General features: G+C 35.9%; 3 protein-coding genes across 3 annotated transcripts; all 3 read left to right on the top strand.

The window, feature by feature from the left end:
* The first annotated feature begins 19,322 nt into the window (after positions 1–19,322).
* On the top strand, positions 19,323–62,617 carry LOC141397458 (uncharacterized). Its single transcript, XM_073973701.1, has 7 exons — positions 19,323–19,640; positions 21,639–22,496; positions 39,780–39,965; positions 46,443–46,578; positions 51,167–51,396; positions 61,270–61,760; positions 61,968–62,617. The coding sequence occupies exons 1-7, from the start codon at positions 19,418–19,420 to the stop codon at positions 62,529–62,531; spliced, it is 2,688 nt and encodes an 895-aa protein (XP_073829802.1). The 5' UTR covers positions 19,323–19,417; the 3' UTR covers positions 62,532–62,617.
* On the top strand, positions 24,227–27,590 carry LOC141403729 (uncharacterized). The gene has a single exon (XM_073986596.1). It carries the CDS (start codon positions 25,572–25,574, stop codon positions 27,456–27,458), a length of 1,887 nt encoding a protein of 628 aa, XP_073842697.1. The 5' UTR covers positions 24,227–25,571; the 3' UTR covers positions 27,459–27,590.
* On the top strand, positions 27,567–32,732 carry LOC141403734 (uncharacterized). Its single transcript, XM_073986610.1, has 2 exons — positions 27,567–28,960; positions 29,022–32,732. The coding sequence occupies exons 1-2, from the start codon at positions 27,681–27,683 to the stop codon at positions 29,308–29,310; spliced, it is 1,569 nt and encodes a 522-aa protein (XP_073842711.1). The 5' UTR covers positions 27,567–27,680; the 3' UTR covers positions 29,311–32,732.
* Positions 62,618–62,881: the final 264 nt, after the last annotated feature.

Raw genomic sequence — 62,881 nt, 5'->3', positions numbered from 1 at the left:
ACAAAAATGATATAAACACTAGCTTCAACAAGTGGGATAGCGCGGTCGTGAGCTATTTTAATACGGCTAAGTGTAGTGACCGGAGGTTCTCCTTCATAATTTTTTTTTTAATCTGAAGTCCATGATATTTTTGAACGTATTGTTTACAGATTGTTTGCAATACTACTGTAATTACTGTCTTGACCCTGAATGGTCTTCGCGGAAGTGAAATATCGCGGTCATCACAAAATTTGCAAACGTTTATTATTTCAGATAATATACATAATTTTGTAAGCGTGCCTAAAAAACGCTAAAAACGCTGAACACTAAACAATAAGTGGGATTGCGCGATCAACTCCACATTTTGAAATACAGTAAAATCCGGATAACTTGAGATGTCACAAGATCGAAATTCCAGAAAGATCCATTGGAAATCAAACAAAAAAAAAAAATCTCAAAATGTGGGAAGTGAAACTTCATGAGCATTGATTTCAGTCCTTGGAATAGCTAGATAAAGATACATTTTTTAAATACAGCAAAATCTCGATAATAACAACTACAATTTATAGAAGTAATTTTTTTATGAATTATATAAATGTTGCCATACATATCCCGAAGGAACATACATTTCGCTGAGGGGTATTTTACCACTATTGCATATAGAGCGCGAAGAAAAAAAGCGTTACGTTCGATCGGCCTGAATGAGGTTAAATCCACCAAAAATAGCGAAAATCAGGCGCCACCGTTCTATGGGAGCTATATCAAAACGAGGACGTATACTGAACAGTGGCTATATCTCTGAACTATCGAAAATCGGGAGGTACTGTTTTATGGGAGCTATATCAAAACGTGAACCTATTACTGTTACATACCGAGCGCAAATAAAAAGGCGTGTCTTTCGGTCGATACGAATATTTATGCTCTCCTCTTTAAAATATATTAAAACCAGATTTCAGCCATTTCGGTGTGATAATGATGTTAAATCCTCAAAAATAGCGAAAATCAGCCGGTACCGTTCTATGGGAGCTATATCAAAACGCGGACCTATACCAACAATTCTTTGCAGTAATAATTACGACCCCAACCGAGACCAACAATCCCATATATAGCAATGTTAATTGACGTGCGCCGACCATTATATGTGGGTCACAAAGTGCTTTAAACTGTCGATTTATGGTGAAGGGTATAATAAAAGAGATTTTATATCTTAAATTTGGGGGATACCATTATATGGAATTTATGCCAAAACATTGATTTATATTATGAAGTTTCTAGAGGGATGCCTAATTATGGGTGTATCAATACTGGATAGATAACTAAAGTTTACACGGAGAACCCAAACAACGGGCCAGCAACGCGGACCGGGTCAGCTAGTCTAATATAAAATGTGATCGTATCAGATCAAAATATTCTAGAAATTTGTTCGCCATTAAATTTTACTATAGGTCTTAGAATACATCAAAGCTCTAAATTATGCCCAAACGCCAGGAAGTGACCCTATAATATATACCGACAATCTGAATTAAATAAAATCTGTACATATCTGCAAGACAAAATATCACACAAAAACGAAAAGTGCAAATACATATGTGCAGGATGTTTCAATGGAAATTGGTAAAAAAAATCGTTCCTTTTTATGAAATGATAATGTACACAGCCCAACTCGATCTTACTCACAACTATTTTCATCATTTATTGTGAAAATTGACCTTGAAAAGAATCAACAAGAACGGACATCGTTTATTAAAAAACGCGCACTTCCATGGCGACACTGTACATTTTAAATTCGTTCCACTTGCCCTTCATTACAATTACAAAAAATACATACATATATTAAACAAACCGTTGTTTATTTCGGATATTATACTATTTTAATAAACAACTTAAATATTGAGAATTTTTTTTCTGACCAGCTTTTATACCCACTTACTAAACATGAAACGTACGTATATATTTTGCATAACTACACGCAGTGGGATCCTATAAATAATATTTGACACTATTTAGTGTAAATTGAAATAATTTTGTTCGAATTTTGGCCAGGTTTTTCGAAAATTTGGTCCCTGGGCGGTGGCAAAATACCCTTCATTAATGTTGGCGACATTTCCTGAGTATTTCAGACATGTAAAACTTCTCTACAAGTGGTGTCGTCAGACACACCGTTCTGACTCGGCGATAAAAAGTAGGTCCCATATCATTCAGCTACTGTGAATCGGCGTACACTCATTGATATGAGAAGTCTCCCTTATCCCCTATGGGATGTTTGTGGAACAATTATATAATCCCATAAAATTCCAAGAAGGTCTATATCGGACAACATCTACGGATACCTCCTTCAAAATTTTCGCTAAAAATCAGTTTATGGCCGGCCTATTCGAGGATGATATGAACTTTTTAACAAAGATACTCCCTATGGTTCTCTTTGTAGCGATAAAATGTGTTTCGAGGGAAAACCGAAAATCGGGAAGAACTGTTCTATGAGGGCTATATGAAGGAGTGAAATTACCCACAAATTTCAAGTGGAACGTTTTATACCCCTAAAGAAGACTAAATACCATATTTCAGGTATTTCGGTGGGATATTAAAGCCAAAACCTTAAATATACGGAAAATCGGGAGGTATTTATCTATGGGGGCTATATGAAGACGTTGAACAATACCGACAAATTTTAGGTGGAAAGTCTTACATGTGGAAAGTTTTATACCCTCAACGAAGACTAAAACCGAAATTTCAGTCATTTCGGTGGAATATGGAGGTACCGTTCTATGGGGGCTATATGAAAACGTGAACCTACACCGACAGATTTCAGGTGGAAAGTTTTGTACTAAATACCAAATTTCGAGCATTTCGAAACTCGGGAGGTACCCTTCTATGTAGGCTATATAAATACCTGGACCGATATAGCCCATTTAGAGTTTGGGAATTCCCGACTTTTTTTCGTTCCCGGGAAATCGGGAATACAAATTTCTCATTCCCGGAAACCCGGGAATTCCCGGGACTATAATTTGCGGAGATTATATAAATTGCTGCTTCCCACGACCATCCTCGCAAAGGCTTCCTTCATATCAAATATTGCTGCGCGACTCTCCGGAATTCCCGGGAGTATAATTTGCGGAGATTATATAAATTGCTGCTTCTCACGACCATCCTCGCAAAGGCTTCCTTCATATCAAATATTGCTGTGCGACTCTATTTTTTAGGTCAATGATATCGGGAGTTCTTTTTATGGTTCGAAGGGCGTGTCGATCATAGAATAAATCTGTTGATAAAGGATTTTTACAAGGTTGAGCTTTTGTGTACAAAGCTTCACAATTGCACCACGTTGGCACCAAAGATATAAAGGCGTACTTATATGAACACACATACTATAGTTATTACTAGACATCGGATTTTTGCATGTTTTTTATTTCTCATCCGATTGGACTCAAATTTTGGATCTAGGCGTTTTGAGGGTCAATTTTTCGATATTTGGGGTCATATCAAAAATATGCAAAATATATGCAAAAAATATGCCAAAAAATATGCAAAATATGCAAAAAATATGCAAAATATGCAAAAAATATGCAAAATATGCAAAAAAAAAATATGCAAAATATGCAAAAAAAATATGCAGAATATGCAAAAAATATGCAAACAGTTTTTGGTCGAAAATGGTCAAAAAAGTCGTAAAATTTACGATTAAAGTTGGAAAAAATCATAAAAAAAAACTTTAAAGTGTCCTAATCGATGTCGAATTTTTTTAGGCGGGGGTGCCGCCTAAACTGTTTACTTACATTAGATTTTAGATAGATTTAAGAATAAGATTGCCAATTGAGCACCATTGCAATAAGTTAACACGTGCTACTGGAGCCTCGAAGTTATGAAAATCTCGTCTCTCTCTCGGCGACCCATATCTGTGGAACGGTTAAAGCTATTTGCCCGTATTATGCATTAAATTAAAGGCCATTCTGTTTATTTTATATTCAAAAACAAAATGCGTAAGTATTACTGAATTCGATATAGAAAGCCAGTGTCCCGATTAACGTGACTACGTACGCCTTAGGGCGAAAATGGAGCCTATCTGGGTATAGCCGACTACTTGGAGAACGCATTGTTTTAGTTGTTCGTCCTTTGTAATTAATTGGTTGTAATCTGTGGTAGCTCGACTCGGAGTTAATGTGACTTTTTTTATGAATTTCGAACAGTTGTTCTTTTGTAAGTTTGGGTCGAATATTTCCGTAGAAGTTTCCATCTTCGCTTTGTTAAGATTTTTGTCGCCATTTGACTCTTTACGGTGTTTTGCACTGTCGGATCAAACAATGCCAAGCCAACAAGTTCAGGACTAAGATACCACAAGTGATTTATCATTTTTTATTTCCTTTTTCTGTCTATGTTTTCCTATTTCAATAGATTTTCAATGAGGTATAGGTCTTCTTTTGATGCTAAACGCTTCGTAGAATCTGAAGAACCATCTGTCCCAAAACCATGAAATTGTCATTGCTGCTGGGTACCTGTAAAGTGTCCTATAGGAACGTTAGTCGTATCATTTTTTCTACAGTAGAAGCTCTCGGAGAGGACCCCAACAAATATATGATCTTTAGAGACTTTAGCGGTTTATTCCGGAGAATAAACAGCGAAAAATACCAGCAACAACTTCAAGGAAGATATCCCAAAACAAGGCCATTTGCGTGCACTGGCATGGAAAACTATTACCAGGTATTCCCAGAACAGTGCAGAAAGAACGGGTTGCTGTTCTGGTATCATCTGGTATGGGGGTAAAGAACAACTCCTGGGCGTTCCTGAAACTGACAGTAGCTCAGGGGAGAAACTAGACTTAGCAGTGTACGAATGCCTAGAATAATGGCGTCTTACCAGCTTGAGCAAATGTTAAGTCGAGAGCTTCTGTACCTGCGTACAGATTTATAAGAAGTATTGTTGAGAGGGATATTTTGACTGCAAGTTTGGAAGCACATCCGGACATCAAACAAACATATTCACGCGATTTCTATAAGAAAAGTCTGCGATTGACAAATCCAAGTTCGATGTAGGCGAAAATGTTTTAAAACTACTTCCCAGCTGACTTCCCAAGAACAAGAGGTCGTAGAAGCACTTTGTATTTTCATCTTTCGAGTCCGGTTTAACGCGCCCAGAACGTTTCTTATTTTGTTTATTTATTTTGTATCAAAGGACAAGAACTGAGTGTTATAAATGAGAGTGTGGGTTATTGATTTTACAAAACCTATAATGAACAAGATAATGGTTATGTAGATATAATATTGAATGGATTGGGTAAACATAATCAATAGGTTGAAAAGGATTAGAGACAATAGATTGAGTTTAATACAACAAATAGTGAAAGCGAAATTCAGAAATATTTTTTAGGTCCAAAAAAAGACCTAAACCGCATTGAAGATTTATTGAAATACGAAACAAATAAAGGAAATAACAAAATGATATATCATCTGTGGTATCTTAGTCCTGAACTTGTTGGCCTGATCTGATAGTTCAAACCACCGTAAAGAGCCAAATGTGACAAACATCTTAACAAAGCAAGCAGAAGAAGATGGAAAAAACCAAACTAATAGTACGGTTACACTAGAGTTTTTTGCCGGGTTAACCCACTTCGAGAGGATTTATTTGACGTTTGCGCTATGGAATTGACATTTGAAATCCAAACCCACTGGGTTAATGCGGCTAAGTGTAACCGGGTTATAACAAAAGAACAACTGCCGAAATTTCCAGAAAAAGTCTACCAGGCGTAATTACAGGGTATACTTACTTGTTGTTCAAGAGATTAAGCATTAACTCAGAATTTCTTGCAAAAGATCCTGTAACTTGACCGCAGAACATCAATTACCAGGAAGGGTAAATGATGTTAAACAACTTGAGAGTTGTGAACGACATAGCAGAGCAAGGAGTCGAGTTCATCACCAAGTAGTCATCTTTACCCAGATGTCTCCAAAATCACATTATGTCAGCCCCTTAAATAAATTTAAATATGAACAAAATGTAAAAGACATTTGTTTTCATTCCCAAAAATTGATAATAAATAAACATCGGTAAAAAAAACTTTTTAAGTTAAACGGTTTTATGTTAAACATACATTGCAATGTTTAAGATAAATGTACTAAAAACCAAAAAATAATAAAATAGATACAGTCGTGGGAATTATAAACATATGCATAGACTAGACTAAAATAAAACCGTGGGGCACGTCAATTGTCTACAATCGTTGATTAAAATGTTTGGTTTGTAATGTTACACTATAATTAGGCAGTTGTTCAACCGACAACGATGGACGTGTGATAAGTAGGGCTAGAATGTGGAAACAAGCTAGCAAGCTAGATTATAAGCGAGTTTTAGGGTTTCATAGTGGTGAGCGAGTAGTACTTTGTCTATTAAAGACAAACTACGAGCAGTGAAACGCTTCCTCGCCAGGCAGCAGCAGCAGTGTGAAGGTCTGGACAAAGGTATAAAGGAAAAATTGAATTGACAAATTTTAAAAAATTCAGAAAAAATAGTAATCGTCCGAATCCCATTACCACATAGGACTTAAAATTGTTGTAATTGAACGTAGTTTAATACAAAAAAATTTAAAGAAAATCGAAGGGGTCGAACATCTTTAAAAATTGATTTTAAATATTAAATCGCGAAAATAGTATCCAAGCCCACTGTGCAATTTTTTTCGCTATTTTTTTTAATAGCTGATAAAACAACAAAACATACAAAAAAAGATTTTTTTCAATTTGGACCAATATTAAAGAAGTTATGAGTATTACATTGCATGTAGTTTTTACATAATTTGACTTTTTCAAGGCGCGATATCTCTGGAAGCGTTAGTCAAAAAAAATCTGAAAATATACTAAAATGTTTTGTTAATCAACAGCATCACCACAGCAAAAAATAAAGGAAATCAAAAACCTCATCTTGAAAAAGTGTCCGATTTCACTCAGAAATCCCCACATATAATCATATTTTTATATCCACACTGTGGTAAGGGGTCTCAATAGCATAATAATCTGCTAAAAAAGCGGCGTTAAACGGCCAACAATTTTCATTTAGGACACTTTGATGATTTTTCCCAACTTTATTTGTCAATTTTACGACTTTTATGTCGATTTTCGGCCAAAAACTGTTTGCATATTCTGCATATTTTTTGCATATTTTTTGAATATTTTGCATATTTTTTGCATATTTTGCATATTTTTTGCATATTTTGCATATTTTTTGCATATTTTGTGCATATGCAAAATATGCAAATATGCAAAATAAATACAAAATATGACCCTGCCATTGAATTTAGATTTCTTTGAAACGAATTTTGGTCCAATCAAAATCTTCGTATCTCTAATATTAAAAAATATGCAAATATGCAAAATCCGATGTCTATTATTACTGACTTCCATTCCTAATATACACGATTTGTCCCTTACACATTATACAGTTTTTAATATTATATACAATAATTTTGGAGAAAACAACAATTCGAATCGATCACAGAGTTTATATCTTAGCAAATTAATGCACTTCAAGAATGCCTTTAATACAAATATGAACTAGAACAACAATGGCTCGAAAAAGTTCAGAATTATGTGAGGTTATACAGACTTCGAATTTCAAAAAAAAAAAAACAAAAATTATTGAGAGGACCAAAATGTATGTACTTTACACGAATTATCGCGATTTTTACTATGGACCCTAAATTTGGTACAAATGATCGGGAATTACGAATTATCGGGACATGAATAATCGCTATACCACTATATTTTCAACATTAAATAACTATAAGACAAATAATATAAGACTTATATATGAAAAATACAAATACCCGTATTCCCGGGAATTTCAAAAAAATTTCCCGGGAAATCCCGCCCGAAAAAAATCGAGAATTCCCGGGAAATCTCGGGTCGGGAATTCCCGACCAGAAACTCTAAGCCCATTTTCAATAACAACCATCCAAGGAGTAACAGAAACTTCTATACTAAATTACAAAGATATCTTAAAAATTGCGAGCTGCATCTTGATATCAACAGACGGACGGACATGGCTATTTCGACTAAGAATTTTATACTGATCAAGAATATATCGACGCCTCCAAACAATAGTATGCTAAGTCGACTTAGTATGTTTTCAAGTTCTTTACATTTTTATATTTAACGTCCTTTAACTTAAATTCTGTCAAATTTTGGTAATGATCGGACAATTCGAACAGAAGTTATAAACAAATATTTACTTAGCGTAGTACTGAAGGTCAAAGAAATTTCCAAACTTTTAGAGCTTGTCCTGCAAAACTCGCTTTTCAGAATTGGCAAACTATTATTTGGAGGTGTCGAACGTCCTTTAACTTAAATTCTGTCTAATTTTGGTAATGATCGGTCAATCCGAACAGAAGTTATAAACAAATATTGACTTAGCATAGTACTGAAGTTCAAAAAAATTTCCAAACTTTGAGAGCTTCTCCTGCAAAACTCACTTTTTAGACTTAGCATACTATTATTTGGAGGTGTCGATATATGCTCGACTGGTTTTAACTCAAAGGGAAAAAATCGATGTTGGCTTTTTATGCGGCACACCCCTAAAATGTTCAGTTTCGTTAGATTTTAAGATTGCCAAAGTTTGAGCATAATTGGAATATGGGCTTCAAAGTTTCCATAGTAATTTTTATGGGGCCGAAGGTGAATTTTCACGAAATTGCTCTAATACATGTGGCCTGTACTGTCCAATCGATGATAATTTTTTACCAGTTCCTTGATAAGACCAGAGAACGAATCCTACAAAAACTTATGAAAATCGGGTAAGATTTTGATATTGCTCAAATAGTATATTTGGCCAATTTTAGGTAGTTTGGGCCCTATAATAAAGCATTATATTAAAATCCAACCTATTTTCAAAATTTTGTGTAGGGTAATTTTTTTTAGCCACACAAATGATCTGATAAATTCTTCTCGTCGATTGGACAATAATTGTGGCCTGTAGAGCGATTTTCTGAAAATTCGCCTTTGGTTCCATACAAAAGAACTATGGAAATAAAACTCGGTCAGGGGCACGGGTTATCGTTAATCGATCGTCATAAATTTTTGTAGAAATCGTTTTTTACCCACAACAATGAACTGGTAAAGTGTTTTCATCGATGGGATCATAAATACTGCGTTTAGAGAATTTTCGTGAAAACGCACCTTTGGACCCATACAAATTACTATGGAAACTTAGAGAGAAGTGTAACGTGTTAACATATTGTTCTAACTTTGGCAATCTTAAAATGTAAAAAAACTGAACATTTTAGGGAAGTGCCTCCTAAATAAAAAACAGACACAGATTTTTTCCTTTATGTTAAAACTAGGGTTTCGGAGTCTACGAGTCGGAGTCGAACAATTTTGCTGGAGTCGTAGTCGGAGTCTGAGTCGAAAAAAATAACTCGACTCCGACTTCGGCCATTTTTTCTACATTATAGAAATCTAACAATAAATTCGGGACACCAAATTTTTTTCAAAAAATCATAAATTAATTAAAAAAAATATAAGAATACAATTAAGCAAACGGTATCAGGGTGCTCTTGAATCAAATTTAAATGGAAGGAGCTTACACCTGGGAAGTTTTTGCGTATTCTGAAAGTACAATGTTCAAAGATGAGAAAAATCAAAAAACTAAACAAGTAAGAAAGTATCAGTCAGCTGAGCCGACAGGGATATACCCTCAGCCACGTACCCGAAGAAAAAAAGTTAACACAATACTTCTGTAGGGTTTTTAGCTGTTGGGAAAATTTTCCAGGATGGAAAGGGCCGCAAAAAACTACACGTTGCAACAAAATTCAGAATGATCCAAGACGAGTGCATTTTTTCCAAACTTTGGGTAGGGTGTACCCATAGGAGTGATCCGATGTAGTCCATATTCGGACCTAATACAAATCTGTAGGAAATAATTTTTTTTCTTTATTAGTCTATAGATATTTTCCTTACAGACAATATAATTAAAAATGTTGTACTTAATTTTCTGAATTTAAATATATTGCAATTTTACTTTTCAATTTACAAAGTTTGAGCTAAATCGAGTTCTCTCTTAAAGGTTTATTTTACACATTAGCCAGTTTAGGTGGTGCCGGTAGGATTTTCTGGACCTTTTTGGGTCATTATCTCAGGAAGTATGGACTTTCCCACGAAAAAAATTACAACGTCGTAACCGAGGCCGCAAGTACAACCTGCTGCGTCACAAATTAATAAGATCAGAGAGGAGTTGTTAAACAATACTTTTTCCAAATTTTGTGTGGGAGGTACTCAAATGAGTGGACCGATATAGTCCATATTAGAACTCGATCTATGCCTGAAAGTAATATTACCAATAGCAAAGTTTGGCTCAATTCGGTTATTCCCTCCTAGAGTTATCATGCCCACAATCTTGGCGAAAAATTTTGAACCTTTGTGGGGGAGGTACCGGAAGGAGTGGACCGATATGGTCTATCTTCGAATTTAAACTAAGTTTGGACAAAATATTGAAAGACCCAAAATGTTAACCAAATATGTTGATCCGTTCGAGAGTTATCGTGCGCTCCAACTACGACACATGGTATTATATGGGTTGTTTGCAGTTTTCGTGCTGATTTCTGAGGATATATGGACTTGCTTCTGAAAAAAACAAGTAAGAAAGTATCAGTCAGCTGAGCTGACAGAGATATACCCTCAGCCACGTACCCGAAGAAAAAAAGTTAACACAATACTTTTGTAGGTTTTTCAGCTGTTGGGAAAATTTTCAGGATGAAAAGGGCCGCAAAAAACTACATGTTGCAACAAAATTCAGAACGATCCACGACGAGTGCATTTTTTCCAAACTTTGGGTAGGGTGTACCCATAGGAGTGATCCGATGTAGTACATATTCGGACCTAATACAAATCTGTAGGAAATATTTTTTTCTTTATTAGTCTATGGATATTTTTCTTACAGATTATATAATTAAATATGTTGTACTTAATTTTCTGAATTTAAATATATTACAATTTTACTTTTCAATTTACAAAGTTTGAGCTAAATCGATTTCTCTCTTAAAGGGTTATTTTACACATTAGCCAGTTTAGGTGGTTCCGGTAGGATTTTCTGGATCTTTTTGGTCATTATCTCAGAAGTATGGACTTGCCCACGAAAAAAAATTACATCGTCGTAATAGGGGCCGCAAGTGCAACCTGCTGCATCACAAATTATTAAGATCAGAGAGGAGTTGTTAAACTATACTTTTTCAAATTTTGTGTGGGAGGTACTCAAATGAGTGGACCGATATAGTCCATATTAGAACTCGATCTATGCCTGAAAGTAATATTACCAATAGCAAAGTTTGGCTCAATTCGGTTATTCCCTCTTAGAGTTATCATGCCCACAATCTTGGCGAAAAATTTTGAACCTTTGTAGGGGAGGTACCGGAAGGAGTGGACCGATATGGTCTATCTTCGAACTTAAACTAAGTTTGGACAAAATATTGAAAGACCCAAGATTTTAACCAAATATGTTGATCCGTTCGAGAGTTATCGTGCGCTCCAACTACGACACATGGTATTATATGGGTTGTTTGCAGTTTTCGTGCTGATTTCTGAGGATATATGGACTTGCTCTTGAAAAAAATTATATCGTCGTAATAAGGGCAGTGAATACAAGTGGCTGCAACAAAAATCAAAGCGATTCGAGAGCAGGCCTTAAACTGCACTTAAGCAAAATTTTGTGTGGGAGGTACCCGAAAGAGTGAACGAATAGGGTCCATATTGGAACCTCATCTATGTCTGGTAGAAATGTCACGATGTGCAAAGTATGGACTAATTCGGTTACTCCCTTCAAGAGTTATCGTGCGGCCATTTTTTCTGAACATTTTTGAACTTTTGTGGGGGAGGTACCTGAAGGAGTGGACCGATATGGCCCATCTTCGAACTTAAATCAAATCTGGACAAAATATTTCGACACCCAAAATTTGAATCGAATCGATTGATCCCTTCGAGAGTTATCGTGCGCACCAGCCAGCCAGACAGACAGACAGACAGACAGACGGACGGACATTGCTAAATCGACTCAAAATTGTCTGAAACGGATATCGTACAAACATACTTGGGGTCTAAAACCATTATTTCGATGAGGCACATTTTTGGCCGTATCAAAGTGTAAATACCCTCTTTAGCCTAAAGGCTGAGGGTATAATTATATCGTCGTAATGGGGGTAGTGAATACAAGTGGCTGCAACAAAAATCAAAGCGATTCGAGAGCAGGCCTTAAACTGCACTTAAGCAAAATGTTGTGTGGGAGGTACCCGAAAGAGTGAACCAATAGGGTCCATATTGGAACCTCATCTATGTCTGGTAGAAATGTCACAATGTGCAAAGTATGGACTAATTCGGTTACTCCCTTCAAGAGTTATCGTGCGGACAATTTTTCCGAACATTTTTGAACTTTTGTGGGAGAGGTACCTGAAGGAGTGGACCGATATGGCCCATCTTCGAACTTAAATCAAATCTGGACAAAATATTTCGATACCCAAAATTTGAACCGAATCGATTGATCCGTTCGAGAGTTATCGTGCGCACCAGCCAGCCAGACGGACAGACAGACAGGCGGACGGACGGACATTGCTAGATCGACTCAAAATTGTCTGAAACGGATATCGTACAAACATACTTGGGGTCTAAAACCATTATTTCGATGAGGCACATTTTTGGCCGTATCAAAGTGTAAATACCCTCTTTAGCCTAAAGGCTGAGGGTATAAAAAAATCGCCGGAGAGCTTTTTAAATAAGTCGCGGTAAAATTTCACATTATTGGGGTTTTCAAGGTTTTCACGATTTTGCTTACAAATTGCAAGTCCTATCGGAGTAGGCTTAGAGGAAATGTTGTAGCTGTGAAAATTCTCTATAATAGTGACCCTTATGATATTTTCGTACGTTTTACCATTTTTGAGATATTGTAGTTCACATTGGGACAATGCACTGACTGTATCGCCCTTATAAAACAATGTCATGAAGGGTGCGTCTTAACTAATTTTTAAAGAAAACCGCTTACACAGGGGAAGTTTTTGTGAATTCTGAAACAGCAATGTTCATAGATGAGAAAAATCCAAAAACAAGAAAAAATCGGTGTAGGGATTTTTAAATAAATCGCGATCAAAATTCACATTTTTAGGTGTTTTTTAGGTTTTCACGATTTTGCTTGGAAACCGCCAGTCCAATCGAAATGGAGCTAAAGAAAAAGCTGTGAAAATTCTCTACAGGATTGGCGTTTATGATTTGTTCTCAGGCTGCACTATTTTTGAGGTAAAGAAGCTCAGTTTACATTTTAAGGTTTTTTGTTAGGGTTTCGCGATTTTGCTTGAATACGGCAAGTCTTATCGGCATGGGACCTGAGAAAATCTTATAGCTGCGAAAATTCTCTACAAAACTGGCTTATGTAAGTTTTCCTAGGTTGTACCATTTTGTTTTCAATTTCAACATCTATATCTCAAAAGTTGTAAAACCTACGAAAATATCATTAAGGTAAATCTTATAGAGAATTTTAATAGCTACAACATTTTTCTTATTCCCGTTTCGATAGGACTTGCGGTTTCCAAGCAAAATCGCAAAAACCTAAACCAGAAAAAAATTCATGAAAAATTGCTTTTTAAGGCTCTCGAAGCATTCTAAAATGTTGGCTTACATCCATTTTAAAACCTTTTCATGAATTGCTTATAATTTTTACCGCATGCCGTTTTTATACCCTCCACCATATGGAGGGTATAAATTAATTTGTCATTCCGTTTGTAACACATCGAAATATTCGTCGGAAACCCTATAAAGTATATATATTATTGATCAGCATAAAATTCTATGTCGATTTAACCGTGTCCGTCTGTCCGTCCGTCTGTCTGTCTGTTGAAATCAAGATACAGCTCGCAATTTTTAAGATAGAGAGTCAATATTTGGTACAGAAGTTTTTATTACTTGCAGGATGGTTGGTATTGAAAATGGGATATATCGGTCCTCGTTTTGATAAAGCCCCCATAGAACGGTACCTCCCGATTTTCGGTATTTTTAAAGTTTTAGCTTCATTATCATACTAAAATGGCTGAAATTTGGTATTTAGTTATCGTTGGGTGTATAAACCTTTCCACCTGAAATTTGTTGGTATAGGTTCACGCCTTCATATAGCCCCCATAGAACGGTACATCCCGATATTCGGTATTTTGAAGGTTTTAGCTTCATTCATTCGTGGGGCGTATATAATTTTCTCCCAGAATTTTGTCGGTATCGGTCCACGCCTACACGCAGCCCCCATAGAACGGTACCTCTTGATTTTCGGTATTTTGAAGGTTGTGGCCTCAATATTCCACCGAAATGGCTGACATTTGGTATTGAAACTTCGTTGGGGGTACTCAATCTTCCCCTTTCCATTTGTCGGTATAGGCCACGCCTTCATATAGTCCCATAGAACGGTACCTCCCGATTTTCGGTATTTTGAACGTTGTGGCCTCAATATTCCACCGAAATGGTGATATAAAACTGTTCCCCAGGTATACGTCTGTACAGGTCTCCACGCCTTCATATTGCCTCCATTCCCGTCTGAAATCCGTCGGTATAGGTCCACGTTTCGATCAATATCCCATCGACATGACAGAAATTCGTTATTTAGTCTTCCAAGAGGTTATAAAATATTCCAGAACAGTATTATCAGTATAGGTCCAGGGGCTGGATTCTTCTTCTATGAAAATTTTAAATGAAAAATATTTTCTTTATAAAATTTTTCATTTGGCTTGTATTTTCTTTATAAAAGTTTTCATTTCAAACTTTTCGTAGAAGCGTACATCTTGATTTGCGGTATTTTTTTAAGTTTTAGCCACATTCTCTTACCGAAGTATTTGGTATTTAGTCTTCTTTGAGTCTAAAAACGTCAGAAATTTGTCGGTATAGATCGACGTGCCTCACATTGTTTTACCGAAATTGCTGAAATTTGATATTAAGTCATACACGAAAGGAAACTATTTATTCTATTTTACTTCAATACAACTCTTGGTGGAGGGTATAACAAGTTCGACCCGGCCGAACTTAACACCGTTCTTACTTGTTATGATTTGTATTGCCCCTTCATTTTCACATATTTTGAAAGCTTAAAGATTTTCTCAGAAGAAAAATAAAACGCCAAAACCGACAAAAGCTTTCTAAATTGTATTTTGTTGCCCTTTTTGAATGTAAGATACTGTAGAAATAATATAGACATGAATGTTACTTTATATTTAGGTTCCGTAGTTGAGTACTAATGCCTTTTCTAAAGAATATATTAGGAAAAGCCAATAAATTAGCCTATATGGGCCAAATATAGGAAAATGTTCAACTTTTGCAAATTTTATTATTTTTAGTGGTATAGGAATTTACCCTCGGAGTCGGAGCCGAAGTCGCGAAAAAGCCGGTTTGGAGTCGGAGTCGAGCCAAAAATACCTCGACTCCGAAAACCTGGTTAAAACCAGCCTAATGTACATCTAATCTCGATTTTATTATAAAGAGTATAACAAATATACGCCCATCATTGATGTAAACAAATGCACAGTGGTTGCGTCTTATGAAAACGTTAAGAAAATCCAAGTCTTCATCTCAATATCTCACAAACATAACATAATTATCGATTGACAAAAGTAACGGTTACTCGGAACTAGCACTGCAATATTTTTGTTACAGTGTTTCACGTCACTGGGACCCATTTATAAAATTGTCATTATACCCTACACCACTATGTGGAAAGGGTATTATAAGTTTGTTTTGGGAATCGCGAAATATTCGTCGGAGACCCCCAATGTGGTATACCAATCTTCATATCATGGCGAGATAAAGCGATTTTGAGATGTGTGTCCGTCCGTCCGTCCGTCCGTCCGTGTGTCCGTCTGTCCATTATAAATTGTAATCAAACTCCAGGCCGCAATTATGGACCGATCGTCACGAAATTTAGTATGGAGGTCGGTTTCACATCAGAATAGATCGCTATTTTAATTGGTGATGATCGTGAAATATTTAGCGGGTGAAATGGACCAAAAACATAATTTTTATCCGATTTTGTAGCTGCTCTGTTGGTCGCAATAATAGTCCGATCGCCTCGTAATTTTAAATAAGGTAAGAGTATATGACAAAGTTGAAGCTTGCAATTTGAGATGGCGATCAGATAATATTTAGAGGGTTAAATGGACCAGAACTTTTGTGTGAAAATTGTGAAAATTTTTAATAAACAGCTTATATCTTTGTTCCTGAAAGACACATTCCCCACTCGTGATTTAAATTTGGAAGACGATCTCTTGACCTTTTAATTGATGTCAATTATGTTGATGTACGTGATCAGATAACAGAGCTACAGCCTAATATATCCAGTTTTTTGTTTGTAGTGTAATCATAAACCCGCTAGAGGTCGCAATTATAGCTCAATGGTCACGAAATTTTGCACGTGGCAAGAGTTTAGGTTGAAGAAAATGCCTATAATTTTGCATGATGATCTGATATTATTTAGCGGTTGACATAGACCATTACTTTTGTATGAAAAATATACAAATTTTGTTTTTGGTCCATATTTTCATTCCTGGGAGGGCATATACCGGCAAAGTAGCCTACATATGGAAAAATAACTACTGATCTTTCCCCTGATGCAAATTGCAATAATGTGTCTGCTAGATAACGCACCTACTGCCTGATATATAATGTGTTTTGTGTAGAGAACCACAATTTCATCCCATGCTACAAATTGTCTCTATCATGACAGAGAAATTTTCAGTTCAGATGACAAATTGGATTTTTATACAAATATTGCAACATCGGATCGCCTCGCCACCTATTTTATACCTCAGGATTCAGGGTAAAGGGGATACAAACAAAATACGACCAAAGATGTGTCTCATCGAAATATTGGTTTTAGACCCCAAGTATATTTGGACGAAATTCGTTTCAGACAATTTGGAGTCTATTTAGCGCTGTCCGTTCATCTGTCTCTCTTAATGTCTAGCTGGCTGGTGCGCACGATAACTCTCAAACGGATCTACCGATTAGAACCAAATTTTATACAACGTAATATTTTGCCCAAACTTTGTTTAAGTTAGAATGTAGGCTATGTCGGTCCACACCTCCCCCAAAAAAGTTCAAAATTGTTTTCGAAAAATTGTGTGAACGATAACTGGAGAAGTGAGCAATCGATTTGCTCCAAACTTTCCATATATTATTATTCCTTCCAGATATAGTTCGGATAAGACTATATCGGTCCTTAGGGTACCTCCCACACAAACTTCGGAAAAGGGAAATTTAAGAATCCTCTCGAATTTGTTTCAGCAGATTGTACTTGCGCCGCAAATCCGCAAGTTAACTCTCAAGGGGATTTTCTGATTGGTCGAAACTTTACACATCGTATTATTTCATCCAGTCATGTATCAGGGTGGAAAATGGACTATATCCGTCCGTCCTTCGAGTACCTCACACACAAAATTTGGAAAAAGTGCAGTTTGAGGACCCGTATCGGATCTATTTGATTATTATTATTTTCTTTTTTTAAGATGGTTCTTTTTACGGTCCCTATTCTGGTCCCTTTCCCGGGGTAAGTCATACTTCCTGAGATAATAGTCCAGAAGTTCCAAAAACTAAAATTACAAATCTGAAAAAATAATTCTCAAATATTTCCAAAACTCAGAATTTTGCTTACTAAAATTGATTTGGTATAGCCCCATATTACGATACCTACAGATTCCACGTATTTTGAAGCAAACTCGTGTTACAAAATAAATATATTTTTAGAGGCTCAAGGTATATCACAGTTAGCGCAGCTGACTTATACTATCTTCTTTGCTGTGTAATTGAATATGAATAATTTTGGGATCTATAAATTTGTTTGCATGCAAAATTTTGGAATTTCTATTCATTGTTAGTTATTTCTACCGGTATAACATATATTTTAGATATCAGAATATATGCCCACAATGCACAATTTTGGACGATAGATCTTTAATAAACTCGCAATTTTCCCAATTATCAAATATACCAAATTGCGTGGTATATATATATATTTATTTATTTTAGGTCTATTCCAAAAAGGAACCTGATATTTAAAGACAATTTGAAGATGTTGCAGGAGGGGCTAATCGATGTGAATTTTCCAATTTTCGAATATTATTAAGAAATGTATAATTTATATATTTTTCCACAAACATCCCAGTAAAGACAAGGGAGGCTTCTCTTATATCAATGGATTCATATTAAGTTATTGATACGTGGCCTAGTTTTTATCGCCGAGTCCGAACGGCGTGTCCTAAGTTGCCACTTGTAGAGACGTTTTTCATGGCTGAAATACACAGGAAATATTACTAAGGGGTATTTTGCCACCGTAGACAATTCGATGGGCATCGAACCCGGACATTTAGCGTGAAGGCAGTTGCACATAGCTAATTCCTACAGGTTGTGGTGTAGGGTATCACATGGTCGGCCCCGTCCGACTATAGCCTTTGCTTACTTGTTTTGATATATAGTCTGGAAGTATTTTTGCCGCACTGTGCAATGGCGCCCTGTAATAGTAATTCTTATTATCACTTGTTATATACATAGAAGTGAATAAACATTATTGATCAAATTATTTAATTGTGTGTTCGTTAACAAACAAATTCAATTCTTTCCGGGAGTGTGTCGGTATTTTAATATTCATTTACACATTCGTCTCGTTTCTGTGAGAATAGATATGGCCAACAATTGATTAATAAAACAAACAAGCATCAATGGTCTTGAATATATACTATTTATTTGTTTTTCAACTCGAACATACATACATACATGCATTTTATTTAAGATAATGAAATTAATGAATATTTATGTAAATTTGTATGTACAAGTATGTCATAATTATTTAAACACGTACATATATTCCATATTTGGACAGAAAATATTAGCATGAATGATTTCCAAAAATTGTGGACCACAGTTGAGCATTTATTTTTTTGACAAAATTACTAACCACTCACCACACAAACTATAAAAAAAATGAAATCGATATAGAAATGTACCTGAACCTTTTAAAACTGGAAATCAGAAGTCACAGGTTAACGTTAATCGATGTCATAAAATTGCATACATAAGGTTTTTGGATCAATTGGAAAAAATAGGGGGTAGGCATTTAATTTTTGGTCCGCCCTACTGTACATGCACTAGCAATTAAATCCTCCAAAGTGGGGTATAGGGTGTAAAGAACATAAATAAGCTTTTCATGATGTACCCACAAAGATCAAAAATCAAAATATTTCTCCATTCTCTAAGTTTATCTTTTATTGTCATGCGAATAAAACTTTTAATATAACATCAAAAGCTCTCTCCCGCTCTTTCACATGGGGCTAAATATTTTTTATCTTTTGCAATTGCATTAGTTTTCGTTGGGCATTCATAAGATTCGTTTGCTGTGTAGTTTATTTTTTTATTTTATCTATTTTCTCGAACAAAACATTGGAAATTACAATTATTAAATGAGTAATCTGGCGACAAGTGATCAATCTCAAGCGCAAATCGTCGCACCAACACCACCCCCCTTGCCGGCATGGATACAGCCATCAGCTTTTGAAGGAGTTTTTCGTGAAGTATGTCCAGATTTTCAACAAGTCAAAGATTTTAAAGCGATTCCTGCCTTGGGAGCTGGAGAAAATTATGCCACAGTAATGTTACGTTTGACCGCTGATGTGGAATTGAAGGGTAATTATTTTTATGGCATTAAAAATCATTAAGAAGTAAGGGGGAGGGACGGACGTACAACAAACAATTATTTTTCGGTAGAACCGATTTCAGGTTTTTTACTTCTTATTTGCATTTTGGACAAGATTGGATGCCCTTTGGCATTTATAGTTCCCAGTAGTTATAAATTTCTCTACCAAAAATTTGTGGATATTGGCCCACGTTGTTGTAAATATTGCCCCTGTATACCTTACCGAATTACTTAAAACTATGTATTTGGGGTTCCTAGGACTAAAAAAGAAAACTCCACATCAAATTGTGAAAATTAATTATTCCATATAAGTTCAGAACATTTCGTGGTGGAGGATATAAAAACTTTGGGTCGGCTAAACTTTAAGCTTTTTTACCTGTTCTGTCTTATCCAGAATTGGTTTGCCCTGCATCCACTCATTCCATTCGAGGCACATCAGGTGTGCCAAAGTCACTGAGCTTAACCTCCCTATTCGTTGCAAAACGTTTGCATACCAAAGCCGTGGTATGCCTCTGGATGCTGATACAGACCTTGTATATCCAGAGCCTGAATATTCAGTACAGTATTTAAGGCCGCCGGAGGAGTGTTTTAAATGCTTTAGTAATGAGAATTGATGCACAGTAGCTAGCATGGACTGGTTCGGCTTATTACTTAGGGCATGTCATCCAGACCACTGTCTTATTCAGCAAGGGAATGACAAGTGATTTTGCATACGGAGTTATTACAGGAATATAGCTCAATCATGGTCCTTCGTGAGTTCCTCAGTTTCCTTTCCCATCTAAGTCGAGCACTGTGAAGAGATACTTTGCTTCCGTAAAAAGGTTTAGTTACATAACACCCAGTGTTAGCAGTACGAAGTCAGCAATATTTCTTTTTCTGGTGAATAGTACCAACTACGTTTTCGCTGTATTGACGCCAAGGCTGTTTTAGTGTGCCCAACAAGAGAGTATTTCAGCCATGTAAAACTTCTCTACAAGTGGTGTCTTAAGACACGCCGTTCGGACTCGGCGATAAACTGTAGGTCCCATATCATTGAGCTAATATGAATCGGAGTGCACTCATTGGTATGAGAGAAGTCTCCCTTGTCCCATCTGGGATGTTTGTGGAACAATTATATTATAATAACAAGAGAGGTTATCAAGGACCCTGCATTAGTTCAGTCAACGTAGACAGGAATTGTCCACCTATTATGATGACAATGTCAACTACTTAGGCAACTACCCTAGTTCCTAATTTGTCAAACTTCTTGAGTATCCCATTCACCTCCAAAAGCCACAGTAAGGGTGATAGAAGTCCTCCTTCTGGGGTGCCTCTGGAGACTGAATTCTATAACGGGTGGTTTTTATCAAAGGCTGAGGTTAGCACAGCTGTTGCTAGGGTCGACTCAAGGGCATTGTGCTTCAATGCTTTATTTACGAATCGCAAGGCCGACGAAAATTAAACATCTTTTGCGTCTGGGATTACGGAGTGAATGAGAATTATTTGTAAGGCGAGTCAACCAGAATATACTCTGAAGCCAATATATATCTTAGTGATGGTAGTACAATTCAGGAATAGGAATACAAGTGTGTGCAGTGTTGCTGTCTCTGCTGCAGTAATAAGACTGACCGAACATAAGGGTGAGTTGTATTTAAAGTAGGTAGGGCCGTATATAACAGGCACGTTACAATTCCTAAAATAATTCAGCTCAATGTTCGAATTGATAAGTCTGCTTTCAATTCGTTATGATAAAGAGGACACTTAGGTGCTACAGAGCCGATTGCTTTTTTCGAGTTGAATTTTATTAAAATCTCCTTCTACGAGTATATCAAGGAAGGCAACAATGGTGTGATTCGGTTCCTCCATGTTCATCTCTATATAAACAACAACCTCGAGTAAACCTTTTTGAAAATATCTCTGTACAATGTGTCAATCCGTATTAACCGTCTAATCCTACAAGCCCTGCCATATGCCCTCCAATTAATTATTTTTCTCTTTCTCTTTTCTAGATGGATCTACCAAAAATCTCTCCTTTATGATGAAGACCGCTCATGACAGTGAAATCTTTCAACAAATGATGCAAATCCATAATGTGTTTGTAACCGAAACGGATGTTTATCGTCAAGTGATACCCGAATTTGAAGAAATGTATCGTGAAGCGGGTCTCGAAGTAAAATTCGGTGCCAACTCCTATGAATTGGATGTAGAAAGTCCCTATATCCTCTTGGAAGATCTGAGTACGAGGGGATTTAAAAATGAAAATCGTTTAGAAGGTTTAGATATGGAACACACCAAGGCAGTGCTTAACAAATTGGCCCAGTGGCATGCCGCCAGTGCTGTACGTGTGGCCACAAAAGGCCCCTACAATCCTGATTTGTATATGGGTTTCCTAAAAGAATCTGCACGTGAAATGATGCGTAGCATGATGGAAGGTCTCTGGTCGATTTTCATAGAGTGTGCCAAATCATATGAAGGCATTGACGAATGTTACGGGGCAATGTGTTCGGCCAAGGATAAGTTTATGGAAGTTTTTCTAAAACTTGCCGATGAAGAGAATCGTGATTTTTGTGTTCTCAATCATGGTGATTGTTGGTCGAATAATGTCATGTTTCAACATGATGCTTTTGGAAAGATAAAAGAGATTTATTTAGTTGATTTTCAAACACCACGTTATGGAAGTCCCGCCCAGGATTTATATTATTTCCTCATATCTTCGACGAAATATGAATTGAAAACAAAACAATTCGATTACTTCATTAAGTACTATCACGATCGTTTGGAGGAATATCTGAAATTGCTAAATTATCCAAAGGCAATACCAAGTCTAAAGGAGTTACACATTATTATGTACAAGTACGGATTGTGGGGTAAGTATTGTTCATTAAATGTTTTTTGATGTTATTGGACATCGATTCTCTATAAAAATATAAAGATGGGACAACTCCATTGTTTGTTTTCATACCCTCAACCATAATATGGAGGCTATATTAAGTTTGTTTTTTCTGTTTGCGTCCGCAATAATTGGGCTAGATCGCTATATTTTTGCACCCGAGTAATTTTTTCCATAAGCAGGTCAAGTTCGAATATGGGCTATATAGGTCCACGTTTTGGTATAGCCCCCATAAAACAGTACCTCCTGAGTTAAGTCATTTTGAGGATTTTAACTGCACTTTTCGTCCGAACTAGCTGTAATTTGATACTTGAGGTTCCCATTTGTCACAAAACGTTTCCACCAAAAACTGTCAATCTATGTCCATATTTTGTTATAGCCTCCATATAACGGAACCGCCCGATTGTCGGCATTTGGAGGATTATAGCCAAATTTCTGTGTATAGCAGCCGTAAAATGGTACCTCGCGCTTTTCGGAAGAACTGACAATAACGCTACCTCACGATTTTCGATATTTTGTGGATTTTAGCTACATTTATTGACCGACCTATCTTTGACTTGACATTTGAGTCTCCCGGTGGTCACAAAACATCTCCACAAAAAATTGTCTACATAGGCCCATCTTTGGTATTACCCCCATATAACGGTACCACCCGATTTTCGGTATATTGAGGATTTTAACTACATTTTTTGACCGAACAACCCGTAATTTGACATTTGAGTTTTTCAGTGGTCGCAAAACATCTACACCAAAAATTGTCTACATAGGTCCATCTTTTGTATTTATGTTATACTAGCAAGTGCCCGCTACTTCGTTAGCGGAGAATTCACACGAATATAAAGGAGGATAATAAATAAATAAATTGAAATGCAGAGTATAGTTTCACCCGTTCCTATTTACAAATTCTTTATCCAGTAAAGTACGGCAGTTTAAGGTTTTACCACATATTCTTTCTAAAAATCATACCTGTGGTTTTCAAATAGAACTACATAAATCGATTAATCAATTTGTGTTAATTTTGCTTTATTGATGCCGCGTAGAAGTAGCTAGAAGCTATCAACGGAAAAATTTTGTTTTCAAAAAATGTGGGCCGTAGTAATTTTAAAACTATATTCTTAACGACTGTTGTTAAAACTACATATTCCTTTAACATTTGGTACCCTACACTACTTCGAATATGCCATAACTAAATCCCTTTAGTAATGAAAGTATGTACTTAGCTCAACCGTCACTTCAATGTTCCTCGGAGGGGCAAAACAGTTGAATTGTACTACACTAAGCAGTATTTTATTAAACATGGCTCGATTATCTGCTTACTTACAGTATTATTGGCATTAAAAATAAGTGCAAACAATGACAATGTCTTAAACATATCAAGCAGTAATTAGGAATTCAAATGTATGGAGCTATATCCAAATCTGTAGTGGGATTCTCTAACACATTTTTTGAGTTACCGACAAAAATCGGTAAAATTAAAACGCAAAATTATAAATGAAAAGTTCAAATAAAAGTTGACAACACTGTTGCTATCGGTATAACCTTACGACTACTTTTTATTCATCGCTTACTTACCGAAAAACATCGGTAATTACCAAAATTATAAGCATTTTAATTTTACCGACAATTGTAATTGGTAACTCACAAAATTAGTTAGTGAATCGCACTACTGAACCGATTTCATTACACATTTGTTATAAAATAGTTGTTTGGTGGATAGAATATACGGAATCGGGAGAATATATGGGAGCTATATCCAAATCTCAACCGATTCTCGTTAAAAGCAATAGCTATAGTCCTTTGGTCAAAATTGCGACCATCATAAATTTTAACCCGGATAGGATAATAAATGCGACGAAAGTCCATTAACGGATGGACGGTGTTGGAGCAGAATACATTTGTGTTTTTGTCTTATTGTTGTTGTTCGTCGTTTGTATCGTATGGGTCTTTAATTTTGTTATTTAATTTAAAATTATTTAATTTAACATTGTATTCGGCCCACCTTAATGTTCATATTGTTCGTCCCACCCTAACGTACGCAGGTACGTTAGGGCACTTTTTGTCTGGAATACATTTCCTTGTGTTGTTTTGTGCTTTGTCCGCCTCAGCGAGAAGCAACAACAACATTGCCTACTTGGTTTAGGCATTTGTGTGTTATTCGTCTTCATCGTTCGATCTGTGTTTGAAGGGCAACAACAACACTGTTGCTAAATGCAGTTCTTCTTGTATGCTTTTGCATACAATTCAAAACTGATGTAGCCCTTCTTACTTGTTTTGTTTTGATCGTTTTACTTCTAATGTTTTATGTTTCATATGTCGTTCTGTTCCCTTTTGTGTGTGGCCCAACAAGAAGGGATAATTAATAAGAAATAGTCAGTTGACAAATAACCGGCTATCGAAAGCAACCAAATAAATTGTGAATTTTAAATTAGAAAAAAAAAATAGAATTTCGTGCGTTTTATTTCGGGCGCAAATTATATAGACTTTCTGTCATACATTTTGGCGACCGTGACAGGACGGTCGCGATAAAGCTAAAGTAAATTAATTATTTGTATAATTAATTGAACAGACTTTGAATAAAGTGGAAATTTTTGTGGTTCAAAAATTTTGGATTTTTCGTTGTTGTTGTTGCTCAACAGATTCGCTGTTGCAACTTAATCATATAGTCGTCCACTTTATAAATACATAAACATTTTCGTTGATTGGCTTTAATCGCTGCCGTCGTTAAAACTATATTATTTTCGAAAAGAATAATTTTTAAATATTATTCTTTAGCAGAAAGTGGATTTTTGTTGCTCGAAGAACTTTGGTGTTACGCAATCGCGGTAAACACATACAAACATTGATCGTCGTTCGTGGAAAGTGTTAGAAAATACACTTATACAAGCAAGAATTTTCTAATTTGTATTAGAAAATAAAATACTTTGTCAAAAATATCTCCATCTTGAGTGAAATTTTGTGGGTTTACATAAACATTTTTGGCGCTTTTATTTGAAAATAGAAGCCAAATTCTCTTTTGTTGTTCGATTGTGATTCTCTCGTATAGTTTCTCAAAATGCCTAAAGACAATATTAACATAGTGGAAGAGAATGCTAGTAGTTCGGAACTAGCTTCTCTTAAATTACAACGTAGTTCGATAAAAAAGAACATTGTGAACATTCAGAAAAAAGTTGAAAAAGATGGATCTAAAATGGATTCGACCATTTTAGAATGTCGGCTCGAAATATTAGAAGAATATTTTAGACAATTGTGCCATATTCAATCGCAAATCGAAGCAATTAATGCTAATGACAATACTCGAAGTGATCTCGAAGAAACATTTATTGTTGCAAAATCAAAAATATTGAAATTGATAAACAAAAATCGTGGTTCAGTGGCAGTTGACAATAGTTTAATGAATGTTTCTATGGCTTGTGGTTCAAATTCTCGTTTGCCTTCACTGAAGTTGCCCAATTTCAATGGAAAATATAGTGAATATCAAAGATTCATTACTGCGTTCAATAATATCGTACATGAAAACCCATCGATAAGCATAATAGAGAAATTTAATTACTTGTTGAACTGTCTCTCGGGTCCAGCTTTAGCTGTTGTGCAACCATATCAAGTGTGTGAAGACAATTACGAAAAAGCCTTAGAAAGACTTCAAGAAAGATATGACAATAAAGTGCTCATATTCTTAGAACATATCGAATCGTTGTTCAATGTTCCACAAATGCAAAGGAGTGATAGTGTTTCGTTGCGCCATCTTATTGATACCGTATCTGCTGTTCGTGGTTCGTTATCGTCGCTCGGATCAGAGGCAGATGTTATGAATGCAATTTTAGTGCATATGGTTCTATCGAAAGTGGACAATGAAACAAAAGACAATTATGATGAGAAGCAAGATTTTAAATCGTTACCCTCATGGGATTTGTGCTACGAACTTTTAAGTCGTCGTTGTCAGTTTCTCGAAAGCCATAGAAATAGAACTGAATTTCCTGAAAATATAATTCCAAACAAACCTAAATCTCCTAGATTCAATCGGTCGGCTCATACGTTTGTCAACTCAAATTCGAACTGTTCATATTGTAACTCAAGTGAACATAACCTCTCAACTTGCTCGTCGTTCGCTAACATCGTTGTTTCGGAACGTTTTAATTTCGTAAAACGTAATGGACACTGTATTAACTGCCTGCGAAAAGCGCATATGGTCTCGAAGTGTTCCTCGAAATCTCGATGCAGAGTTTGTGATTCTGCACATCATACTATATTGCATATATTTAGTAGCCCAGAACAACATAGTACTTTAAATTCGAATAATAATTCACCGCAACCGTCAACCAGTGGAAATCCAGTTTCGTTAGTGGCTCGTTCATTCAAGAGAGCAATAATTCCGACTGCAGTGATTCTAATGAAGGACAATTGTGCTAACTTTCAGACGGTAAGAGCTTTACTCGACTCATGTTCCGAACTAAATTTCATTTCGGAGGAAACAGCAAAAAGGCTGAAATTAGAATTTAAACCGTACTCACAAGAAATATCTGGGATTGGAGAAGTTCGTACTTCAATTAAGTATTCTGTCGAGGCTACAATAAAATCAAGATTTAGTTCGTTCGAGTGGTCCTCCAGTTTCGCTGTTACTAAAACGATATCGTCTCGCCAACCTGGCGAACCCATCAATACCTCGCAGTGGAAGATTCCGCCAAACATTGAACTTGCAGATCCGTGGTTCTACAAGCCTCAGCATATCGACGTGCTCCTAAGTGCCGAAGTCTTTTTCGATTTGATGTTAGATGGCAAAATTTCGTTGGGAAATGGATTGCCGTGTGTCACTAATACAGTTTTCGGATGGATAGTTGGTGGTTCGTCGCCCAGTCGTTCCAATTCAAATTCGTTGACGTGTAACTTAACTGTAAGTACACTTGGAGAACAAAATACTGATGATTCGTTGAACAAAATCTGAAAAGCTGAAGAGTATTCGAAGTCTCCTTCAACATACACTGAAGCAGAAAAGGCAATCGAAGATCACATTATTGAAAATAGTCGATTTGATTCTTATGGAAGGGTAAAAGTTCGTCTTCCATTCAAGAAATTACCCAACTGTCTTGGTAACTCTTTTGAAATAGCTCGAAAACGTTTTTTGTTGCTCGAAAGACGACTTGAACGTGACTCAATTTTGAAATCGATGTATGAAGCAATCATGCAAGAACATGTGTCGCTCGGATACATGTCGGCCTACAACCAATCGTCGGATAATTCGCCTTATATAATACCTCATCATTGTATTCTCAGCCCTAATAGTAGTTCCACAAAACTTCGAGTCGTATTTGATGCTTCAGATGGCACTTCGTCGAATCATTCGTTGAATTATAAATTGATGGTCGGTCCAACAATACATCAGGATTTGATCACAACACTATTTTCGTTTCTCTCGAACAAATACGCTCTCACTGCAAAAATATCAAAGATGTATCGGCAGTTTCGAATTGGAGAACCAGATAGAATGTTTCTAATCGTTTTGTGGAGAAGTAACAAAAATGCTAATATAAAGGTATTCCAATTGAACATTGTTAATAATGGCTTATCGGCCGCCCAATTTTTCGCAAATCGTATTTCGTTTCTCATTACAGATAAAGATAACACACCTCATCTTTGTGGTTCAAAGATCTTACTAGAAGATTTGTATGTCGATGACGTACTAAGTGTCGCAGATAGTTTCGAAACATTAACCCTCAACAGGAAGAAGTTAATACACAACTTGAAATTGCATTGTGTCAAATTGGATTTATGGAAGAGCAACCATGCGTCGCTCATTTTGAATGATGGCGAAGAAATCGTCATTAAAACGTCGGACAACATCACCAAAACCTTTGATGTGTCTTGGAAAACTCTGCAAGATGTCTTCATTTATCGATTAGAATTGCCCGATGTCACAAATCCTAGAATAAGATCAATTTTGTCGCTCGTATCTAGAAATTTACAATTTCCTTGGATTTTGAGATTGTTGAAAGTTGCTGCCAGCAAAATGCAATCTTCTATTCGTCGAGCTGTCGCTTCTCTCATCAAAACGTGGATTAAATTAAAATGCAAAATAGAAAATTTCGTCTCATCGTTGCGCTTTTGGACTAGTTCCAAACTAGAACTTCATTGGATCAAATTAATTACGTATACTTTGAACTGGTTCGTTGTAAATCGGGTCAAAAAACTCAAAGAAGAAACTCGAATTGTATTTTGGAAACATTTACCAACGAAAAGTAATCCCGCTGATGTTATATATCGTTGTTCTTGTGTTCCGGATTCGTCAATCCCGTTTTTGATTCGTAATTACTCGGTTATCCAAGGGGAAGGATCCAATTGGCTTGGTACTAGAGATGCATTCGTCGTAAATCTTCCAGAACACAGCAAGACTGTCTTCTCCAATAGCACTAGTTCTGAAAACAATGTCATTTCGGACATTATAGATAAGCATGTGTCACATTCTAATATGTATACGAATAATCGCTTTTGTTTCTTGTATCTCCGACAGGTTTCCAATATATCGACCTATGAAACGCCACTCTTTGCAACATGTCGCCCACGCAGCTCCACTTGGAATAGAGTTCATACGCAAACACACACAAGTTCCCGAACAATCGTCACATTCGTTCTATCGTCGTTGCAGGAAGTCTCGTCATTCCGTCATAAACGCATTAAAGTTGGTATCACTGACGTACAGCTGTATCCACGTTCCAGATGCATTGCAAATTTGCTCATCCAATACATCATGTGTTCCGGAAATCGTTCCACATTTGTCGACGAAGGAAAACCACCTATAGCCAGAAGGTCGTGTTGTCACCCAATCCACAATGTTGCTCCATTACCAGAATAAATGTTTGAACCTGGACGTTTCAACGGGCGGAGGATGTTGGAGCAGAATACATTTGTGTTTTTGTCTTATTGTTGTTGTTCGTCGTTTGTATCGTATGGGTCTTTAATTTTGTTATTTAATTTAAAATTATTTAATTTAACATTATATTCGGCCCACCTTAATGTTCATATTGTTCGTCCCACCCTAACGTACGCAGGTACGTTAGGGCACTTTTTGTCTGGAATACATTTCCTTGTGTTGTTTTGTGCTTTGTCCGCCTCAGCGAGAAGCAACAACAACATTGCCTACTTGGTTTAGGCATTTGTGTGTTATTCGTCTTCATCGTTCGATCTGTGTTTGAAGGGCAACAACAACACTGTTGCTAAATGCAGTTCTTCTTGTATGCTTTTGCATACAATTCAAAACTGATGTAGCCCTTCTTACTTGTTTTGTTTTGATCGTTTTACTTCTAATGTTTTATGTTTCATATGTCGTTCTGTTCCCTTTTGTGTGTGGCCCAACAAGAAGGGATAATTAATAAGAAATAGTCAGTTGACAAATAACCGGCTATCGAAAGCAACCAAATAAATTGTGAATTTTAAATTAGAAAAAAAATAGAATTTCCTGCGTTTTATTTCGGGCGCAAATTATATAGACTTTCTGTCATACAGACGGGCACGTATAAATGAACTCAGAATGTGATGATATATAGATCATCGAAAGAAACCATTGACCTATTTCGTTTCCTTTTGTATGTTACATACAAATGCACAAATTGATAATACCCCTTAACACAGTGTGGTGTAGGGTATAACAAAAAATTCTAAAATCGACAAACTTTATCATAAGAAGATTTATGTTCAGTTTCATTAATACGATACATATACAAATTCGTTCAAACTACTACCAAACATTTTAGAGAAACAGGCCATTAATTAATTATTTTGTCTTAAAATATTCAGCGTTAATAGAAATCTACTATACTATAATCATTCAATAACCATTATTCAAAAACGTTGATTTTTTCACTGAATAGTAAATGTATTGAAAATTGCAATTTTTCTGCAGAACCAAAATGTATTTATTTTCGTTGTAAGTTTAAATATGTGTAATATACATATGTGATGGATACTTTACACAATATGTTTTTATGTTGAAACCTTGCATATACATTTTGTATGTACATATTTAGGGTTGGTCGATTTTTGTCATTCTTTTTCACATGAACATTGAGGATGTCCGAAGAAAGCATTCTGCGAAAAATGTATACATTTGACTGTTTTAGTTATCTAAATGTTATACAAATTTTATTTGTATAACATTTATCGTATCGGGACTTTCAGAAAAAGTTGGTCTTAATATAACGTATACCTACTTTGGGCATCAATTACATGGGATTTCAAAAAATACAATTCGAAATGTCATATTTTATTGATATTTGTGCCCTTGATCTTAATAAAGTCTCTCATATTAGTGGGCTGTCTTATTCCCGAATTCTGTATTCAGATGAACACATAAATTTTCAATGGGGTTAATATTTGGACTTTGGACTTTATTGTCGATGTCTTCGTTGTAGTTGTATAACAACCAAGTACTACGTAAATAAGATTTACGTCTGTCTAGACTGAATTGTCTTGGTAGAGTTTATATTATAATTTATAATTTTCAGTGTCCAAAAACCCAATTTTGACATTGTCGATTAAATAATTTTTCAATGTTTCCTCCGAAATCCGTATTTTACGAAAGTCCTTGTTTTATATATGTACAACCCCATGCCACAGAAAAACGGATTGTATAGACAAAGGACTGCTCTCACCAATTTTATTAACATTGAGTTTGTAGACAGAAGAACTGAATTAAAAATACAATTGTAATAATATTTTGTTCAAACAAAAACTGTATGAGGTTAGTTTTTGACGAAATCTACATCCTCAGATAAATGTATAAATGAAAATCTTGCATTTTTTTTAAATCGTCTTCGAAAAACATTGAGTATTTTTGTTTGGGTCGGTTAACATGATGCGGTGCTCTTGAACCAACATTAAATGAAAGGAGCTTACACCTGGGAATAAAAAAAATCGCCTGAGCGGTTTTTAAATAAATCACGGTCAAAGTTCACATTTTTTGGGGGTTTTTAGGTTTTCACGCCCTATCAAAATGGAATAAAGAAAATGTTGTAGCATCGAAAATTCTCTACAAAATTGTCCTTTATGATATTTTTGTAGGTTTTACCATTTTTAAGATATAGATGTTCAGATTAGGACATTTCACTGACTGTATCGTCTCCATATGAAACAATGTCAGGACTGCAATTTCCCTACTTTAACTTATATATCGCAATTTTTTTTTTAATTCGCCTTCGAAAATTTTTTAGTATTTTGGTTTGGATCGGTTAACAGCATATAACATGATACGGTGTTCTTGAACCAACATTAAATGAAAGGAGCTTACACCTGGGAATAAAAAAATCGCCTGAGCGCTTTTTAAATAAATCGCGGTCAAAGTTCACATTTTTTGGGGTTTTTTAGGTTTTCGCGCCCTATCAAAATGGAATAAAATGTTGTAGCAGTGAAAATTGTCTATAAAATTGTATTTTATGATATTATCGTAGGTTTTACCATTTTTGAGATATAGATTTTCAGATTAGGAAAATTCACTGACTGTATCGTCTCCATATGAAACAATGTCATGACTGCAATTTCCCTACTTTAACTTATATATCGCAAAAATGGTACAACCCAGGAAAAAATTACGAAATTTTCACAGCTATAAGTCCCATTTTGACAATTCTTGCCGTTTTCAAGCAAACTCGCGAAAACCTAACAAAAAACCTAAAACTGTGACCTGAACTTCTAAATCTCAAAAATGGTAAAACCTAGGAACAAATCGAATGAGTAATCCTTTGTCTATACGATTCATTTGTTAACATCGATTTCGTTTTCAGAACAACTCAATTAAAAACACAATTTTAAAAACATTTTGTTCTAACAAAAACTGTATGGGGTTAGTTTTTGACGAAATCTACATACTCAGATGTGAAAGAAAATCTGGCAATTTTTCTCAAAAATCGACTTCGAAAAATGTTGAGTATTTTGGTTTGAGTCTGTTGACAGCACTCAACATGAGTAATCCTTTGTCTATACACTTCATTTGTCTATGCCCATACCATAACTTACAGTTCTCCGAACTTTACAGTATGTATTGCATTTTTATTTTCCAGGGCTGTGAGAGGGTTGCGCCATATTTTTTGGGTTCTGTCGTAATAGTGCAACATAATTTTCATCTCATCAGAAAATATAACGTCATCAAAGTGCTTTAACGGGCTTGAAATCTTCTTAGTAGCAAATCTCATTTGTTGCTTTATATTTTGCGGGGAGAGAACTTTTTCCTAACCCTTCGTGATGAATACTTGTTATGTAATACTTTTCTGCCTTTTTCACGTAACACACATACTCCAAAATCGTTTTCAATTACAGAACCAATCTTTTGTCTCTGGTTTGGGGCCTATTATTGATTTCATTAATTATTTAGCAATTTCTTAAAATTACAGATTTTGAAATTGAAAATTGAATAGTTACGACTGTACATCTCCATATACGATAAAATTCTTAATTGCAATAATATGCACAATTTTATTGCACTTTCATTGATTTGCAAACATTTAGTTATTACCAAAAAGTCAGGTCCATACAGTTTTTAGTAGTTGTTATTTCTGGCCGATTTCTAAATTAATTCCCCTAATGTTGTCTTCAACATCAACTCATTTGTTCAACAAACCCAACATTATTTATTGAAAGAATTTTTGTTTTAATTTTAAATTGAAAATCAAAATTTTTACAAATGCATCGTTTGTAATCATTTTTTCTAACTGGATTTTAACGAATGAAAATCTTTTGTGCGACACCTGTTATGTGAAAACAAAATCAAAAAAAAATACAACCATTATCACCAACTGCGACATCTGTTGCAATGGAAGATAACAAATGTCTTGTCTTTTTATTATTTAGTGGTTTACGATAAAATAAGTGCGCCTAGAAGTAAACTACAAAATTTGAAATTATGTGTGATCTTTTACGGTATCAAGAAGTTATAGCATTGTTAATTTGACACATGTCTTGCAGAGGGCCAACTAAGTGAATAAGTACGTAATAATAATGAAAAATAAGGATTTTTGTTGTTGTTATTTTTTGTAGTTCCAGGACGAATTTTCTAAAACCCGGCCTTATCTCGCACATTTGCATCAACAGTGCCGTTTTGGCTGGGCGTTGATGATGAGTCAGTCAGTCAGTCACTTATCACCAAGCTCAAATATATAATAGATTATCCCCATATAAATGTACCTCTCAATTTTAGGTATTTTGAGGATACATACTTTGGTCGAACTAAATGTTATTAGATGTTGGGTTTTGGATATAGCCCCCATATAACGGTACCTCCCAGTTTTCGGTATTTTGAGGATTTTAGCTACATTATTGACCTGTAATTGGAAATTCAAGGTTGCTATTGGTCACAAAAGATCTCCATTACAAATTGTCAAATTAGGTCCATGTTTTGGTATAGGCCCCATATAACGGTACCTTCAGATTTTCGGTATTTTGAGGACTTTAGCTATATGGTTTTATCGACTAGCTGTGACTTGACGTTTGAGGTTCCAATAGTCACAAAATATCACCAAAAGTTGACAACATAGGACCATGCTTTGGTATAACCCCCATATAACGGTACCTTCCGATTTTAGGTATTTTGAGGATTATAGCTACATGCTTTGGTCGAACTAATTGTTATTAGATGTTGGATTTTGGATAAAGCCCTCATATAACGGTACCTCCCGGTTTTGAGAATTTTGAGGATTTTAGCAACATTTTTAAGATGTAATCTGACACCTGAGGTCACAGTGGTCACAAAACATTTCCACCAAAAATTGTCCACATAGGTCCACATTTTGGTATAGCCCCCATAAAACCTTACCTCCCTTTTAACCTTTGGTTTGACAGTTGAGGTTCCCAATGGTCACAGAACATCTCCATTAAAAATCATCATAGGTGTTTTGAGGATTTTACCTACACTTTTTGACAGAACTATCCGTAATTTGACATTTGAGATACCCAGTAGTCACGAAAGTTCTGAACCAAAAATTGTTAACATGGGTCCAGGTTTTGGTATAGCCTCCTTACAGCGGTACCTCCGAATTTTCGGTATTTTGAGGACTTTAACTACATTTTTTGACCAAACTACCTGTAACTTGTAACTTGGCAATTGAGATTCCCAGTGGTCTCAAAACTTCTCCACCAAAAATTGTCAACATGAGCCCACGTTTTGGTATAGCCCCAATATAACGGTACCTCACGATTTTCGGAGTCAACACAGAAATTGTCAATGTTTGTATAGGCCGCAAGATGGCGCCCGATTGAATACATTTTGGAAACATTTTCTGGCCTAATGTAGGCATTTTGGGTATCATAAAATATTTTCACTTCAAATTGTGGACAGAAACGAAAACAAATTGTTCCGTTTTAGTTCAAAGTAGTTTATGGTGGAGGGCATAAAAAATCGGCCTGACCATTTGCAACATATCGAAATATTCGTCCGAGACCCTGGAAAGTATATATATTATTGATCGGCATAACATTCAAAGTCGAAATTTGATATTTAGTCTTCGTTGGGTGCATACAACTTTCCACCAGAGATTTGTCGGTACCAGAGGTAGAACGGTACCTCCCGATTTTCGGTATATTATAGGTTGTTACCTCAATATCGCACCGGCTGACATTTGGCAGGTAGTATTCGTAAGGGGTAAAGAACATTCACCCAGAAATGTTTCATTATGTGTCCACGTCTTCATATAACCCCTATATAAATGACCCTCCAGATTTTCGGCATTGACTGTGGCCTCAATATTCTACAGAAATGACTGAAATTTGGTATTTAGTCTTTCTTGAGGGTATTATACAACTTTCCACCTGAAATTTGTCGGTACAGGACCACGTCTTCATATAGCCAGATAGAACGGTACCTCCCGATTTTCGATATTTTAAAAGTTTGACCTGACTATCTCACTGAAATGACTGAAATATGGTATTTAGTCTTCTTTGGTGGTAAGAAAGATTCAACCAGAAATTTTTCGATATATGTCCACGCTTTCATATAGTCCCCATACAACGGTATCTCCCGATTTTCGGTATGTTGAAGGTTTTCGTGTAATTATTTTTCCGAAATGGCTGAAATTTGGTATTTAATCTTCGTTATGGGTATACAACTTTCCACCTGAAATTTGTCCACGTCTTCATATAGCCCCATAGGACGGTACCTCCCGATTTTCGGTATTTTAAAAGTTATGACCTAACCATCTCACCGAAATGGCTGAAATATGGTTTTTAGTCTCATTTTGGAGTAGGAAACATTCAACCAGAAAATTTTCGGTAAATGTCCACGCCTTCAAATAGTCCCCATAGAACGATACCTCCCGATTTTCGGTGTATTAAATGTTGTGTTTTCATTATTGCTCCGAATGGATGAAATTTGGAATTTAGTCATTGTTGAAATTTGTCTGTATAGATTTACGTTTTTATATACCTCTCATAGAACGGTACTTCACGGAATTTTGAAAGTTTTAACCACATTATTCAACCGGAATAACTGAAATTTGGTATTTAGGTTTAGTTTCGAAGATTGCTGATTTTTTGAAATTTGGTATTTAGTCGTCGCACAGTGCGAAATACGGGCACATTAGTGGAACTTTACTAATAACTTTTAATATGAAGAACGTAGGTTACTTAAATTTTCCAAAAATGTTTCCTGTAGTTGAGCGTCGTATGTGGATTAGGCCAGGGCGATTTGAAAACCTTAATGAGCCCTTCGCGTTTCTGATTCCTGGGATTGAACTGAGCAAAAAAGTCCACTGGACCATATATCTACCGTGAAAATCGAGCCTCCCGATTTTGACTTTAAGTTTTTTATTGACGTCTTTTGGATATTTTGGCATATAACAGCCAAACCATTGAGATTTTCGATCCAACACAAATACAAATTTTGTAGCACAATGTCATTTATCGACATTTTCCGAAAAGTTTGCACATTCTTAAGGCCAAAACTGCCTGAAGGAGCGTTCCAATGCTTTTGCGATGTATTAGGGAGTTTTCAATTACTGTCTTGGCTACAATTTCTTGTCGCGGTTTCCAAGCTAAATCGTGAAAACCTAAACAACCCCTAAAAATGTAAACTTAAATCGATATTTCTCATCTATGAGCATTCTAGTTTCAGAATCTGCAAAAACTTCCCAGGTGTAAGCACCTTCAATTTAAAATTAGTTAAGGCGCACCGTGGATAAATATTGGCCACATATCGGTGGTGACCGTTTTTACGTATTAGGTTCATTTTTCAACCGATTTTGCTGCAAATTGGTATATTGGGGTTTCAGTGGATGGAGAACATATGTAGAAAATATTGTCAGTATCTGTTATCGTATAGATATAGCCCCCATTGAGCGGTACCGGCCAATATAACATATTTTAAAAATTCCAAGCACATTTACCAATATATTTGTTTGCATTTTGGTATTTTATGTTCATCATAGTTAGAAAACCGTTTTGCGGAATATTAGCAATGTATTTTCTCGTTTTGCTATAGTCCCAATATGAGGGGGGCACCCCATTTGGAATATTTAAATGGTGTTAGGTAATTATTGCCAACCGAGTTTGGTTTACTTTAAATTTTGTTTCATTGAATAGAAAATATTCTAAAAAACAATTCAGAGCATAGATCCTTACTTTGGCATCCAAATAAGTAAATGTAAATGAAAAAAAAAATTTGAGATTTTTTTATTTTTAGTATAGTGTCATTGATATATAAATAAATTTTACAAATTGAACGTTTCGACTGAGGATATGTTTATTTTATTACACGGTTCTGCAAATGAGTGCATCACCTAAAAGCATCTGGTGCAACTTTGCTTTGTTTTAGGTACTTAACGATGTCCTGAGAAAACTGCTCAATTTTGACCATTTTTTCTATAAAATGTGAATGAAATTCGGCAGAATAGTCATAAAACTATAAAAAGCAACATTTCTTAGTATTGGTGAACCCATTTTGGGATAAACGAAACCAACATTGACGTCTAATGCCGGCTCTTCTATCATATTTTCAAAAATATAGATATATGAATATTCCAATGACTTTCTGAAAAAATCGCATATCTCGCAAACCTGCGCGAACCTGCAGCTAATTTTTGCTTTGTCTATAGAAAAATATCCTACATCTCAGAAATTGTGCGATTTGTTCTGCAATTTACCACAATTCATTAAAAAAGCTACAAAACTTAAAAAAAAATAATTTAGTAGACTTTTAAAAAAGCACATTTTTGAGGAACGAATAGCAACCAAACTAAATTAAATATTACAAATCTATAAACGCCAAATAATCAAAAAATTGTGGAGAATTATAACAGCAACAAAAACTATAGTCATTTAACGTACGTATTTGTATCACTTTGTATTACTTAAGCAAATCTAGAAGCAATTTTTTAAGAAAATAAATATAGTAAAACAAAAGTGCAACTTTTAAGTGCATTTCTAGTTGTTTCGCGGGGTAAATCGCAAAACTGAATATGAGGCATTAGTCATGTGGTACTTAGCAATAGAATTCAACAAGAATCTCATTAGTTTGATGTACTTTAATTTTTGAGTAAAGTTCCACTAAAGTTCCCATATTTCGCACTGTGCGTCGTTAATCGTATACAATTTTCCATCAATACAGTTCGTGGTGTAGGATATAAAAATGTTCGGCCCGGCCGAACATGGAGGGTATAATTAAATTAGTCATTCCGTTTGTAACACATCTAAATATTCGTCGGAGACCCTATACAGTATATATATTATTGATCAGCATAAAATTCTATGTCGATTTAACCATGTCCGTCTGTCCGTCCGTCTGTCTGTCTGTTGAAATCAATATTTGGTACAGAAGTTTTTATTACTTGCCGGATGGTTGGTATGGGCTATATCGGTCCACGTTTTGATATAGCCCCCATAGAACGGTACCTCCCGATTTTCGGTATTTTTAAGGTTTTAGCTTCATTATCCTACCAAAATGGCTGAAATTTGGTATTTAGTTATCGTTGGGTGTGTAAAACTTTCCACCTAAAATTTGTTGGTATAAGTCCACGCATTCATATAGCCCCCATAGAACGGTACCTCCCGATATTCGGTATTTTGGAGGTTTTAGCTTCATTATCCCACCAAAATGGCTGAAATTTGGTATTTAGATATCGTTGGGTGTATAGAACTTTCCACCTGAAATTTGTTGGTATAGGTTCACGCCTTCATATAGCCCCCATAGAACGGTACCTCCCGATATTCGGTATTTTTAAGGTTTTAGCTTCATTATCCTACCAAAATGGTTGACATTTGGTAATTAGTCTTCGTTGAGGATATAAAACGTTCCACCCAAAATTTGTTGGTATAGGTCCACACCTTAATATAGTCTCCATAGAACGGTACCTCCCGATATTCGGTATTTTGAAGGTTTTAGCTTCATTATCCTACCAAAATGGTTGAAATTTGGTAATTAGTCTTCGTTGAGGATATAAAACGTTCCACCCAAAATTTGTTGGTATAGGTCCACACCTTAATATAGTCTCCATAGAACGGTACCTCCCGATATTCGGTATTTTGAAGGTTTTAGCTTCATTATCCCACCAAAATGGCTGAAATTTGGTATTTAGTTATCGTTGGGTGTATAGAACTTTCCGCCTGAAATTTGTTGGTATAGGTTCACGCCTTCATATAGCCCCCATAGAACGGTACCTCCCGATATTCGGTATTTTGAAGGTTTTAGCTTCTGTATCCTACTAAAATGGTTAAAATTTGGTAATTCGTCTTCGTTGAGGATATAAAAAATCGTTCCACCTGAAATTTGTTGGTATAGGTCCACGCCTTCATATAGCCCCCATAGAACGGTACCTGCCGATATTCGGTATTCTGAAGGTTTTAGCTTCATTATCCCACCAAAATAGTTGAAATTCGGTAATTAAGCGGAGCTAAGTACTTTCGTAGATGAAAGGAAACTAATTATTCCATTCTCTTTCAATTTAATTTTGGTGGAGGGTATAAAAAGTTCGGTCCGGCCGAACTTAACGTTTTCTTACTTGTTTATTTTAACAAGTCTCTGTTAATAAACTGTATTTTGTTTAAAATGTGGGTCGTCTTGTCTTTACAATTTAATGTAATTGAACTTTTCAAGAGAAGTGATACGCATTTAAAAGCAAAAGTTGACTTTTCGATCTTGATAGATCAACTTAAATTGCCAATTCAAAGAGTTTTTTAACTACTGTTGCTTTTACATGCCACTAGGAAGATATTGTGTTTTTTTTTTTAATTTCTCCTAATCTTATTTCTATTTTACTAATTCCTGTTATTTTATTTTTTTATTATTTTCTTGCAGGTTTTGCCACAGTTTCCGGGGTAATGGCTGCCGTACTCTTAGATCCCAATGAAAATGCTATGGTCGATAACTTCTTCTCTGATTCTGATGTGGGAATTAAATTCAAAATGCAAATGTTTTCTGGAACTCGATATCGCAAACACTGCGAAATGCTACTGCCATGGCTATATAATCGCGGTGCCTTTTAAGGGATTTGTGGGTAACCAAAATAGGATTGGTGGTTTCCATATAAAGCAAATAATAATTAATTTGAATTAATTGTATATATAATAAATTAATAATAATTGTTATTGTTGCAAACAATGTGTATACATTCTAATCATAACTAGGTATAAAGAATACATGAACAAAATTTTTAATCACACACCCCCTTGTATATCTGGATGTACGAGTATGTTCATATATATGTACTTGTTAATTGTTGTTGTGAACCATTCCAAAGTTATTAAATAATAAACAAATTTATATTTTTCATGTAATGAATACAAATGCTTTTTATTGTTTATATGTCCAGATAATCTAGTGGTTGTAAACAGTTTTAAATTTCGTTGGCACATGTCACGTCGTGTTTGCAATATTTTTTTATTTTGTTTTGGAAGTGCTGATAAATATTCTCTCCATACAGTAGAAGGAGACGAAACAGTTTAAGAATTTATTTATGGTAATCATATCTATAATTTTAGAATAATAGCTTTGTTCCAGAACGAAAAAGTTTTTACAACTTTTACGACTTTTACACATTTTACCCGAAAAACCGTTTCCGTACACAAAAAAGTTGTAAAATGTTCACTTCTCTTTAAACAAAAATTGCGCTGAATGGCGCTCACTTTAAAAACTTTTTACTCTACAAATTTGAGCGTGTAAAAAATAGTAACATGGTTGCCGGCGTCTGATTGGCTGATACGCCGACTTTGACATTTGTTCCAGTTTTTTGACGTATTTTCCATTTTTCCGTTCCCGAAATATCTCAAAAAACTTTTGTGTGAGAAAAAATTTTTTACAGTTCTCTCTCTTACGAGTTTTACTATTCAAAAGTACGGGAACGAAGCTAATATTTAGATTTCTGGACGTGTGTCGTTCAATAATTACATATATTCTAAACACTGATCAACAGTCTTCGGTAGGACTTTGGCAGAGGAGTTTTATTAACCCATTTTGTACTTGGTGTTCGATTTTTCGAACACTAAAATAACTTTTTTCAAAAAAAAAAAAAAAAAAAAAAAGATATGGATGAAAAAGGTAAAAATCAGTATATATATATAAAGTCTCATCTGTTGACAAATAAAAAAATCTTCCCTTGAAAACTCCCCCTCACCCTCTATGATAGGGGTAAATTTTTAAACCTATATTTTTGGATACTTTTTAAATTAATTTTAAAAACAAGTAAAAAAGTGTCAGTCGGCTTTGCCGACAGATATATACCCTCAGCCAATGTGAAGCGAAACTTTCACCTCCGGACCGAATGTATTTAAGGTATTTTCAGAATTTGGTGGCCCTTTTTAGACATTTGAACTTGCCGACAAAAACGTGGATTAGAAAGTAACTGCACTAATACACAAATGTTGAACTTTTGTAGTGATATCGTCCTAGCATTTTAGTGATATTTTTTAAACATTGCAATGCATTGGGGAGAAGTACCGAAAGTTGTGGACCGGTATTGCACATGAAACTAAGTATGGATATAATATGACGAAGACCAAATGTTGAACCAAATCGGTGGAACAGTTCGAGAGTTATCGTGCTCTCAGACCGCCACATATGATGACATGGGGGTTTTTTACACCTTTCGGGCTGTTTTCCCAAGAAATATGGACTTGCCCCTGAAAAAAAACTTTTACCGTCGTAATGGAGGTAGCGAATGCAAATCGCTTCAACAAAAATCAAAGTGATTCGAGAGCAAGTCTTAAAGTGAACTTATCCGAAATTTTGTGTGAGAGGTACCAGAAGGAGTAGACAAATATAGTCCATATTCGAACCTGATCTATATCTGGTAGATATATTAGGATGTGCAAAGTATAGATTCCCTTCAAGAGTTATCGTGCGCAAAATTTTTCTGAACATTTTTGAAGTTTTGTGGGCGAGGTACCTGAAGGAGTGGACCGATATAGCCCATCTTCGAATTTAAACTATGTTTTGATAAAATATTACGAAGGCCAAATTTTGGACCGAATCGACAGATTCGTTCGAGAGTTATCTTGAGCTCCAACCACTACACAAGGTGTCATCGGGGCTTTTGCACCTTTCCGGTAATTTTCTCAGGAAGTATGGACTTGCCCCTAATAAAAGGGGGAAAGTGAATACAAGTTGTTGCAACAAAAATCAAAGCGATTCGAGAGCAGGTCCTAAACTGAACTTATCCGAAATTTTGTGTGGGAGGTACCTGAAGGAGTGGGCCGAGTGAGTCCATATTGGAACCTCATCTAAGTCCGGTAGAAATTTCACGATGTACAAAGTATGGACCAAATCGCTTGCTCCCTTCAGGAGTTATCATGCCCACAAAATTTCCAAACAATTTGGAACTTTTGTGGGGGAGGTACCGGAAGGAGTGGACCGATATAGCTCATCTTCGACCTTAAACTTAAGTTTGGACAAAATATTACGAAAGCCAAAATTTGAATCGAATCGGTTCATCCGTTCGAGAGTTATCGTGCGCACCAGCCAGCCAGACAGGCAGACAGACAGACGGACGGGCATTGCTAAATCAACTCCAAATTGTTTGAAACACATTTCGTCCAAAGATACTTGGGGTCTAAAACCATTATTTCGATGAGGCACATTTTGCCCGTATGAAAGTGTACATATATACCCTTTCTAGCCTAAAGGCTGAGGGTATAATGAAATTGTAAAAGTAATCATAGGGGATTATTGCCAATATATGTATGTAACCATTTCACAAAATAATAAAGAACATGATTTACATGCGCAATCGCGACTTTGTCAACGTGCAAAGTTGACTGTTCGAAATTTCGAACACTGGTTCTTACCCTATATGTCAATGGCTATATCAAAACGTAGAAATTTATTGACAAATTAGGGGAAAAAGTTTTTATAGCCCCATAGAAGTCTAAATACTAAATTTCAGACATTTCTGTGGGATAGTAGGGCTAAAATCCTCAAAAAACACAAAATTCGGGAGGTACCGTTCTACTGAGGCTATATAAAGCATGGACTAGTGCTGACAAATTTCTGGAGGAAAGTTTAGTAGCCCCAAATAAATTACAGCCATTTATGTAGGATATGCAGCTAAATCCCTTAAAACCCCTGAAAATCGGGCGGTACCGTTCTATGGGGGTTGAACCAAAACGCATTTCATGTGGAAATATGTATACCGCCAACGTAGACTAAATACCAAATTTCAGCCATATCGGTGTGATAATGTAAGAACTCCCGCTCTATGGGGGCTATATCAAAACGTGGGCCCATATAGTCCATTTTCCAGATTTTTACTGAAATGTTTTGCTGGAGAGCAGCATCACCACAGCAAAAAAAAGAAATCAAAAACCTCATTTTGAAAAAGTGTCCGATTTCACTCATAAATCCCCATATATACTTTATAGGGTCACCACAAATTATTACTTCAATGCGTTACAAACGTAAAACAAACTTAACATACTCTCCATACTATCGTGGAGGGTATAAAAAATAAAAAATAATAATAAATACGCTCAGCCTGTTGCCGCACAAAAAGATATCAGTCGAAATAGCGGATTTTGTGTGAGGCAGACCTTAGGCCGAGAGTTGAGAATTTAATATATGGCCAGATCGAATAACGACTAAACAACCGAAAGCCTTTGTAAAAATCGACTCGGATTTCAGTATAGCTATTTTTAATGGTTTGGACCCTATCTGTATAGCTATTTTTAATGGTTTGGACCCTATCAAACCATCTAAACCATTGGCTAAATATGCATATGAAAGCTATATCCAAGGCATAGAAGGTAGAAGACAATCAGCTGTATTTTTACTTTTTTGTAAATTTGGTTTTCAAAATGTAATAGGGTCTACTCATGAAATTTGGAACTTCGAAATTTGCTACCATAAAATACTATTTTCATCCTAAACGTGTAATAATAATGGTATACGACAGTTCTGAATGCTCTATATTTACATTTTGATTCAAATTTGTTCTATTTTTGAGGATTTTCAAAATGTGTTTATGTTTATCCTGAGTAAATTTTAAGAACGACCCTATTATTCAATATTTTCTTTGACATTAAATTTTCAATAACAACAATGTTGTTTTTGTAAATTTGTTAGCAGTTGTAAATCATGCATCTACCTTATATTAATATGTCTTGGCTACATCCATGATACAATAAGAAGGTAGCATTATCAGCCCAGCTGAAGCCCAGCTGACGGTAACATAATGTGTCAATTGCATTGAATTTATGTCAAATTTTGACATCTTATGTTACCAAAAACGGCAGTTGCTGCTACCTTCTTATTGCATCATGACTACATCAAACTTTTCATATTTTTTAGGATTCATTTTCTAGCCACAACGATGAACTGATAACACTTTTTCAACGATTAGACAATAAATGCAGCTTGTAAAACTGCAAACTAATATCGGTCAGCAGCACATGTACAAGTTAAACGATCGCCATAAAATTTTGTATTAAAGGGTTAGGGAAGAAATGGGTAAACCCTGGAGGGTATGCATTTCAATAAAAAAAATTGTTTACTTTTTTGGGGCAATCTAATGTACATATGTTTGTAGATAAGTCATGGTTGCTGACGAACCATATTTTGATAATTACACCACCCTTTAATATCAATTGATTAAAATAAGTCGACCAAATATTTTCCGTGGCACATGAATTAAAACAAAATTCAAATTGATCAAGCATAAACATAAGCACAAACTCTCTAATCAGAATGGCACAGCAAAAACTTTGGACGAGCGCACGATGACTGTCAAAATGGTTATTAATTTTTTTATGGATTTCATTGGCAATGTTTGGAAAATAACCATGACTTTGCAGAAAACAAAACAAGTTTTATTGGTACATTTGCACTAACCGCTACATATCTAACCGCCATATATTTTAATATGTGGGGGTTAGTAAAGCATGATGGAGCGGTTTGAGGTATATATATATATATATATATATATATATATATATATATATATATTAGAGTGGGCGATTTGAACACCAACACGGACGCCTGGTGGTGTCAAGTCAAAATCCGGGGGCTCGATTTTCACCGTAGACATATGATCTAGTGGACTTTTTTGCTCATTACAATCCCAAGAATGAGAAACTCCAGGCGCCTACTGAGAAACTCCAGGCGCCTACTACCACTTTTTTCCTTCCATACAAATCGCCCCGGCCTAATATATATATATATATATATATATATATATATATATATATATATATATATATATATATATATATATATATCTGGCACAATTTAAGATTGTTTCACGTCCTCAGAGACTGGGCCAAAGAATTATTGATACATATGTATTTTGTATTGTTTTTACTTCGATAAATGTATTATACCTACCATCGTCTCCGTTATAAGAACACCCGACTTCATAAACTCTGAAAGTCGTACTGAACCATGAAAAAGCTGATTGGCAAGGATTCATAGAATTTACCAATCACTTTAGAAAGCTGCACATTTCCTCAGATCCTCGAGTAACTGAGAGAATTTTCAGGTACATAATGACTGCAGCACCCGCTCGCTACATACCTGCTGGTAAAACACACGAAATCAGATTAAATTTTCCATCAGAGGCAACGGAAATAGCAAATTAGCGTAATGAGCTTCGTCATACGAACCCTGAAGACCCAAGAGTTAGGGTAGTAGGCGTACATAACCGGCAAAAGTGGCTAGACCACCTGAAGCAATACAACATTGTTACAGGATTAAGTAAATTGTGGGCAACTCTCGAATCCATGAAATAAGGAGGCTGTTACTTTCAAAGGCGTGACAGTGGTAGTTTCGAAGAGGTGCGCGTATTATTTTAACCGGCAATTTATAGAGCACCCTGAGTGTGATAGCGCGAAGAGGAGTGTTCTAAGCCATATAAGATCTTTCGCAGCCTAGGAGGTACCACCACAATTTACTATGAGGGATGTTGCGAAAACATCCAAAGCGTTGGACCCCCATGATGTACCAGTGGTTGAGTAAACAAGTGTCCTCAATCTATCGTTAGCCACTCATATTGTACAAGAAGCCTAGAAAGGACTACTGAAGCCAAGGATGCCAGCAGAGGTGAATCGGCCTGTACGATCCCCTCTTGTCCCCAGTAGCAAATATTTAAGAGGCACTAATCCTTCCCATGATGAAAAGTTGTTTGCCAGTTGCAGAACATCAGTATGGATTCCGGAATATGTACATCACACGCCATATCCACACATACCAGTCGAGGTCTAAACCAGAACTGGTTCGATACCGACAATCATGCCAAGTTGTTCGAGGATATGGAGAAGACTTTCCTCCAGGCGTTGGATAATCAACTATATGTGTGGACGTCAGTCGTTTGTGTAATTTAGAACTGAGACTAGGAGGTACCACCACAATTTACGATGAGCGATGTTGCGAAATCGCCCAAAGCGTTGGACCCCCCTGGAATCTCAATTGTAATGCTAAATGACCTAGATGTACCCGGGGTTGAGTATTTAATAAGTGTCCTCAATCTATCATTAGCCACTCATATTGTACAAGAAGCCTGGAAAGAACTACTGAAGCCAAGGATGTCAACAGAGGCGAAACGGCCTGTACGTTCCCCTCTTGTCCCCAGTAGCAAATATTCAAGAGGCACTACTTCTTCTCATGATGAAAGGTTGTTTGTCAGTTGCAGAACATCAGTATGGATTCCGGAAAATGTACATCACACGCCATATCCACACATACAGTCGAGGTCTAAACCAGAACTGGTTCGATACCGACAATCATGCCAAGTTGTTCAAGGATATGGAGAAGACTTCCCTCCAGGCGTTGGATAATCAACTATATGTGTGGACGTCAGTCGTTTGTGTAATTTAGAACTGAGACTAGGAGGTACCACCACAATTTACAATGAGCGATGTTGCGAAATCGCCCAAAGCGTTGGACCCCCCTGGAAAATCTCAATTGTAATGCTAAATGACCTAGATGTACCCGGGGTTGAGTATTTAATAAGTGTCCTCAATCTATCGTTAGCCACTCATATTGTACAAGAAGCCTAGAAAGGACTACTGAAGCCAAGGATGCCAGCAGAGGTGAATCGGCCTGTACGATCCCCTCTTGTCCCCAGTAGCAAATATTTAAGAGGCACTACTTATTCCCATGATGAAAAGTTGTTTGCCAGTTGCCCAACATCAGTATGGATTCCGGAAAATGTACATCACACGCCATATCCACACATACCAGTCAAGGTCTGAACCAGAACTGGTTGTTCGACTGAACTGTTATAGGGGCTCTGGACCCATCAAAGGCCTTCGATATCGACAATCGTGCCAAGTTGTTCGAGGATATTTAGAAGTCTTCCCTCCAGCCGTTGGATAATCAATTAAATGTGTGGAAGTCAGTCGTTTGTGGAACAAAGAAGTCTAAAACCCGTAGAGTGAAACAGGAATTCCCCAAGGCGGGGCGATACTCTGGAAATATTTTACCTGTACATCTGTGAAATTCCACACTCTCCAGACGACATAGAGATCGTAATGTATGCGAATGATTGTACCTGGGTGCTGACAAAGAAACCTTGTTAATCACTTATAAAGCAAAAAAGCAGGTCCTGACAGATTGCCGACCTGATGACTGAAGCAAGGTACCTCTTTATGACACCAGTGGGCCAACTTCATAAGGAGGCGAAGATTTTACCGGTACATCAGCACAATGTCCAAATGTACAAGCGAAAACCTCTAGATCATCGAGCCCAGGCTTGAAAAAAAAAAATCACATTGATGCAGTTTCTCAGACAGTACGGAGATAATTTGTGAATGCCGCACTTGGAGACCACCATCCCAGCAGTATAACGCCAGCTGCCAAGGCAAACACGAGTGGTTTTAGTCCAGTTAAGATCCGGACAATGCAGCCGCCTCAAATCTTATTGGGCCCGAATTTCATGCCCTGTATGTGGATTGGGACCGCACGGCACTCTGCATTTGTTTAATTGTCCAGCTAAACCAAGAAGTTTTGAATCTGGACTCAGAGGAAACAGATAACTGAAAAGATATACGAACGAACATATCTACATTGTTACAACAACAGCTTATAAGCACGATGACTTACGAATTGTTTATCCGATTTGGCCGAAACTATGCACATAAGAAAAGGCCTTCCAAAGATACATAGATTTCCATGATGGTCAACAACTTCGAGTATATCCCTCAGAAAAGAATCAAATTTTTCGTTTAAGTTCAGTTTCACTATCAAAATAGACTATGTCCGTCCAGTCCCTTTGATACCTTCTACACACTTTAATTGAAATCAAAACGTCCGCAGTTTTTCAGAACGTCCGCAATAAGTCAAAAATTTCTTTATTTTTGTCGGCATAATTTTCGGGAAATGAATCTCTGTCGCATAGTCTGTGTTCGATGTGTCCATAGATGAAAGTCTCCAATCACGCAGAGCGATATTTCTGTTGATAAAGCCGACCGACACTTTTTACTTGTTGTCGTTGTTGTTTGAAAGCAAAACAAGTATACACACGATTTTAAATTAAATCGCTTTGAAAAAAAAACAATGGATTAGAATACAATAGAATCAAAAGATAATGTATCTATTCTATACACGTGCTAGTCACGTTCGGACAATTGTAGTTATTTGCCGTTTTAACTTCTCAAAGACGAGAAATGATTTAACCCCATGCATTTTTATACCCTCGACCATAGAATGGAGGGTATATTAAGTTTGTTTTTCAGTTTGTAATGCATTGAAGTAACCATGAAGTAGCCACAGCATATTCCACTCAACTAGCCCAATTGCTTTATGAAAGCGCTCCTCGTCCCGATAACATATCTGTACAGCCGCAAAATCCATACATGGATACCAGAGACCTCCACCAAGGAATCCATGATATGACCAGGAGTGTCGTGCTGCTACCGAAGAGAAAAATACGGCAATCAGTAGTAACGCGTAGCGCACGAGAGAGGTAATGGGAGGTAAGGAGAAAGGAGGAACGTCTTTTTCGCAGGAAAAAGAGAGAAAGGGGAATGCGGGAATGTGAAAAAATCGAGTTGTACAGGAACCAGAATGAAGTCCGAAAATTCTACCAAAGAGTGAAACATCAAACTGATGGCTTTGGGACAGGCACATCCTCCTGTAGAGACCAGCAAGGTAATTTGGTAACTGATACAGATAGTGTGCTCAGGATATGGAAAGAACCTTTATCCAAACTGTTGGTATCCGATAGTAGCGAAGACGGCGAAGATACCACAGATCCAATCCCAGAAGATGGTATTGAATGTATACCGCCCGGCCAAGATGAGGTAAAGACAGCAATAAATCGGATAAAGTATAATAAGGCAGCAGGAGCCGATGGCTCACCAGCCGAGCTGTTCAACACCGGAGGCGACACGCTGATAAGGTGTATTCATCAGCTAGTTAGCACCATCTGGCTGGAAAAACGAGTACGCGACGATCGGAACCTGAGTATCCTGTGCCCTGTCCGAACGACTAAAGCCAATGGTCAACGAAATAACTGGGCCATACCAATGCGGCTTTAGACCAGGCAAATCCACTATTGACCAGATATATACCCTGCGGCAAATCCTATAGACGACCCAAGAAATGCAGATCGACACCTACCTCCTTTTTTGTCGATTATAAAGCAGCCCTCGACAGCCCTCTACGTTCAAAGGTACTCTAAGCTATGCCTGAATTTGGTATCCCTGCAAAGCCCATTCGGCTTTGTAGAATGACATTAACTGATACTCGGTCCTCTGTTAAAATAGGAAAGAATCTCTCCGAAGAGTTCAGCACCAAAAGAGGAAATAAAAAGAAGAATTGTATTGGCCAACAGATGCTACTTTGGCTTAAGTAAGCAGTTTAAAAACAAAGCCATATCTCGTCAAACAAAAATAACGATTTACAAATCACTGATTCTGCCCGTGCTAGTGTATGGTTCTGAAGCCTGGGTACGCAGAATTGGCAGGCCAAGGCTTCGATGGAGCAATCAAGCGGATGACGAGATAAAAAGGCGCGGTATTCCAAAAAGCGAGGCAACAAACTGAAAGATTTGGAGATCTTTTCTTAGTTCGGCTTATGGAACAAATCTTCTGCAATGGGCCAGCAAAGTAAGCAAAAATTGTCCACAGATGTCCACGTTTTGGTATAGCCCCCCCATGTAACAGTGCCCCCCCCCCCCCTTGCTGTATTTTGAGAATTTTAGCTACATTTTTTGACCGAACTACATGTTATTTGACACTTAAGGTGCCCAGTGGTCACAAAACATCTGCACCAAAAATTGTCCACATATAATATCCATGTTTTGGTATAGCCCTCCATATACCGGTACCACCCGATTTTCGGTATTTTGAGGATTTTAGCTACATTTTTTAACCGAACAACCTGTAATTTGACGTTTGAGGTTGCCATTAGTCTTGAAAATTCTACACCAAAAATTGTCGACATAGGTGTATGTCTTGGTTTAGCCTAATATAACGTAACCTCCCGATTTTTGGTATATTGAAGGTTTTAACTACATTTGAGTGACTAAACTACCCGTAATTTGGCATTTGAGGTATAGCCCCCATATAAAGGTACTGGTCGATTGAAGATACCTCCCGGTATTTTGAGGATATTAGCTACATTTTTTAACCGAACAAACTGTAATTTGACGTTTTAGATTCCTAGTGGTCTTGAAAATTCTCCACCAAAATTCATCGACATAGGTCCATGTTTTGGTTTAGCCTAATATAACGCTACCTCCCGATTTTTGGTATATTGAAGGTTTTAACAACATTTGTGTGACTAATCTACCCGTAACTTGGCACTTGAGGTTTCCTGCGGTCAAGATAGGCCAATACTTTGTTATAGCCCCCATATAAAGGTACTGGTCGATTGAAAACACTTTTTGATACATTTTCTGACCTAATTTGCCGAAAAACAATATTGTCTCTACAAGTTTTTGTTGTTGGTTGTTTTATAATTTTCAAAAATAATTCCTTGTACCATTAATAACCTTTTTTCATTTCAAATTTATTTTCTCATTTAAAAAAAAAAAATAATTTGGAAATTATGAAAAAATTAAAAAATCGTTACTAGCATCCAAAACAAATAGAGAAAGAGAATTATACCGTGTATACGTGTGTGTTTGCGTTTGACAAACATTTTAAATTGCGACATTCTCAAAGCTCAATCGAAAGCACAATACCCAAGTCGACCGCCGCCACATTGTAGCTATTGAGTATCAGTGATCTTCGAAAGTTCAGTCAGTAGTAAAACAGACTTTGTTACGTTTATAAGAAGAGTTTAACAATGACGGGTCACGCAAACGGTAATGCTGCGGCAGATACAATTCCGAAATGGATCAAATCTGATCTATTTGAAGATGTTTTAAAGAAAACCGTGAAAGATTTTCATACTGTGAAAAATTTCGAAGTTAAACCAGCTGCCGGCGCTGGAGAAAATTATGCTACGGTTATGTTAAGAATAGAAATTGAAACCGAATTGAAGGGTAAGGAAAAAAGTGATGATGATGTTATAATACTGACTTGTAAAAATTTCAAACCACCGACAGTGACTTTGAAACTTAATAGAGCAAACAAACAAAAAACAAATCAAGTGCCAGAGAAAAGATCAAAAAGAAAGAAAGTGGCTTAATAGAAACAGTGATGATTAACATATAATACGCTGTGATTTATTCAAGAAACCTGTTTAAATTAAATAAATGTTATGCAAACATTTAGGTTTTTGTGCTATGCCAAGCAACAAGTGAAACCAGTTTTAAATCTTTATTAAATAAAAATAAAAGCAATATATTTCAAAATAAAAGAAATTTTAAATTTACAATGAAATAACAGTTATTGAGTAAAAATGTGTTGCCAATTTATGCCAAACCAAATAGAACAAACCTCTCCACCCGAATATGAGTCAATTACAATTTTTAACCTGTTTTGTTGGTTTTATTCTGAAAGAAGTAGTTGTGTTTGCTTATTTATATTTCGAGACTAGCATTAAAAAGTAAAAACTCGTTAAGTTCAGCCGAGCGGAACCTTTTCTATACACTCCACACTAAAATAAAACATTTTCGACCACAAATACCCCAAATGCCTAAATTAGGCCCGAAAATGTATTTAAATAATGTCTTTAATCGGGAGACTATGTTAACATATTTTTGTGGAGAAATTTTGTGACCACTGGGAACCTCTAATGCCAAACTACTGATAATTTAGCCCCAAAACACCTCCTCAAAACACCTAAACTCGAGAAGTACCGTTATATGCGGCATACACCAAAACATGGACAATATATTGATAATTTTTGGTAGAAAAGTATTGTGGCCACTAAGAACCTCAACTGTCAAGCTACAGCTAGTTCGATTTTAAGATATAGCTAAACTCGTGAAAAAATGCTCAAATCGGAAGCTAGCAGTTTGTGGGGGTTATACCAAAACATGGACCAATGTTTAAAATTTTTGGTGGAGAAATTTGTTGACTACAGGGAACCTCAAAATACGGGTAGTTGAGTCAAAAAATGTAAGTAAAGACCTGAAATACGGAAAATCGAATGTTACCGCTACATGTACCTAGGTTGACAATTTTTTAGTGAAGAAGTTCAGTATCCACCGGGAACCTCAAATGTCAAATTACAGCTAGTTCCGTAACAACTCGGGAGATGCCGTTCTATGGGGGATATACCAAACCATAGACTTATATTGACGATATTCCAATTACACTGTGCGACAACAAAAAAAATGACAAGGAAAATCGAGTAGATTATGAAAATAGAGCTAAAAATATGAGACACGTGTATCGGCGTTTTTAAAGTTTACGTCGGAAAGTAACCAAAATAGGCGGGGCAAGTTCCGCCCATTTTTAAATTTTTCGAATTATTCGAGTTCATATATCTTGGAATCCTTGCATTTCAGGTATATAGTGTCTTTGGCAACTTTACTTAGGAGGGTTTGGGAAATATTTTTGTTAACAATTTTAACCCTCATGGCCCTAAAACCTATATATAAAACACAAGTGCTGCTAAGAATGTTATATGTTATGGTTACAGATTTCTTTTATTCTGAGACTCTTAATAAAATTTCATTTGGAACATTTCTTTCTTTAACAATATTCCCAAAAAGTAAAGGATTTTGCTAGATTTTGATCCAGTATGGAATTGTGTAAAATAAACAGTCCAAAATTAAAACATATAATTTCATCCTAATATATATAAATTTGTAATGTAATTTTTTAAAGGAAATAGTATGCACAGATTTATGGTTTATTTTGAAACTCATAGTGAAATTTTGTGTAGAATTTTTCATCCTTTGACACTTTTCTTCTATAACCAAGTTTTATATTACTTCCATGCATCAACTAGAAAAAAGAAGGAAAAAATTTTCATCAAAAAAATTGGGAAATACTTTCATGTTTTTTCAGCAAAATTGATACTGATATTTTCATGCTATAGAATATAAATAGACATTTCATTTCTTGGGTGACCTATGGTGAAATTTGACGAAGAATATTTTTGTCTCTGACATCATCTCTCTAAAATTATGTTTTGTGGGACAATTTTGAATAAATTCAGATGAAGTCCGACTTTAACCCTAAAACGTGTTTTTCATTTTTAGAGATTCCTGGCGATTAGACAAGAGTTACAGATTTGGTGTATTTTGAGACCTATAGTAAAATTTCATGGCGAACACTTTTGTAGAATATTCGGATTTGATACTATCACATTTTTAATGAGTTTTTGAAAGATTTTCGAAAAAAGGACAAAAAAGACCCCTTTGATGAACAGCATGAGGGTTAAAATTGTTAACAAAAATATTTCCCAAACCCTCCTAAGTAAAGTTGCCAAAGACACTATATACCTGAAATGCAAGGATTCCAAGATATCTGAACTCGAATAATTCGAAAAATTTAAAAATGGGCGGAACTTGCCCCGCCTATTTCGGTTACTTTCTGACGTAAACTTTAAAAACGCCGATATACGTGTCTCATATTTTTAGCTCTACTTTCATAATCTAATCGGTTTTTCCCATCATTTTGAAAAAAATTGAATTTTGTTGTACAGTGTTATAGGTAGTTTAGTGAACAAATTCTCAAAATACCGAAGATCGGGATGTGCCATTGTATGTACCGTTGTATGGGGGCTATCAAAAAATATGGACTTTTTTTGACAATTTTTGTGGAGAAGTTTTGGGACTACTAAGAATTGCAAATGTCCAATTACAGCTAGTTCGGTTAACAAGTAAAAATGTATTAGTCGGCTTTACCGACAGAGATATACCCTCAGCCTATGTGTACTAAAACTTTCATCTACGGACAGATTGAATACCGGCTACAAAACCAAAATTCTTTTCCCCAAAACTATGTATTAAGGAGAGTTACGGAATTCTGTGGTCCTTTTGAGACATTACATCTTGCTGACAAAAATGTGGATTAGGATTAATGCTCAAAAGTGTTGCGGTGCAGGTACATGAAGGACATAGTCCATTTTGGAAGTTGATCTTATTTTGGGAATCATTATTTTTTATATATATCGCACCCACAAGCACAACATAGAGCGTTTGTACCACTATGTCACGAAGCATTGACTTGCTCACGTACCGAAAGTTGTGGACCGATATTGCCCATATTCGAACTTAAACTAAGTTTGAACAAAATAATAGAAGGACAAATGTTGGACTGAATCGGTTCATCAGTTCGAGAGTTATAATGTGCTCCAGCCACTACATATCGCTCATTTACTCAAAGAGTGACACTTCTCAAAAAATCTAGTTTCGAGAAAAACGCGTTTTAAGTTGGCGTTTGAAATTTGACTTCCCAACTAAAAAAGATTATTACACAAAAACTAAAATAACTAAATGTACCATGTTTTGTAAACAGTTATCCAGATATCAGTGCTAAATTTCTGTACAAAATAAAGCATGATTTGTGTTGAATTATTCGAAACTCGTAGTAAATGAGCTGTAACTCGTTGAGTTTTAGAGATATCAGCATGAAAATTTGACACAAGATAAAGTAGAATTCGTAGAAAATGCCAACCCAGAAAACACATTTTTTGATTTATGCTACTCTTTGAGTAAATGCCCCTGAAAAATAATTGTACCGTCGTAATGGGGGCAGCGTAACAAGTTATTACAACAAATAAAAGCGATGCGAGAGCAGGTCTTACATTGAAATTTTGTGGGGGAGGTGCCCGAAGGAGAGGACTGATAGGGTCCACATTGGAACCTCATCTATGACTTGTAGAAATTTCACGATGTGCAAAGTATGAACCATCGCTTACTACATTCAAGACCGGAACTTTTTTGAACTTTTGTTGGGAAGGTACGTGAAGGAGTGGACCGATATGAGAAGATGCATGACTGCAGAGAACCTTAAATGTAAAATTTATATTCATAATTTGTGGTGAAGAAGTATAAGGACTGCTAATATCCTCAAATGTCACATTACAGCCAGTTCGGTAACAACTTGTAGCTTAAACCCTAAAAGTACCGAAAATCGGGAGTTATCGTTATATGGGGCCAATAACAATACATAAATCTATGCTGACAATTTTTGATGAAGAAGTGCTGCGACTACTAAGAACCTCTACTAATAATCTCAAATATCCAACTACAGGTGGTTCGGCCAATAAATGTAGCTAAACTTCCTTAAATACCGAAAATCGGGAGGTACCGTTATATGGGGGCTATACCAAAACATGGACCTATATTGAAAATTTTTTGTGTACAAATGCAGAGTGTCGTGTAGTCAAAATCCACACTCCGGACATGTGTTGGGTATCGTGATATCAGTTCAGGTCCAATATGAATTGAGGAGGCTGCATCTTCAGGATTTCAACTGGGCTAAAACCACTCGTGGTGTTCTTCTGCTGCGATGTATGGGGGTGGTCACCAAGTACTGCATTCTTACTATATCTCTGTACTGCTTGCGCGACTGCATCAGTGTGAATGCTATCCCAGCCTGCCTGATAGGTTCGTTGGTCTAGAGGTCCTCGTTTATGCATTTGGGCCCCTCTCACTGGATCATGGCCCACCGGTAAAACCTTCGTCTCCTCGTGAAAATGGTCCACTGTAGCACATCGAAATATTCGTTGGAGACCTTATAAAGTATATGGGCCTTATTGTAGAAAATTAACATATCGCTCATTTACTCAAAGAGTGGCACAATTCAAAAAATCAAGTTTCGAGAAAAACGCGTTTTAAGTTGGCGATTGATATTTGACTTCCCAACTTAAAAAGATTATTACACAAAAACTAATATCACTACTTGGACCATATTTTGCAGACAGCTAGCTAGGTATCAGTGCTAAATTTCTGTGCAAGATCAATCATGATTTGAAGTGTTTTAGTGCTTCATAACCTCGAAAAACTTGTGTGTTGAATTACACTGTGCGACAACAAAAAAAATGACATGGAAAATCGAGTAGATTATGAAAGTAGAGCTAAAAATATGAGACACGTGTATCGGCGTTTTTAAAGTTTACGTCGGAAGGTAACCAAAATAGGCGGGGCAAGTTCCGCCCATTTTTAATTTCATCGAAATATTCGAATTAAGATATCTTGGAATCCTTGCATTTCAGGTATATAGTGTCTTTGGCAACTTTACTCAGGAGGGTGTGGGGAATATTTCTGACAAAAATTTTAACCCTCATGCGGTTCATCAAAGAGGTCTTTTTGTCATTTTTTTAAAATCTTTCAAAAATTTTTTGTCTTGAAAGATTTTTAAAAAAGGACAAAAAAGACCCCTTTGATGAACCGCATGAGGGTTAAAATTTTTATCAGAAATATTCCCCACACCCTCCTGAGTAAAGTTGCCAAAGACACTATATACCTGAAATGCAAGGATTCCAAGATATCTTAATTCGAATATTTCGAAGAAATTAAAAATGGGCGGAATTTGCCCCGCCTATTTTGGTTACTTTCCGACGTAAACTTTAAAAACGCCGATACACGTGTCTCATATTTTTAGCTCTACTTTCATAATGTACTCGGTTTTTCCCAGGTATGGGGTATTGTAACTTGTAAAACAATAATTTGAGCGGAAGCTTTGATCGAATTAATGTAAAACAAGTAAGTAAGAACGGCGTAAGTTCGGCCAGGCCGAACTTGTTATATCCTCCACCACGAGTTGTATTGAAGTAAAATGGAACAATTAGTTTCCTTTCGTTTATGAAGAAGACTAAATACCAAATTTCAGCAAGTTCGATAAAACAATGTGGCTTACATTAAAAATGCTGAAATTCGGGCGTACATTCCATGGGGGCTATATAGAAACGTCGATATATACCTACAAATTTCTGGCGGAAATCTTTTGGACTTCAAAATACCGAAAATCAAGAGGTACGCTTCTATGTGGGATATAGGAACCCGCGGACCTTTACTGATAATTCTCTTCTGGAATATTTTATAACCACATGGAAGACTAAATAACAAATTTCAGCCGTTCGATGGGATATTGACGTCACAACCTTCAGAATTAGGGAAATCGGGAGGTACCGTTCTATGGAGGCAATATCGAAACCGACAAATTTCAGTCAGAAAGGCTTTTACCTCCATCCTATATTAAGGCGTGAACCTATACTGACAAATTCCTCGGAGAAAATTTTATACTAAGTACCAAATTTCAGCCATTTCGGTGTGATAATGAGGCTAAAACCTTCAAAATGCCAAAAATCGGCGTGAACGTATACCGACAAATTTCTGGGAGAAAGTTTTGTATCCCCAACAAAGACTAAGTACCAAATTTCAGTCATTTTAGGGTGATAATGAGGATACCGGAAAATACCGAAAATTGGGTGGTACACAGAAAAAAAATTGTAGCCATTTGATAAAGAAATTCAAAGATTCAACCAAAAATTTATCGGTTTTCCGGCAATAAAAAAATTGTCATATTGATTATTTGATCACAAAGTAAAAATACAGTTTGATAAAATAAAATTGTAATATTGACTAAAATATTTATCGAATTTGTTTATCTTGAACTGATAAAATATTTCACATATTGACAAAAATATTTATCAAAATATTCCACATTTTGCTTGATAAAAACAAAATATTTTCTTGATTAAAAAATTGTTGAATGCATTTTTTCGATAAAAAATGGTCATATTTACAATTATTTCGTTCTTTTTTTTTTTTTAAATACAAACCCAAAAGACACAAAAATAAGATACATACATACACACATTTATAAATGGTGGTAGTGGTGGTTATTTATTTAAATTAAACGCATAAAAATGCCTAACAAAAAGCAACCGCACACAAGAAATAGCAGATGAAAGAAAGAAAAACGGAATGGAATAATAAATAACAGAAGTAAGTAATTATTTGGTGCCACACTTCAATTTTAATAAAAGAAAACAAAAAAAATCACTTTTAAATATAAAATACAGGGAACATCATTGAACGCTTCTCGTTAGTTGTGAAATAAAACACATTCTTCTGCCACATTGAAAATCATCAGCGGAAAAATGGATATATGTAATTACAAATATATTACATACATATTTCAAATGTATAAAATGTATTGACGTTATTACCAATATCACATGCGGTTGCTTCTTTGTCCAATAAAATATTCGTATTCTCCTTTTTCAGATATGTGAATTCAATTATAAAATGTATTGGGAATTTAATTTACTTGAAAGACACTTTACATATGAAAACACAGAACCACTGATTTATTTCTGCGCTACCGATCCACACACAACTACTGCTTTAAAGAGACTGCCAAAATTAACCAAACTGACGGTTAAAAAATATTATCTGCCTAACTTAACCACCAAACAGAACAAAACATGAGAACTCGTACCATTTTTTCCTTCCCTCTCCGTTTGTTAGGTTCATAAAAAACAGTAAGAAACTTATTGTATACATACAAGCCTTCACCCGACAAACCAAATGCCAAACAAACGCATCATTCCTCCATTCCTCAAAAATGCCCATAAACATAGCAACGACACTCACATCTCACGAAAAAACACAGCACATTGTTGTAGCGCGCTCTCTCTCTCTCTCTCTCTATGCCGTAAAAAAGTTTTTTTCTCTCGCTCTTGAGAGCGAGAACATGCGACAAACTTTGAAACCCATTTTAACAACAGAAATTCATTAATAACCATAAACAAATTTCAATAAATTTTTTGTTTGAAATCGTTTATCGATCGCTTTCTAGTAAAATTTTCATGTTTAATAAACATTTTCCCTATATATTCGTAATATTTTTTCACCATTCGACAAAAATATGGTGATAAAGCTTTTAATCAAAATTTTCAGGGTGGCTTTTTTTCTGTGTACTGTTCTATGGGGGCTATATCAAAACGTGGACCGATATAGCCCATTTGCAATACCAAACATCCTAGAGTAATACCAAATTACAAAGCTGTATCTTAGTTGCGAGTTATATCTTGATTTCAACTGACGGACGGACATGGTTATATAGACTTAGAATTTCAGCCTGTGGGCCTATTCTGTAACTTTTTAACGACAGTCGGGATTGTTATTTTTTCAGAAACTCATTTTAACAACATAATTAACAACCTTTGTATTCTGTAAACAAATTTTAACAACTTTTGTTAAAAATGTCGTTATGAAAACAACACCAAAATAGTCGTTGTTTAAAAATCGACAAAAATGTTCAATATTGAGTTTGCCTTTGGTTTGTGTGTATGTTTTGTTTATGAATACATTCAAAATTGAAAGCTTTTGAAAGTTTATAGACAATGACAATTTGTCTACATTTTTACAGAGCACAATCGTTACTGCAAACAATTTTTAGTGTCGACGACGTTGCCGACTGTCGGATTGTTAAAATGTTACAGAATAAGCCTACTGATCAAGAATATATGTATATACTTTATAGGATATACGATGAATATTTCGATGTGTTAAAAACGGAATGACAAATTTAATTATACCCTCCATATTATGGTGGAGGATAGGAAAAATTCGTTAAAGGAAACGAGTTATTTTGAAGGTTTTCTCACCGAAATCGCTGAAATTTTGCAATTAGCCTTCTTTTTGGCTAGAAAATTTTCCCCAGAATTTTTTTTAGTATAGGTCCAGGTTTTTATATAGCCCCGTAGAAGAGATATCGCATGTTCTTAGATTGGAAGGTACTGCGTTACCAAATTTTTCCCCAGAATTTTTTTTAGTGTAGGTCCAGGTTTTTATATAGCCCCGTAGAAGAGATATCGCATGCTCTTAGATTGGAAGGTACTGCGTTACCACGCGATGTGAAACTCTTATAAAGGATTAGATTACTGTACTGAGTGTAAATTTATATTTTGGATTCTCAGTGGGTAGAAAAACTCCACGAAAAAAATGATCAATGTTAGTTAATTTTTTCATGTATTCTTAATATGAACGTACACCCGATTATACGTATTTTGAAGGTTGGCGATTGGTTAACGTTAACCCGCGCCAACCGAGCGATGTTTGTTTCCAAGTAACTTGTATAGGGTTGCATTTTCACGAAAATTCTCTAAATGCCGCATTTATGGTGCAATCGATGACAAAACTTTACCAGTTCATTGCTGCTGCTAAAAAACGATTTCTACAAAAGTTTATGACGATCGGTTAACGATAACCCATGGCCTATGACCGACCTTTATTTCCATAGTACTTTGTATGGGGGCCAAAGGCGAATTTTCAGAAAATCGCTCTACAGGCCAGTATTATTTTCCAATCGATGAAAAAATTAACTCTTCCCTGTTGTGGCTAAAAAACGAATCCTACAAAAATTTGTAAAAATAGACTCAGATTTTTATATTAGCTATATTATAGAGCCTAAACCTACCTACAATTGGCCATATATGCATATTGGAGCAATATCAAAATCTAGCCCAATTTTCACAAATTTTTGTAGGATTTACAGCAACAACAATGAACTGGTATAGTTTTTTCATCGATTGGACCATAATTGCGGCCTTTAAAGAATTTTCGTGAAAATTAACCTTTGGTCCCATACAAATTGCTATGGAAACAAAGGTCGCTCGGTTGGCACGGGTTAACGTTAACCGATCGCCATAAAATGTCGTCTATTGTACACACATGTCCAAAAGGATTGACTGTAACGAGGTATTTCCGATTCTGAATAGGTAGAAAACATCGATTGTTTAAAAGAGAGCGATATTCATCAGTTAGCCACGTAGAAGAGTTTAGTAATTTCATAAACAAAACATTTTACTTCAACAAACTTAACGCCGTTATTAATTGTTTTTTAATTTGTTTTCTTATTGATATTGAAAACAGATGTTGATTTAAAAAATATGTTTTGTGCTATTAACATTCCAATCCTTGTTAACTGATTTCAATTGTTAACTACATATCCTCTTCTCTGATATAACCAAAAAGTTAATCAAACACATTACTCTCTTCCAGATGGCTCTGTTAAGCCCATATCGTATATGATGAAAACTTGTCACGACAGTGATATGGTACGGGAAATGTTGAAGGCCCACAACATGTTCGATGTGGAGAAGAGTATGTATGAGACAATTGTACCTGCCTTTGAGAAACTATATGCGGATGCTGGTGTGGAGATAACATTTGGTCCCAACTGTTACGAATTACCCACGGAAGAATCTTATATTCTTTTGGAAAATCTAACACCAAGAGGATTTAAAAACGCCAATCGTCTAGAAGGTCTCGATATGGACCACATGCATATGGTGTTACGTAAATTGGCAATGTGGCATGCAGCATCGGCCGTCTATGCTGAACAAAACGGTGACTATGAAGATAAATATCGTCATGGATTTTTCCGTGAAGAATCCAAGCCCATGATGAAATCAATGCATGACGGTATGCATGCGCTCTTTATGAGTTGCCTGAAGAAATATTCAAATCATGAATTATATTATCATGAAATGGTAAGTTAAGAAATCCGCAGTTTCAATTACATTTGTATAAACAAATACATTAGAAGTTTTTAAAATATTGTGTTTTAATTTACATCGATTCGGTCATAATCTACGAAAAAGTTACAACATTTTACCAAGATCTAACGTTTTGTACTTACCTTCTGTTTTGAACCATGTGAAACCACTCTTAACCACAAGTTTCATCCTATTTTACAGGAAACTCTCCATGCTGATTTTCTCGATGAATTGTACAAAACTGTAGAAATCGACCCCAATGAATTCAATGTCCTGAACCATGGTGATTGTTGGGCCAATAATATTATGTTCCAATACGATGACTCGGGTAAAATTCAAGAAACCTATTTGATTGATTATCAATTACCCAAATACGGTTCACCAGCTCAGGATCTGTATTATTTTATTTTATCTTCGGCAAATTATGATTTAAAGTTGAGTAAATTTGACTACTTCATACGCTACTATCATGACAATCTCCAGAAGAATTTGAAATTGCTAAAATATAGCAAGAAAGTGCCGACGCTGCGTGATATCCACATTACGCTGTTTAGACGTGGTATTTGGGGCCTCTTTTCTTCGACTGGTGTTATGGCTGCCGTACTTTTGGATCCCACCAAAGATGCCAATTTAGAACATTTCTTGGGTGACAGTGACAAAGCTGTCGCATTCAAAATGGCCATGTATTCAAACGATCGTTATCGAAAACATATGGAAGCCATAATGCCGTGGCTCAAATATCGTGGAGCCTTTGATCTAAGCTGATTCTCGAATTTGTGTGTATTTTTTGTGTATTTTATTTATTGGTTGTAATGTATAAAGTGAATAAATTTGGTATTAGTGAAATTGTATTTTTACTGTATTTCTTTATTTCTGGTTTTATTTTTATACCCTAAGTCTTTAGGCAAACGAGACCCCTTTAGATACATATATACCCGCTCGAGGAATACACCACTCGATCGAAATAATGATTTTAAATACCAAGTATGTTTGGACAAAATCTGTTTCAGACAATTTGGGGTCGATTTGGCAATGTTCGTCCGCCTGTCTGTCTGGCTGGAGCGCATGATAATTCTCGAAGGGATGATCCGATTTCGTCCAAAATTAGGCCTGGT

This window comes from Musca autumnalis, unplaced genomic scaffold (assembly GCF_047663935.1).
Source record: "Musca autumnalis isolate F117 unplaced genomic scaffold, ASM4766393v1 scaffold_1, whole genome shotgun sequence".
NCBI classification, from domain to species: Eukaryota; Metazoa; Arthropoda; class Insecta; order Diptera; family Muscidae; genus Musca; species Musca autumnalis.
Note: the sequence above shows the minus strand (reverse complement) of the source record. Positions and strands in the feature narration are given on the sequence as shown.

Coding starts and splice junctions, on each gene's coding strand:
- LOC141397458 (XM_073973701.1), top strand. CDS start 19,418: ATGAGTAATCTGGCGACAAGTGATCAATCTCAAGCGCAAATCGTCGCA. Junction 19,641..21,638: donor CGCTGATGTGGAATTGAAGG/GTAATTATTTTT, acceptor TCTCTTTTCTAG/ATGGATCTACCAAAAATCTC. Junction 46,579..51,166: donor ACTTCTTCTCATGATGAAAG/GTTGTTTGTCAG, acceptor GTAGTAAAACAG/ACTTTGTTACGTTTATAAGA.
- LOC141403729 (XM_073986596.1), top strand. CDS start 25,572: ATGCCTAAAGACAATATTAACATAGTGGAAGAGAATGCTAGTAGTTCG.
- LOC141403734 (XM_073986610.1), top strand. CDS start 27,681: ATGTATGAAGCAATCATGCAAGAACATGTGTCGCTCGGATACATGTCG. Junction 28,961..29,021: donor ATTTCGGACATTATAGATAA/GCATGTGTCACA, acceptor TATCTCCGACAG/GTTTCCAATATATCGACCTA.